The sequence below is a fragment of the Maylandia zebra genome, linkage group LG10 (assembly GCF_041146795.1).
Source record: "Maylandia zebra isolate NMK-2024a linkage group LG10, Mzebra_GT3a, whole genome shotgun sequence".
NCBI lineage: Eukaryota > Metazoa > Chordata > Actinopteri > Cichliformes > Cichlidae > Maylandia > Maylandia zebra.
Window position 1 is genome coordinate 12,969,135 of NC_135176.1, and position 58,054 is coordinate 13,027,188.

The 58,054-nt window shown below is 38.8% G+C and overlaps 5 protein-coding genes and 1 long non-coding RNA gene across 6 annotated transcripts; 3 read left to right on the forward strand and 3 right to left on the reverse strand.

The window, feature by feature from the left end:
- The first annotated feature begins 1,880 nt into the window (after nucleotides 1-1,880).
- On the forward strand, nucleotides 1,881-5,882 carry LOC101466930 (claudin-15-like). The gene is made up of 5 exons (XM_004563905.2): nucleotides 1,881-2,097; nucleotides 4,368-4,532; nucleotides 5,232-5,313; nucleotides 5,428-5,538; nucleotides 5,634-5,882. The coding sequence occupies exons 1-5, from the start codon at nucleotides 1,881-1,883 to the stop codon at nucleotides 5,725-5,727; spliced, it is 669 nt and encodes a 222-aa protein (XP_004563962.2). The 3' UTR covers nucleotides 5,728-5,882.
- Nucleotides 5,883-6,435: 553 nt separating this feature from the next.
- sat2b (spermidine/spermine N1-acetyltransferase family member 2b) lies at nucleotides 6,436-13,878 on the reverse strand. Its single transcript, XM_004563906.5, has 6 exons — nucleotides 13,741-13,878; nucleotides 13,531-13,582; nucleotides 11,240-11,323; nucleotides 10,661-10,762; nucleotides 7,543-7,583; nucleotides 6,436-7,373 (listed from the first exon to the last, which is right to left on the reverse strand). The coding sequence occupies exons 1-6, from the start codon at nucleotides 13,801-13,803 to the stop codon at nucleotides 7,194-7,196; spliced, it is 522 nt and encodes a 173-aa protein (XP_004563963.1). The 5' UTR covers nucleotides 13,804-13,878; the 3' UTR covers nucleotides 6,436-7,193.
- Nucleotides 13,879-15,796: 1,918 nt separating this feature from the next.
- On the reverse strand, nucleotides 15,797-25,579 carry taf6 (TAF6 RNA polymerase II, TATA box binding protein (TBP)-associated factor). The gene is made up of 15 exons (XM_004563907.2): nucleotides 25,379-25,579; nucleotides 23,272-23,429; nucleotides 23,053-23,139; nucleotides 22,787-22,940; nucleotides 22,645-22,701; nucleotides 22,430-22,549; nucleotides 22,190-22,311; nucleotides 19,815-19,892; nucleotides 19,608-19,709; nucleotides 19,313-19,495; nucleotides 18,225-18,299; nucleotides 18,014-18,139; nucleotides 17,718-17,891; nucleotides 16,620-16,811; nucleotides 15,797-16,371 (listed from the first exon to the last, which is right to left on the reverse strand). Exons 2-15 carry the CDS (start codon nucleotides 23,425-23,427, stop codon nucleotides 16,081-16,083), a joined length of 1,917 nt encoding a protein of 638 aa, XP_004563964.1. The 5' UTR covers nucleotides 23,428-23,429; nucleotides 25,379-25,579; the 3' UTR covers nucleotides 15,797-16,080.
- Nucleotides 25,580-25,732: 153 nt separating this feature from the next.
- Nucleotides 25,733-30,733, forward strand: mrps31 (mitochondrial ribosomal protein S31). The gene is made up of 7 exons (XM_004563908.6): nucleotides 25,733-25,993; nucleotides 26,600-27,034; nucleotides 28,977-29,129; nucleotides 29,247-29,390; nucleotides 29,486-29,562; nucleotides 29,973-30,113; nucleotides 30,206-30,733. The coding sequence occupies exons 1-7, from the start codon at nucleotides 25,890-25,892 to the stop codon at nucleotides 30,439-30,441; spliced, it is 1,290 nt and encodes a 429-aa protein (XP_004563965.3). The 5' UTR covers nucleotides 25,733-25,889; the 3' UTR covers nucleotides 30,442-30,733.
- LOC143420673 (uncharacterized) lies at nucleotides 27,482-28,344 on the reverse strand. Its single transcript, XR_013100398.1, has 3 exons — nucleotides 28,160-28,344; nucleotides 27,959-28,073; nucleotides 27,482-27,827 (listed from the first exon to the last, which is right to left on the reverse strand). It is a non-coding gene; the product is annotated as an uncharacterized LOC143420673 (long non-coding RNA).
- A 1,270-nt stretch (nucleotides 30,734-32,003) lies between the features above and the next one.
- Nucleotides 32,004-50,486, forward strand: LOC101468133 (forkhead box protein O1-A). The gene is made up of 4 exons (XM_004563909.3): nucleotides 32,004-32,812; nucleotides 44,618-44,809; nucleotides 44,924-46,093; nucleotides 46,220-50,486. The coding sequence occupies exons 1-3, from the start codon at nucleotides 32,213-32,215 to the stop codon at nucleotides 46,079-46,081; spliced, it is 1,950 nt and encodes a 649-aa protein (XP_004563966.2). The 5' UTR covers nucleotides 32,004-32,212; the 3' UTR covers nucleotides 46,082-46,093; nucleotides 46,220-50,486.
- Nucleotides 50,487-58,054: the final 7,568 nt, after the last annotated feature.

The following is a 58,054-nucleotide window of genomic DNA, read 5'->3' on the forward strand; positions in this document are numbered from 1 at the left end:
AATTATGAAAGTCATTTAAATAGACAATCAAAGAAAATCAGATCGTCTCAAGCGAATTTTGTGCAGAAGCTACTGTTACAGTCACATCTTCTATGCAAAATTTCTTTATAAATGAATTTACTTCCTTACCTACTAGTTTACTTGAAGCAAAGCAAACCGTTTCAGAGCAGATTCATCCATATGTCAGTATATTACTAATAGTAGATGGTGGCTGGCGCGGCTAGCTATGGAGAAGCATGGAACAATCTGTGCAATGCAGCTTATTAATTACAGGTCAATTAATCATTAGATAACCACAATGTACCAGATATAAATCACCACACACCCATACACAAGTCAGAAACAATGACTATGCTTTGATTTTTGCTATATTTAGATGTAAAATAATCATCCAGAAATAAAGTTAAGGAATGTCTCGTTTACACCTTATCAGTAGTTTTGTCATTAACTGAATGGTTGTGCTGCTCCTCATTGACTACTTCTTTATGACATTTGGAGCAGAGTTGAAAGCCAGGGGTACAAAAGCGTGGCACATATCCAGTAATTACAGCTGAAACGTGAAAGGGATATGCAACGCTTGCAGTAAATTAACTTGCTATAACTAGGTGAAATTTAACACCTTCACTTAAAATCGTTGAAATAATAAAAATAAAATTGTATCTTGAATTATTTTGTCTTGAATAAGAAAATGAAGGGATTAGAGTTAGGGTTGATTTTAAACATCAAGTCCGGCTACTTGTCTAATTCAGTTCATTTTTCCCTTTAAGCAAAGAGGTCAGTGCGGACACAAGTAAATCAGTATTTAAATTTATAGAGAGGAGGGCAGGGAGATAAAAGATTAACAAAACATTAAAAGTGTAATTCCTCTTCAGTACTGTAAGTATATGACAGTACTTTGAACTATGCTTTTGATTGCTGGCAGCAAAAGAGAATTCCCATTTGATAAGATACAGACTTTAAGGGGTGATTTGAAGTTTCTTAGAAACTAAGAATTGCTTGAGTCAGAGATGGTAAACACATCACCATTCATTCTGAGGGACAGTCGGGGAGATTTGCACGTGCAAAAAATTAATTTAAAACAAACATACATTTCATATATATTGTACAGTATAGATAAATTCTGGACTTTTTTACATTTCCATACATTTTTTCTCATGTGTAGACACTAATGAATTACAAGGTTGAGTTGTAGCAGTCAGGCCTTTGTGCAGATTCTTTTAGGTGACAGCTCTGCACTTTTTCAAGCTAATCTTTCAACAGAACAGACATTGTTGGATCGATATGCTGTATCACTTAAAAAAAGTATTTACAAATGTTAGGAATTTAAACAGGTCTTTTTTCCTGCTGCAAAATTGTTAATGTTTAACTAGTGCCGCAAAAAGATACTTTTCTGTCCTTTATAAATCACCTAAGCAGCTTCAAGTGTTTGCTTTACTGTTAATTCAGCATTTACCCCCTAAGTATTTGCCCATGGAACTTGAAATAGCCTCATTAAAATTGAAAGTTACCAACTCCTCAGAAACAGGACACAGACAGAAAGACAAGATTCAGAGATTAACAAAAAACTGGAACTGCTGCAAAACATTCTTAATAATACAAACAGTTAATGTTTTATGAACATGCTCCTTGTTTACTCACATTTCTATGGCAACTTGCCTACCATGTGTAATGTCATGTATTTTGGGCGGGATTAGCACACTTATATTGTAGCTACAGGCTATAAAGCAATGCGGATATTAGTCCAGGTACTAGTGCATGAGGAAAAAAAATCCTGAATCAGTTCTCACATTCCCAAAATGTGTATCAGATACTGAAGTCGCAACTAGAGCTCCTCCAATTATTATTACTTCTACTAATTATTAATAAAAATTACTGCCAAGATGAACACGCTCATTGAAGTCGTAGCACTTTTTCTAGGTTTTGTTAGTTGGATATTGACTCTTATAACACTAGAAGATCAGCACTGGAGGGAATCCAGTCAAGACGGCAGTGTTATATTAACTTCTAATCTCTATGAGAACCTATGGATGTCTTGTGCAAGTGATTCAACGGGGAACTATAACTGTCGTGACTTTCCATCCCTTTTTGCTCTTCCAGGTAAGTAAAGTTTTAATTTTTTACATAATATTTTTTTCATCTTCCAAAATACGCCGTTTACAATAATTTAATTAGGTAACTAATATAAAAGTACTTGGGATTATATGCATAGCTTGCATATTCTCATATATGTATTTTTATTCTCTTGATGATTTAGCAAATTTTACAGTCATACTGAAAGAAATGCTTTAAACTTAATATGAAATAATAATCAAATAATCTTCATAAAAGCCAAAAATAAATAAATAAATACAATATCTGCCACAGGCTGTAATCTGAAGGCGTGACAGAAAAAATAAACAGCATCTGTTCAATCTAAACAAACCTTTTGCCAAATTTCTCATGTAAGTCTATTTTTGTCATGTGTGTAAACGCAATGTTCAAAACCATTTTAGGGTTGGTGGTACTTCACTCCATTACAGAACGAGTAAAACTTGTTTTTAGCAATGCTCAGAGATAACATGTTCATTTTAGGCAATTTAGTTTAAAACTGTTTGGAAGAGAGTACATTTTGAAGTTAAATGCTTCTTTTATTCATTACCAAATGCTGGGATCCTAAAAGACTAATAATGAATCTGTCTGATTTGCAGACAGGCAAGCAGACTCGACTTAGGGTCATAATGCAACTATGCATCCTCATCACCTATTACCACAGCTGTTACCATCATCCCTTGTAGAGAGAGTGAAATGAGGAGCCAAAGCATGGCTTGAATCCCATCAATAAATAGTTAATAACATTGGCACAGGACTTAAAGCAAATGGCAAAAGGTGACATGTAGCTTTAAATCTATAGACATTGGTAAGCACCTCTCTGTGGCCCCGTAAGTTGGGTAACATTTTGAGTCTTTGAAAAGTTTGAATAGAACTCAGAATAAAGGGAATGTTGAGTGGGTGAGCTGGAATTAATTATTAATTTGTACTTTTTGTAGTATCTTAGCAGGAAAATTTTCTGACACATTGAGGCTCAGTGGCTAACAACTTCAAGATTGTGTGGGAACATAGTTTGGAGATGAACGTTTACGTCTATTTTTCGTTATAAACCCAATAGTGGAAGCTTTTGCTTCATTTCTGGGCTTTCACAGTTGGATAATGATCAGGGTCGCCCTTCCAAATCGATACTGGAAGGAATTTACAGTTGATGGTAATGTTATCTCACCCCATCAACAATGAAAACCTCTGGATGTCCTGCGCAACTGACTCTACAGGCGTTAATTATTGCCGTGATTTCCCATCTTTGCTTGGTATGTGGTCAACACATAAATGTTCTTGTTTTGTTTTTTAGTTTTATTAAGTTAAGTACTTATTAATTAATCAATTAAGGATTCATCTGGCTTAGCTACTCAAGCCCAAGACTTTCCAAGTAAGATTTTATCTGAAACCATCTTAAACTATGTTGTAAAAATCAGCTCTTATAACAGAGGACTTTAAAAAAATCCTTAATAACAAATAATTAAACAGTCTTTACAACGGTAAAAAAGGTTGATCCTTTTTATGAATGTTTTCATCAACATTTTACTTGTTCAGGGTGTGTCGATTGTTTACTTGTCTGGAAATTTCTACTGTACTAAGTACTGGTGAACAGAGTAACTGCAATAGAAAATCCAGAAAAAAACAAATGCAATAAAAACTTTGACTGAATTATAATTAATCAATGCCCATTTAGCAATTAGCATCTACTTTGGTTTGTATTTCTTAAGTTACTGTTTAAGAATCAAGTTATGCGAAGTGACATATAAATATTCACCATATCAAAGTGATCCAAAGAGAAAGAGTTTTGTAGTACTCAAACAGTTATCAGTCTTGCCTACAATCCTGAGGCACACATTTCTATACTATGTATTCTGGTTGATTGGTACTAAAAAAAGACCCAAGATGGGCTGTACAGCCCGGTCACAAGATCTGCCTAGACCTGAAAGGATAAACATTTCCTGTTCTCTGAAACAACAGATACTTTTACAATTTGCTGACTATTTTATCAGTTGTGAAATGTGGAATAATTTGAAAATATTTGTGGTCTGCCTGAACTTAATCAACTCATATCATTGTCTGTCCTGTGAGATTCAAGGTGGAGCCTCTCACTGAAATGTGAAACAAATGAAAATCTGAGGGCAAGAATTTTTTATATGAAGCTTAATAGAAACAAACAAAAAAAGCTTTTTCTAAAGTTCTTACCAACTTACTGCTTAAATCTTTGTTACTTATTTAGATATAACCATATGGTACACAAACGTATAAATCAATATGTTATTCTGTCTTTTATTTGCACACAGGCTACATTCAGGCCTCTCGAGCACTGATGATTGGTTCAATTGTGTTTGGGTCGTTTGGCCTGGTGGCTACGCTTGTAGGAATGAAGTGCTCGAAAATAGGTGGAGAAAACTATGTTCTAAAGGGGAAGATTGCTGCAGTTGGAGGAGTGTTTTTTTTACTGCAAGGTAAAGACTTGGGGGTGGATGAAAGATCTATGAAAAAAAGGAATGAAAAAAAAACTTTCATTTAAAACAAGCATTTTAGTGTTTACATGTGAAATTTTTGCCTGATTATTTGAACCAGACTTACAATTTGAGAAATGCAACCTAGCCTCCATAAAGTCATGTGACAGATTTAAGACAGTTCACACTCCCAAATGAATGTTTGCACAGAACACCTGGTTAAATATAAGCATGCCTGGTTCGATTTCTACTTTTCACAAGACATGCTATCATATCACCATTATATAATGGTTTACTAGTTCAAAAGGTTATCCTTACGCTAACAAACCTGCTGATATAGGACCGTCATTAATAAGAGTTTATGCATTTCAACAGCACTATTGGTTACCCCATTTAAAAAAACAGTGTGTGAACCCAGTTATAGGATCATCTCATTGACCAAAAAGTATTTTCCCCTGTATTTGAAAAAGCTATATTTGATATATACATTTTTCATTTAACAACATATTTTTAATTTACATAATTAATATGATTTACTGAACTACAACTTGTAAAGTTTTTAAAAAGGAATATAAAAAATCTTATGCAACATTTAGATAGCATTTTTGTTGCACAACTGGCCTAATGTTTTTAAACTTGACTTTTTTTTAATAAAGATATGTGCACTACTCTGTGAATTTAACTTGTTTTTGCATTTTGTAGGGCTTTGCACCATGATTGCCGTGTCTTGGTACGCAGCAAACATCACCCAGCAGTTCTTTGACATTCTTTACCAAGGGACAAAGTAAGTCAATATAATCTGCATCAGCTGAAAGCACATAACATAGATTAAAAATTGTTAATATTAAATAAATATCACAATCAAAATGTCATATAAATAAATCTTATTGTCTTGCAGGTATGAGCTTGGAGAGGCGCTTTATATTGGCTGGGCTTCAGGCACGCTTGCCATTTGTGGAGGCTCGTGCCTGCTGTGTTCCTGCGGAATTATGACTGACAGTGAAAAAATGTAACTGTTGCTGAAAAGTTTAATTCGCCAGATATTATACATATAACAGGTGTATAATTAATATAATAAAATTAAACGTGCCTTTTGTATTTTAGACCGTATCCACTCCAACCATCCTCCAGAGGACACGTGCGATCAACTGTGGCACCCTCTCAGTCTGTCAACTATGACAGAAACGCATATGTCTAAGAAGTTAATGTGTAGACGGAAAAGTAAGAATCTTTTCAGAATCTTTCTGAAAGAGACAATGAGTAAAAAAAATAAATCTGGTATCATTTATAGGGGACATAATGAAAACTGTGACAGTATAATATCAATTACGGTCATAGGTTCCAGGACAAAATCTGTTACAGTAAGTAAATTTTGATGCAAAAGTCACACTTCCAACTAAGCACACAGTTGGTATATTTTGTTTTCTAATGGTCCCATACATAATTTATCACAATAACAGGACACGTGTGGTTTCAGCCAGTGCGGTTTTTGTTTGTTTTGGGTTTTTTATTTTTTCTGCAGGAGCCACTTGAGTAAAAAGAATGAAACAATCATAAGCACAGAGTATATTTACATGTCACTTTGTTGATTTTATACATTTCTCAAGATTTTTGCATGGTTTTTTACTATATATTTACCAGTTATTTACCATTTCACAGTAATCGAATGCCCTAAATTATGAGAATGTTAACATGTTTATGATTTCTGCTAGTGATGCTCAGCGGTGTTTAGCACAGGTGACATTGTTGTTGTCATTATTAACTACTTTACACAGTCAAATAAAAAAGGACATTCACAGAACTTGCTTGCACAGCAGCTTTTCATTTGAATGTTTAAATCAACAACAACAACAAAAAAAAAAAAGCTCAGAGCTCAAATCTTGTCATATAACCCACTTAACAACAGTACTTTCTCAGGGCCCACTTTATTCTTTAATGCCCATTTTAGTTTGGTGACACATTGTGTTTTACATTCTCACATAATACAGATTCAACACTTTAAAAATGCCATCTTCCAGGAACAAAAAATCACCTTTGGAGTATCTCACAGTTGCAACCTGCTGGAAAGCTGTGATGTCACATCTGGGATTTGGTTTACCCAATGAGAGTCAAGAAACATTTTGCTGATTGGTGATAAATAATTTAAATGTAAGGAAGAGTTTAAAATATAACATTTAAAGCATAAAGTCATGTACAGCACTTTAAAAATTCGCATTCTTAACATTCTTAAAAGCCTCATTCTTAACAGGTTGTTTTAATATCTCTTCCTTTTCATTACTTAATTGGTCACAGTAGCTGCATCACTGTAAGAGTGAAAGTAATACACTGGGTTTTCAGTTCCTCAGAAACGTACATGAAAACATAAAAATGTACCGAACCACTGATTTATGCTACTCAGTGTTTTATTTAGCAGGGGTCTGTGTTTATGGGACTTTGAGCGATACTATTTCAAGTCTATAGAAGAAGAAATCAAAAGGGATAGCCGTATCACATCAAAAATACTAAATTCATATGTATTTCACATCCTTCGCCCCCTGTAAATTAATTTGTTAAATCAAGGACACACACAAGATATAATTAAGGCTGTTTTATGGAGAAAAATACCAAAAACGTTTTAAAACAAGCACCATTTTGCACAGAAGGGTAAAGAGCATAGTTTTCTTGTCAATCTTTAGGTGCTTCATTTGCTAAATTGTCCAGGTTCTGTCCATCAAAGCGGATAGCGTGCCAGCCTTCAGTGACAGTGAGGTCCTGAGCTCCTTTAGCAGCATAAAAGTCTCGAGAGGGAGTGTTCCAATTTAGCACAGACAACTGCAGCCGCACACACTGCTTCTTTTTCCCAATCTGAACAAATAAAAAAATTGTCCTGCTCTTAATCATGCACTATTACCTCGCTATAACACAAAACAGCTGATATTAACCAAAACAGAAGAAAAAAATCAAAAGCATCCAAATGCAACAAATCAAATTAAAAAAAAATAGGTTTTCCATACAACAACAAAAACAGTCTTACCTCTGCAACTTTGCTCAATAAGGCTGTACCAATGCCATTTCCTACAGGGGAAACCATTATAAACATGATAAAGTAACAAATACATCTAGATTGAGATAGATATAGATATATATATATATATATATATATATATATATATATATATATATATATATATATATATATATATATATATATATATATATATATATATATATATTAGGGGTGCAACGATATTCGTATCGATATTGAACCGTTCGATACAGTGCTTTCGGTTCGGTACGCGTATGTATCGAACAATACAACATTTGTAATTTATTTTATCAACTTTCCTTCTGACGATGCTGTCTGTGTTGAGCGCTCAGTGAATCTGCGTTCGACTACTCCGCCTAGGCTGCACTGTCGAGCGCAGATCCACTGAGCGCTCAACACAGACAGCATAGTCAGAAGAAAGAGCGCAGGGCAAGCTAGCAAGACAGAAGTTGCAACATGGACCTCCCCCACCCTCATTCAGATCTGGCGTTTGGAATTATTTTGGTTTTCATGTGACGTATGACCCTGAAGGTAAGCGAGTCATGGACTAAAGTAAAACAGTATGTTGGATGTGCCATGCAATGCTCAATTCCATGGGTGGGAACTAGTGTGTTAGCGCAGTTAGCTCGTTAACGTGTTGGCCGTCTAGCCCCATGCACGGGGCGATCGGCGGTAGCTCGTTAATGGAGATTTGCCGTGTTGTGGCGTAGGGCTGCTCAATTAATCGAATTTTAATCACGATTACGATCTGGGCTTTCAACGATCATTAAAAATGACTGAGCCGATTATTAGCCCCTCCCTCATTTATCCGCGACACCTTAAAGGCCGGTCCGTGAAAATATTGTCGGGCATAAACCGTCCGTGGCGCAAAAAAGGTTGGAGACCGCTGATTAAGAGGACCCGAGGGAAGCTCGGAAAGCTAAGCAGAAGTTATTTGGAGAGGAGAGTGACTGCTGTTGGTTGAAAAGAGAGGTAAAAAAAACTTCAGTGGTGTTGCACACTATTTTATATTATTTTTTAAAGTCATTGTTAACCCTTTAAATCCGGTCAGAGCAGCACGCTCCGTGTTGTGTAACTATTTTTAAATCCCTGTAGAACCTGAACCGTGTAAGCTAGCGCAATAATTTGTTTTGCATATGAAACCGGAGGAGTTGTACTTACAACTTATGCCATCAGCTTGTCCTCGGTCACGGTTTCCTTCCACATATAGCTTTGCAAAAACTGCATAAAAAGCGCTTGCAGGAACAAAAACATAATACTCCAGAAACACGCTTTGCCGATCCATCAGCTGTTCGTAACACTTCCCACAGTGAAATGATGCACCTGCTGTTTTCTTTGCAAATTTGCATCATAGGATTGTTTTTTGTTTTTCCTGCAGTATATAAAAACTGTATCTCCAAAATAAAACTATGAAGACACTCAAAATAAATTTCCTGTTGTTGTAAACTATTTTTTGCAACTTTATTGTATTTAAGGTTTTGAGGGATAAACCTCTTAAATTTCTCCAAGTAGAAATATATGTAAACAAAACAAAAGCGATTTTCAATTTTTTTTGTAGTTTATTGCACTTTTTTGCAATTTATGTAATTACTATGGACTTAATGCATACATATTATTAAAATATGGGCTATAACAGTTGTATTGATGTATAGCAACTTGAAATGCTCCCACAAATGGCACTACAGCATGTAAAAAAAATTATATAAGCTCTGGTGGACTTGGTTCTATAGTAGGTCTTAAAGGGTTAAATAAATATCGTCAAATAATCGTGATCTCAATTTCAGTGAAAATAATCGTGATTATCATTTTTGCCATAATCGAGCAGCCCTATTGTGGCGTTAAGGTCATTTCAACGAGATTAACCTGAAAGCACTAGTGGGAACACAACGAATATGACTGCACATTTACGCCGACATCATCCTAGTGCAAAGACAAAAACAACAAGCATGCTACTAACTTTAGCCGAGTCATTTAGACAGCTGTTAGCACATGATTCTCCTTATGCTGCTGAGAATATAGCCCAGAAGAAGCGGATAGTATAGCTTTTATTTTGGAAAGAGACATTTCTCTGTAATAAACTCTCTTTTCCAAAGATGAGTGATTCATCAATCAGATACAGGGCTCGCAATATCGCTAGCCCGACGTCCTGGGGCTAGCGATTTTTCCAGTCGGGCTACCAAAATCTATCTCTGCCCTGCCCGTCGGGCTATTGTAGGAAGGAAAAGTATATGTCAATGCTTTTGCATTCTTTCAGAAATGTAGCTGGGTAATTATGTCATTGGCATCGGTGAGCCACTGTCAATATGTGACATATTAAAATCGCATTTGAATTTGCGCTTGTTTTTTTGCTTTCACTTTGCAATCGCGTGAACTGTGTATAGAGAGCGACAGCACTGATTGGTGAGTGATGATAATTTGTGCACCAATTCCTCTGACATCGTCTTATCAATCGTTAGCTTACTATGCAAACATGACAAGTGAAATCTCCTGCAGCAAGCTTAAACATGTGAGAGGTTGATCGCGCAGAGAATCGCTGAGCTTATGTGAGTGCGTGTGTAAAAGCAGCAGGATATATATTTTAGTTCTGCTGAGCCAAATAAGACAGGTCAGGGTGAAGAAGTGACAGCCAAAGAAAAGCTTACCACAAAACGGAAAAGTTATGACAAATCAGACTATAAGGCAAAAAGAAAGTGCAGCTTTATGGTTTCATGGACAAAAGAATTTCTGTGGCTGCAATATGACGAGCTAAATAACCAGGGCTGCACATAAGTGGTCCGCAGGTGCGCATTCGCTGTCAAAATAAAAAACACGCACAAGGGTTAGGGTTAAATTTAAAAACTGTACTTTTGAGTTAAAATATATATTTATAATTTTAATAAATGACAAATTAAAAAGGCATGAACATTTTATTTTGTATCGAAAAAATATCGAACCGTGACACCAAAGTATCGAACCGAACCGTGAATTTTGTATCGTTGCACCCCTAATATATAAGTGTGTATATATATATATATATATATATATATATATATATATATATATATATATATACACACATACATACATACATACACACACACACACACACACACACAAAATATTGTACCTCTGAATTTTGGCATCACATACAGGTCCTCCAAATATACTGCCCGTCCCTTCCATGTACTGTAAGTGTAAAAGTAAAGGGCGTACCCGGTAACTGTGAATCCTATATGAACAAAAAGAGGCAAATATTTCAAAGGGAAGTAAACATTACGACAAATATCATGGAAAAACCTCTCTCTTCCTTATACTAAACTACACTTTTATGTGGACTGCTAATGTAAAAGACCGCTATTGCTAATAAGGACTAAAGATATTAAATTTAAACTAAAATAATCTAATGCTGACTGTGCAGCTGTGGTGACGTGAGCTGGGAAGTTCCTAATTACTTAGCAGCATTGCTTTGTCTGAGCAAGGTTTATGTTTGTTTCTAACACGTGAAAGAACAATGCTTATCTTAATTTTAGGAAGAATAGCCTCATGTGCCACTGTTGATTTATGAGGTAACACTTGTTCAGTCACAATTTGTCAGACATGTATATCTAAACAGCAAGGCCAGAAGCCTTTTATTATACTGATAAGATCAAGTGTGGCAGACAAGGAAGACTACAATAAAAACAAAAGGCCATGATTGAACATTTACCCTCATTAGACTTATGCTCTTCTGGTACTTCTGCAACGAGGCATTCAAAGAGGGGGTTCTGGCAGAAACCATCGCGCTCTAACTCTAAATTGCACAAGAAAAAGTTATTCATATAGACATGTTTAATCTCTATTTTAACAGCAATAAAAAGCTCTCAAACAAGAAGAAACATCAAAAACATACATTTGAGAAACTGAATTCTCTTTAAAATTGTCTCTTCATTAATAGTAAGTAGTGACAATAACATTTTCTGAGTAGGAGAAGCATCAGGGTCTCTATTAAGCCAGTTGTGAATGACAGTCCTCTACTGTAAATTTTTCCAAAGGTATTAGCAGGCTTTTACTTAAAAGGATGCTTTTGTGTCAAGCTTGGGATCACAGTGTGTCGTCAACTTCTGAGCACAATAGAAAAACACAAGATATCAAAACAATCTGGTTGTATTTGTTTTTTAAAGACACTTAGTAATCCAGCTATCTTTATCTTATAATAAAAGAGAGATTGGATGTATTTCAAAAGAAGCTGCATGACAGTTGATAGGGAAAAGTACACGAAGAATTGCAGTTGACCGTATACACCTATATCTAAGGGACCTAATCCTAATCTTATTCAGTTAATCATTGTTGGACTAATTACCACTCGTTCTCACTGAGCTGCAGTTATTGTTTCAGCTAATAACTGCATCTAATATATGAATTTTATAGTTATATATAAATTCATCCTTCAAGGCAGCACATTTTAAATACCAACTTAACTAAAGGTAAAGAAGCTCATTTCTTTATTTTTTTTTACATTATTTAACAGCAAAAAAAGAAGAAAAAAAAGGAATGTTGTACCCATGAATAAATACTGTTTAGTGTGTTATTACATCTTCTAACGAACTAATGTTTTCTGGAAGATTAATTCCAAGTTCAATTCTAAACCTGGAATTCATCAGCTAAAAATACATCAGAACAGGCATCAGGTTTGGTGAAGCCACCATGCTGCCCGGCCATCTTGAATACAGTGACTGGCCAGGAAATTCTTTGAGGCCAGCCTCTGTTTATCAGAGGGAAAGTGTTCTTTTTAGGACACTCTAACCTAACGTTAGCTGGTATAATGTTAGTTTTTTTTGTTTGTTTGTTTGTTTTTAGATGTTCACCTGCTGTGGAGGCAAGTTTCAAAATCAAGATATGATGGATCATACCTATAGTTTTTTCATCAGAGAAAGGAAAGAGACACCACTACAGCAGCATCAACTGCTCTACAACTCAACTCTCACTGTCATCGGACAAATGTTTCACTCACTCATTGACTCATCTTAAACTCCTTTCACCAAGTTCTACAACCTTCTCCAGCATAAATAAATGTGGAAACATATTGACAGTTGAGGTAACAACAGAGATGAACTACAGCAGAACTACAGCAAGAGTTGTTTGTCCTACAGCGACCACCATAGCTAGGATTTTTCACTTGAACTGAGCAGCATATGAAAACAACTCAACTGATGAAGTCTGCTATCTATTGACATCTAGTGGTTAGCTGTACCTTTAAAACATTAAATTCTGCCAGGTTCTATGTCATTAATCTCTCTGGCTTCATGAGAAAAGTAAAATGGGACACAGACACTGTGAAAATAATTAAATTCACCCAAGTTATTTGTGCTGGAAAGGTCTGTTTGGAGCTGGGAATGTTTATACCTTATTCCATTTCTTTCATATAACATAAACATGACTTGTGACAGTTACTGTCATTTGCATTATTGTTGTGTGTCCCTAAACTGTTGAGGCAACAAATGAAAATAAAAGTTTTCTCTACAACAATCTCAGAAAACCTTCTTTCATATTCTGCCATAAACAATTTAACTGTTCTCTCTCTTTTTGTTATTTGTGTTGTTTGATGTGTGGACATACTGCAAATCGATTTCCCATTGGGGGCAATGAAGTTACCACTGACTATATAATTATAAAAAGAATAAATACACAACTTTGATATTTATGTTTAATGATTTTAAAGTGCTTACTTTTTAATAGTGGGGTTTATAATGATGATTGAGTATGACAATCTGATTGTTGGGAGTTTAACCCTTGCTAGTTACTTATTAAGTGTAAACATGGCTGCACTCGATTTAAGGACTGTGGTCTGACTGCCAGTCATTATATAACAAAATTATATAACAATGGTTCATCATATTATATATATGCTTTTGCAGTCGGTTTAAAAAGTCATCATTAAAAGTTATACAGAAAAAAACGGTATGCTTTTAGACAAATAAATCTTTACTTTCCGTAACATTTAACTAATGGGAGAATTACCTTCATGCGAAATCTTCACTTGGTCAGGCATCTTTTCATAAATCGCCAAATCCTGAAAAATGCCGTTTTACCGTTATGTCAACTGAGAAACACACTGGAGAATTATTAGGAAACAAAATCTAACATTTCAGATATTGAGCTAACGTTTAACAGAGCCCTATCAAAGTACTGCGAAGTGGGAAAAACAGAGATAAGTTAACTATAATTCACCATTATCATCCTCGATATGTCTTTGCAGTCTTCCTTCGCAGCACGCCGTATTTTGAAATTCATGTCTACAGTAATTGCAGAGTTTCAGGTTTTTTTTGCCAGTTTTCAGCTCTAAAAAAGCTACGCGGTAAAAAAAAAAAAAAAAAAAAGTCTGTACAGGAAGCGGCTACGCCTTGATACTTCCGCCTTCAAAATAAAGGTCAAAATAATTTTGGAACTTTAAAAAATGTATTATTTATTTATTGATTGATTGATTGATTTTTATTATTATTACCGTTTTGTATGCCTTTCGATTTGGATAAGGCAATAAGTCTTTATATGAGCCCCATTTTACAACTACCAACAACAAAATTTCGCACAATTAGGAGCACTTACGTGCATTTAAAATAGTACAAGTACAAAAATATCCGCCTGCTCCTTTTCAAACAAAACGCACACAAAGACAGTAAAAAGTAAACCTCCAAAGTTGCAGTAAGTGTTGAACCACATAAATGAGCAAATTGCTTAAATATGAACAAATTTCATAAGTTCGTACTTATACTTTTGTTTGTTTGTTTTTAGGGTGCTTAGTCATTTTTCTTGAATATCATTTTTAAAAAGTTAAACTACTGGTTTTTCTTGTTCTTTAGTTGACAGATATTGGATTTTTAACCTGTCAACTTATATGACACGTCAGAACACAACAGGCTTTATGGGGCCCTAAAAAAACAAACAAACAAAAAAAAAAACCCTGAAATTAAAAGTTTGTGAAAACAGCTAATGGGAGTGAGCTCCCACTATTTTTTCTATATACACTGAGCCCCCTTTAAAGGCTCAACAAAAAGGTTATGGATAACCCATGGACAATTACAACCATTCAGCCATACATGGCTTTCCAACTAAAACAACAAATGTTAATGTTCTTATTTTATTTATGGTACAGTTAAAAGCTTCAAGAAATTTAAATATTGAACTTTTTTCTCCTATTGTGATAATAGTCACCCGAAGTGACAAGTGAGCTCTGTCAAAAACATTAAAAAAAAACAACCCCAAAAACAAACAAAAAAAGATTATGTATATGTACACGTGAATCACAACCCTCATCACACAACACAGGAGACTAGCTGTGTGAAAGTAATAGAAAGATATGAAAAGTGTCCAGTATTTAAACTACTGTATTTGCTTGTGTATGTGGTTCAGCTCTTAAATTTACTGAAAGAATTCCAATAGGTGCAGCTTTTACTTTGGGGGTGAACTGCCTCAACGTTTCATTTTCACTGTATTTGAAAACTTTAACAGCTGCAAAAGAATTGTACTTCTTTCACCGTTTTTACTTTCAAAGGTCTAATAAAAGTAAAACAACGCAGTTGTGGCCTCTATTTTTCTTTATTGACTTAAGCAAAGAAAAGCCTTTAAAATTCATATTTACCACAAAGTAACACTATATGTCATCTCTATAAATATTGCAGTATATAAAACAAAAGGCATTATTCTGCAGTTTTCACTTGCTGACAGAAATCATTCTGCATTCAGTGACCTTTCGCTCAACATTTCAAATGCAGGATTGAATCTTTTTTTAAAAACTTTTTTATGGGTACTTTGAATTCAAACTAAGTTTTGTTGAGGCTGAGTCTTTTTTTGCAGGTTATCTTATAACCTTTGGGCTTAAAGCTGCCTTTCATTACACATTAGACCCATTTACACACAACAATGTAGCAGCAAACTTGATTTATACAAATTCATACATATTTTCCTCAAATTTAATGCAAGTTTGGAGTTATATATTTAAATTTCATCTGAAAATATAAAGAGTACAAAAAAATTGGCAAGCTGTAATTAAAATAGCCAAGTTTTTATGTGACTAGAGCAGAATCCCTCTACTGTAGCATTTCTGTTGTTTGTCCTCACTGTACTGCACCTTTTTCATTTATTGCACTGACTTGGTGCCCATGTGGATTGTTTTGCAAGCTCAGATATTGGATGTTGGCAGCAATTTACAAACTCAGAGAGCCATCCATACCAAAAATGACAATACCAAAGAATCACTTAAAATGACAACAGAAATGTAAAAATCACATACAGTTGAAAGATTTCATAAAAAATCATTTATTTTAGGGTAAAAAAGAAACATGAAATCAATTTGAATATAAGCTGAAACAGTGAAGATGTCACAGATTGGTCGGTTTTCATCGGGCATCAACATATTTACCTCTGGTCACATTTTCTCTCAATCAGTCAAGAGTTCAGATATTGCCCCCTCATATCACCTCAGAGGTTGCCCCATTAAGTTCAGCCCAAACAAATCTCCTTGTGTGCTCAGGTGCTCCAACTTGATAGGAATCTCCACTACTCATACAAGTCTCAGTGTGGCGACTGTGTGCTTGCTCCAGGAGACTCGGACCGTTCCAGCTTCATCCCTCCATCTAGTGAACTTGAGGAGATTGAGGTGGGTAGCACAGAGCTCTTAGTCTCCAAAGACGACGAGGCAGACGAGGGAAGAGACACGACTATGTACTTCTGCAGAGGTCGTGAAGCTGTCAGTCCAGGGCCACTGCCAGGCTCCAGTTTTACCAAAGGCTGCAAGGTAGATGTAGCACTGGGAACAGTACTAGTTACTGGTGAAGCTGACTGTGAAGAGCTGAGAGTTATGACCTGACGATAGACAAAAAACATGCAAGCAGTTGTAGATTTTATTAGAAGTCACAATCATCAACAGCAATCTTTATTCAGTAAGTTTTGTCACTGTGTTTCCATTTTGTAACACTAAGCATTTATAAAATGTCAAATCTGGAACATTATCATGCCAATATGAAGGTCAAGTATATGAGAAAGGCTTTGTGCCTTTATGGAAAAACAGTTTATAAAGATTTCCTGTAGTGGTGGTAAAAAACTAAAATCACCTGCTGAGTTGAGGCAGCTCCTGCACTGGTTGCCATAACAATGTACTTAGTAGCTGGAGGAGATGGCTGTGATGGGGTACCAGGTCGTGGCGACATCAGTGTGAGGGAGCTTGGGACCTTAATGATGCTGGGAGTGCGAGGACCTGATGACCCACTTAGCCCGCTTTGTGAGACTGAAAGGGTGGGACGCGGCTGAAAGAAAGTGTCATTGTTCATTATTAAACGAAGGCAAACGTACTAGTTACCAATAGCACTTGTAATAATCTTAATATGCCATTTTAATTTTGAATTCTCTTATTACAGATAAGTATTTTTAAATATACATTCATTTACATTTTAACAGCCACGTAAATGGAGTGGTGAAAATCTTCATTCTATTACCTCAGACGTCTGTCAAAGCTTAAGCCTTTTTTTCCCCAGGCATGACTTGGAAACTGCCATTATGCTTTTATAACCTCACCCTTGGTTTACTCTAACTCCCTTTTAATAAAGGTTAGCCAGGGAACTCTGGTGCAGCTGGTGCAAAATGCTGCCGCACGGATTTTAACTGGTGAAAGAAAATTTGAGCATTTTACTCCAGTTCTGGCCTCCTTACACTGGCTTCCAATTGAATTTAGAATCCATTTTAAAACCCTTTTACTGTTTTTTTTAAGCCTTAAATGGTCTGGCGCCCGTATATGTGTCCGACCTGCCGAAGCCCTATGTCCCCCCTCGTTCACGCCGGTTAGCCTGAGCAGCTGTTGCTCTCAGTCTTGGCTGAAACTTAGAGGAGACTGAGCATTCTCTATTGTTGCCCCGAAGCTTTGGAATCATCTTCCTCTTCACATCAGGCAATCTTCTTCAGTGGTGGTCTTTAAATCCAGAATCAAAACTTATTTTCATTCCCTCACTTTTGAATTAGCGGGTAACTGACACTGTTATTTTGTTGTTAATTGTAAATTAAAAATAATAATAATTATTCATATAGTTTTACTTATATACTTTTAGTATTTCTGCTGTACAGCACTTTGGTCGGCCGTGTGTTGTTTTTAAATTGCTATATAAATAAATGATGGTATGGTATAGGATACTTTGGTGATAACTGGGTGTAAGTTATACCTGAGTGATTGTTAATGTCGTTCTGTTGACTTGCTGAGCTTGCAGTGCTGCTTGAGTCCTGGCCTTCATTACATGGGAGCAAAGCATGGGTCCGAGATAACCATATTCTGTGCGATACTGCTCCACGTTGTCAGGCGGAGATCGCAATTTGGCAATAACACTGGCACAATGTTTCTTTGTAAAAAGGAGAAGGGAAAACAAAACACTTTAATAACAATCTCAGGGTTTATGTAATCTGTTTGGACTGCTCTAGTTTACAAACTAATGTATGAGACTCAGAAAAGTTCATATATTACCAGTAGGAGGCTTTGAACATGTTCAGCTCCTATCTTATCGATATTAGAGATCACAGGTCCTTCCATCACTGCTTTGATCCGAGCACCTTCTATAGCAAGCCGAGGAATTATCAATGTCTTTATCACCTACAGAGGATAAAAGATAAAAACAGCAGGTTGGTTTCACTGCAACAGACAGAACAAGAAGAAGAGGAAACAAAACCCCACTCACATCTGGTCCCAGTTCTGCAAGTCCAGCGATGCAGCCGTACCGTGTCGTCCACTGCGTTTTATCATCCAGCCAACTCTGGAAGAAGAAAAAAAAGTGGATTCATGTGTTTTGCTGTGTTTTCCTACTTGGTGTTTGACTGCCTGTTCTGAATCAGTCCAAAAAAGCTACAAAGCCTCCCTGTGAATCACATGAGAATTTTCAACTGTTGTGTCCTGGACTAGAGGATACATTTGTGAGGTAAAGGTTTATTATCGAACTGTTACTACGTAAGAATGCAAAGCACAAAGAAAAGCTTCAGAGCGCTTCAGTCGCAACAGGAGATTACCAAGTTCACACCTGCTTAAACAACGCTCACAAAACAGGGCCAGTAAGATTCCATCAGACTAAAGAGCAAAAGGGTAGATACACTCTTAAACAACATTAAAATACAACTAGAATTTGTTTGTTTTTTTACAAATTGGCAATGACATATTTGGTTACTGATTATTATTATTAATAATTTTAAGACATACTTGCACAACACAGCTTGATGCATACCTGCATTTTTACACTGTCATCAATTAGATTTTGAGAAACTGTGAAGCTATTTAGTTTAACTTCTGACAGACAAATTAACACCGCCTACACTACACCATGTGCACTTCACAGTACTATTTGGGAAAATGAAAGAGAAAAAGAACAGAGATAAATGGAATGGTTGCTGAAAGAAGAGAATTATTTTGTCATTTTAAAAGTATTACAGCCAAAATTATGAAATACATCCAGAGAGCCTGTTTAATACTTGATAGAGAGTTAAACAAATTTATACTCTGCATGATTCCCTCCATCCCCCCTTTTCCACATATCCAATTTAGTCTCTTATGAAGTCTATTCCAGCCATCATAAGATACAAGTTGGTGCTCATTCTGGACAGGTTGCAAATCTCTCGTAAGGATAAGAGAGCAACAGACACCCATTCACACCTATAGCCAATTTATTACTGCCAATCACCCTAACCCTAACTGCTCTGTGCATTTCACTATATATATAAAATATCAAAACATCTTCAATATGGGAACAACATATTTATTACCAAAGAAAAACTTCACCTTGGTAAAAGTCTTGGTAATACGAGACTGAATGTTGTTGGTTGTTGTACTGAAGGTTTTACAACTTTGGGCCATAAGACGAGCAGCAAAGTCCCGTAAAGCCCAGTGGTTGTCAACATCCGGTCGCAAACACAGCTGCTTACTCACAATACAGGTTACCACAGCCGGGATGAGCTCATGGAGCTGTAGATGGAGAGAAAAAGAGAAAAAAAAAATTGAATATCACATTGAAAGTATGTTTTGGGTTACAAGCTTCATAAAATAATACAACATTGTATTTGTTTCCATCACTTACGTATTTTTCCAGATACAGGGTGGGGTTGTCCATCAGAGCTTTGACCATCCGCATCAGATAAATCAGGAGAGCCAAGTTGTTTTGCACCACGTTTACACGCACCTTTGAAGAGAGCCTAAGGTCAGCACTTTGAACACAAATATGCTCAGGGCTTTTTTGTGAGGTAAAGAAATGGTTGAGAAGACAAGATGTTGGAAATGTGCTTACGCCCTCAGAAATAAATGTGCTGAATCTTGGAAGCATCTGATAAAGTCCAGGATCGGTAGCAATACTCTGTAAGGCTTCCTGTGCGAAATATATACAAACATTTTTAAAAAGAGAAGTCAGGTGACAAACTGGCCTGAAATAACTTTTTGATAGTATGACAGAATTAGACTGCACTACTATTTTACTTTATAACAACAACAACCCGTTTTAGAATAAGTAACACAAACAACTAAATAAAAAAAAATAAAATCCCAGATGACATTTTTTTTAATGCTTTTAGAAATCCATGACTCTGTAGGACTCAACTATCACCATGTTAGTAGTTTAATGTGGGGCCACAGTCTGTACACACACACACACACACACACACACACACACACAAAGTGCACAGAGGCTGCGCCATTAGATTTTCTAGGCATCCAAAACAGCAGCACATGTTTCTGTGCTTACCATTAAAAGCTTCACTGGGAAAAGTTAGCTTTAGTCCTTCATCAAACCACCTGATCAACAAGCTCCAACATGAAGAAAAGAGAGCTCTGTAGTAGGGCTGGGCCATATTATACCGTTCACGGTAATACCGGTATAATGTTAGGCAATGATAGGAAAATGAAATATCGCGATAGAATGGGAGTAAAACGCGCATGCGCAGTGCCTTTGTTTTCATACGCACATGGCCGATTGTTGAGGAACCAGAATTGGTTTGTAAAAATGGTGCAACTTCCATGATGTGGAACTGGTTTGGTGTTTGTCCGTCAGATACACAACAAAGCACATTTTTTTTGCAGAACATGCAAGCGGCCGTTGTTATTGTCGTATTTGTCGGACTAAGATGCTCTTAAATCTGGGAGTAATCTGGGTCCCAAACTCCGTATATTTGACTTCAGGTCAAACAACACTGCAGCATCACTGAGAGTTGAAAACTGTCTAAATTATTTCATCTTTAATAAAACGATCAGCATTGCTGCTTTACCAGGTGTAACTATGAAGTTTAACTTCCAGGCATCCATGAAAACAAAAGTTATTACATTTAACGGAGTTAGAAGTTAGCAGGAAGCTAGCGGAAGTTAGCTCGCTAGTTTCGCTAGTTACCCAAGCATGATATTGCATGTTCTGACTGAGAGATTTCTGAAAAAAATCAAACGTGCAGCTCTGCTATCACTTCCAACATAAATGAAGACAGGAAACTAAACAGCAGTGACGTTTGTAGGGTTACTGAAGTTGGGCTAGCTGGTATATAATGATGTGCTACGTGATCGCTAGCGACACAGCTATGTTAGCATAACATAAACAGTGAAGCTGGAGGACGAACACTAACACTTTTCCACTTATAAAAGTTAACGTGAAGGTTCTTCATGGTTAGAGACAAATGCAATCGCATGGCAGGATGCTGTAAACGGACCAAACTTCAGTCAGGAGAACAACTGAGATAATCCATCCACAATACGAGGTTAGTCATTAATATACTGCAACAACATGGGAATAGAGCAGCTGCCAGAGAATTCAACATTAATGAATCAATGGTACAGAAGTGGAGGAAGCAAGAAGAATGAGTTTAATAAAGTTTGATTTATCTGACTGCTTTGTTTCGCTTAATGTGCCTTATAATCCCGTGCACCTTACGGTCCGAAAAATGCGTACTGCACACTGCAGTTTAATGTTGCAAAGCACCTCTTTTTAACTTCAGTGGATATTATACATGGTTATGCTCAGGATATGTCAGCCCATTTCTACTGGAAATTCCTTTGGGTTAAACTTTCAGCAAGGAATTTGCATTTGCACTGTTACATTTTTATAAAGCTTTAATGTACATAAAAACCAGCTTCTTGTTTACGTGAAAATAAATGGAAGGTTGTCTTTTTGCGCTAGTAATGTTGTGGAGTTGTATTTTGTCTCGCATCAATTATATCGTCAGTTATATCGTTATCGCAAATTTTCAAATATATATCGTGATAAATATTTTTGGCCATATCGCCCTGCTCTACTCTGTAGCTGCTCCATCCACCGCTGTCAGTTTTGGACAGCGAATTGTAAATAAACTTGAATGTGTGCAGATGACCTGTTAACTTAGTCTGGCATGAAGAATTAGGCAGTTTGCTGAAAGCTGACAGCAGAGAATGTGGATATGTTCGCTTTTCTTCTTTGCAATCGCCAGATACTCATTTAAACTCACTTAAACTCAGACAGAACTCTTTTTTTTGGCCTTCCAAGAAAAAACAGTGAAGGGCATTTTGTTTTATGCACAAGTTTAAGTTATATTATATTTTTATATATATATTTATTGTATAATACATTTGTAGTTTTCATTAATAAAACAAAACCATTACTAAAATGTTCAATAATACAAAATACTAATATAAAGTAGAGGCAGAACTTACAGCTCTCTTAGCTTCACAGGATCCAACACATGCTTCTGTGATTTCCTTGTAGTAGAGCTGCTGTTCAACAGAAAGCTCATGAGTGCTGCGTGGTTTCAACCTTATTAGACCCTTTTCCTTTCCTGAACAAGACGGATACAGATAAACATTATCAACAAGCATTGTGAAGGCAAAACTGAAATGAACTAAAGCAGGGAAATGTAAGAGAAAAAAAAGTTAAATAGAAAACAAGACACTGACCTTTACCGTCAGGAGTTGTTGTGCCCTGACCCTTGCCTTGAATCGTACCTTCCTCCTCCTGACCAGGTTTGACTACTTTGAGAGGCTCTGTAGATTCAACTTTCTGTTGCTCTTTTGTTGCTAAAAAGGAAACAAAATATATCTAATGTGTCTACGTTTCTTCTCCAGATATTTAACTTTGTACTTTAATAGAAAAAAATCTGGTCAGAGCTAACCTGGTGGTGGATTTTCTGGAATAGCTGGTTGCATCCCCTCAATACTTAACCAGTGAGCTGGTGATGAACAAACAAGCACAGAGTACAAGTTAAATATACTACTGGACAAAAATATACAAAAAAAAATTGACTCTCTGAATACCTTTAAGAGACACATCTAGTGGGACTCTGGGAAGAGGCGTGTTTATAATGTCACTGAGGTCAACTTCCTTTTCCTCGTAGAAATGAAGCTCTCTTCCACCGCCACTCGCAAAACGAAAAGGGATAAACTCTTGCGACTGGAAGCCATACAGGGGCTGTACCGAAAGGAATTAATTGAGACTTGCTTGCCTTCCAACTGCATCCATCAAATCACTTAATAAGCCAGCAAAAAGTACTTAATTTAAAAACACACAAGTTCTCACTTACTTCCACATTTTTTAATTTGAGAGCATTGTCTATATCGCTGGTGGTTAATTTACGTCTCTTCCCATGGTGCATAAATTTCAAAGCATCCTATGTAAAAGGAGAAAAAAAACCACCAAAGAGGATTTAAATATAAATCTGGATTTTCCAGTAACTGTTTTTTGAGCATTTTTCTTCCACATAAATAAAAGGCAATATTTTCTCTGATAATTCATACTTTACCTGTGCAATTTCTTTTATTCTGTAGCTGACCTCTTCACTTAGAGCTACACAGCTGTCCTCCTGTAACTGCCCCACTCCCACAGACTCTGCCATGGCCTTCATTGACTCTGTAGGCAGGACGACCGAACAGTGCTTCTGCCGACGTTCTTCAGCCATGGCTGACATAAGAAAGCACACAGGTCTGTAAATATAACCTCTCGTAGACACACACACAAAGTCAAGATCACACTTAGAACTAAAACACAAAATTCTAATAGTTCATAGCCAATTGTAGATACTCAAATGGACTTAAAGTAACAATCACAGTGTGATACTATGTTGTTGACAGAGTTCTGATTATAAATAGCTTATAATCAAGTCTTAAAAGCTTCCTTTGAAGGCAAGTGGACTTGTTCTTGTAGGGTCTTGGGAGACATTTCAGCTCTCATTGAAAAGGCTTCTTCAGTTCTAAAGGCTGATGAGGATTCCCAGGTATTTAACTTCTAATGTGTTGCCACCTTGAAGGTGGTCCTGAATGTCACTGACCCACTCTGTCTTCGTGTCATCAGGGTCACAAGTTTCAGGGTGTGACACACTAAGGTCACATGCCATGCTGTGAATTCTCTGTAACATGTCAGCTAAGCCTGCCCATCATGTGAGCCATTAAGATGACATGGGTCAAGGTGTGAGTGCGAATTGATCTCAAGAATGCATTATAGCTGACTGTTATATAGTCCACCACCTCAGTTGCTATAGGTGCACATAGGAAGCATCCTTTACTCATATTTCAAACTTTGTGGCTTCTCTATCCAAAATGTGAACATTAGTATCTTCAAAAGAGTGTACTTTTTCCTTTAAGTGCAGGTGTACAGCTGAGTCTTGTTCTGATAACCCAGCTCCCTTACATTGGTTTTATGTGTGATTACTGTGGCTATTGTTGGGCCTGAAGTATATTGGGAATGTTAGAGGTGCTTAGTGAATATTCCTCAGAATACCTGCACAGATCTAAGTACAATGTTCTTTCCTCTTTGTTTACATACCCACCAAACCAGGACATTTAGGCTAAATTCACTTACTATAGATATTTCCTTTTGTAGATCATTTTTGTAGTGCTTTTAGTTTCCGAGACTCAATGCAATAACTACACAGATTGTCCCATTGCGTTTCACCATAAAAAACCCCTCACAGCTACACATCTCCAAGGAGACCCTCATCCAAAACCCTTTTCATTAATGATGGGCAGTCCCTACGACAAAACCATTAAGGTGGATAATCACACAAAAGGAACCCCTTCAAGACACTGCATACAATAACGGCTTATTATATAGTAGAGATGTGCAACAATGACCCAAACACTGATCTAAAATCTCGTCTGGTGATTGGCAGGGGTTATAAGAGAATCTCAAATACATGAAAAACTATTTGGAGGTTTGCTGAAACAACAGTAACTTTCTGGTCAGCAACAAATGTTAAAGCACAACAAAACTTATTCATAATAGATCCTGTGGTAGCAACAGCATATTTGCTGTCAGACACATTCTCTAAGTTTCGCATGTATTTGTTAACGTAAATGCAACGATAACAGACCGAACAAAACCTCAACAGGAGAGAAGTCGTGTTTTAAAACTACACCAATTACGTCTTTGGAGCTTGTTCTTAAGATGATATACAACGTTATCATGAAAACAAGTCCACGGTATTTCACAGGACTGGAGGTATTGCAAAGCTAGCGCGTTGTAATTACACCCATCAAATAAAATCTAAAATCTTAAAAAAAAGACTGTGAAACTTAATGTGGAGGCGAAGACTACACATTTAATATAATGTTAAGTGATTTAAAGATTGTCCAAGTTCCTCTTTTCCAAATACTTTGTAGGTAAACAAACACACTGAGCTCCAAGGAGCGGGTTTGTTCACACTGACGGAACAACAGCGAACTACAACATGTAACACACAAGCCACACTTTATATATATTCACTGGAACCTAAGATCAGTGAAAAATAAAGAAATTATGGTAACTTTACGCTTCTGAATAAATATATACTTATTTCACACTAACTTGCGGTAAGCTAATTTTTAAGCATGTTAGCTTGCATGCTAATAACTTAGCTTCCGTTGACGTTTTACCTGTGTGAAGTTGCTTTCTCCTCTCTGAATATAAGCAGGAACTTATGCGAATAAAAACAATCAATGTTTACAAAAATGCTGATTTTGCGAAGCTATTTCTTCTCTCTGAATATCCATCTCTTGATGCAAATAAGAAACTAATTCGCGGACTGCAGCTGAGACCTCAGTTCGTGAATGAGCGGTTGTGTTTCGTCGCCATTTTGACTCACGTTCCGGTTGCGGTCTCGCGAGACTATACTACTGACAGTAACCGCCTAAAGTTTATTTAAAAATCAAATCAACTAAAATGTTAAAGAAATTAATTAAATTTACTTTAATATTGAGATTGCCAATGTTACAAATAAATCCAGACTAAATTAAAACTCGGCACTCTTACGTTGAAGAGCAAACATCGAGTCTTTGCACATCCTGGAACGGAACTGTCATTCTCTTAAAGTTTACAGGGGTGACCTTATGTGGTAACAACGGAGGTAAACGACAGGAGCGTGGAAGGACATCACAACAAGCCACAATGTACAGAATTATATTTCGGACTTTGTTGGAGCCTCGAAGTTCTTCAGTCAATGTCTACGACTCGTGTGTTTTAGCAGCTAAATGTGACAAGACGGTTTTCAGGTGAGGTAACCATGTGACTGTTAGCTGTGATTGAACGGGCCACACTGTGAAACAGAGTAACTAATGACCGTGAGACTCAGCTGCCGAGCTTCTTAATGTCAAAGAACAGGTTGCCACAGTACAAACGAAATATGCTGAGTTTTGCTTGTTTCGTTAAACAAGAGTAGCATGTGGCTAGCAACTAGTTTATTCTAGCCTAAAGAGGGGGATGGACGTCTTGACTGACAGCTCTTCAGGCGGTTGTTTCCATGGTAATGTGTATGTGAAGTTAATCGCACGGACCTGAAAAAAAAAAGTTTGATTCACGTATAGATGCACAGACTAATATGTATATTATATAAGATATATGCAAAGCATCACAAGTTGTCATGTTGTCTTTAAGCGGTATGCTTGTAAATGGTGTAGATTAAAACTGCATGGAATTGCATACAAATCTATAATGTATAATAATGTTATTTTTTCCAGACACTGTTTCCCCCTCCTTTGCATTTATTACGTTCAATATTGATGATATTGTGTTAATGTAATAATTATCAAAAGTCTGAATCGTGACCTTTTCAGATTTGGCTCCTTCTGATGCACAAATCTGTTTATCTCTCGACACAGGGTTACAAATAAATGTGGGGTAAAAACCTTCAGCACAAGTTCAAGCTCGCTCTGTGAAAAGAAGAATAACCAAGACCAGAAAACACAGGCAGTTAAAGAGGGTGACCAAGCGGAGGTGGTCGAATTGAAGGAGGAGCCAGCGGTGTTAAAGGCAGATGATGGAGACGCCACACAGCAGCAGACAGATGTTAAAACTGAACAGGCTGCATCAAAGCAGCCAGCGAAAACGAAGAATGATGCAGCTAAGAGTGGGAAGGAGAGTCTCCTGAATCTTCTTGGAGCCATGAAAGTAGAAGTCACCAACAAAAGGAAGCTCAAAAACCTGAAGGCAAAGCAAAGTTATGAGTCTGTTACACAATATAAGCCGAAGGCGGCACCTATGGAGAGCACCATCAGTATGTATCAGAAGGCTACAGGGGATGATTCATCACAGAGGTGAGAGAAGTTGGAGAAGGGTTGTATTGCCTTATTGAAGTTTTTTGTGTTATTCACACCATTGGCCAATAAAGTTGTAAGATGACAACAGCAGTCACTCCACATGATTCTCTTTCAAGTTTATTTCATCTATAGTTACTTACATCACATGGAAAGTACTGGGCTACCTAGATGTTAGACCTACACAAGCTGCTCAACTATGGAAACCTATGCCTAGTGATGGGCAGATGAAGCCCCATGAAGCACTGAAGCTTTTCATCCAATTGGTTCACCCCAATGCGAAGCTTCATGAAGCTTCATTTGCTCTAGCAGGACACCTACTGGACGTAAAAATAATAGCTGGCATGAATTTGAAGAGTGTGGCATTTTGCACACAGCCTGTAAATGTCAACAACAAAAGGAGTGTGTAAAACATGTATATTGTAGTGATGCAGTATACTGTGTATATTTATAGTGGCAGTATGGAAAATGATTATTTGGAAATGCTTGAAATGGAAATGATCATTTACTGTGAGGTGAGGTGTGGTTGGGGTGTGGACAGTAGTTGTGCTTTTGTAACGTTGAGGTATGGACAGCTACACACTGAGGCTTTGAGCCTCAGTCCTGCCTGTTCACATTTTATTCTGTAAAAACTAAATTTTCACTGCTTTTATGGCCTTTTTAGTGGGGAGAACATAGCTGGGATTTAATGATTTAACAAATCTTTTAAATCCTTTGTCCTCCACAATGCTAAATAGCTGTGAGTCCTCAATCACCATGCTGACCAGGTCTTCATCTATTTGAGATTGTTCTCCTGAGGAAAGACAATAAAGATAAAGCACAAATATAAATATCACACACGTAACTTATAACAGTTGTATAATATTGTTATATAATTTAGTAACATTACAGCATGCTATATTATCATTGCATTTGATGGCTCACCTGGTCTTGCTCCACAATCGGTGTTCCCCTTATTCTCATGCAAAGCTCTGTAGTGCCTAAGCATGGATGAGGTGTTGTTATATCCCAGCTCCCTGGCACATAGCAAACACTTCACCTTGTACAAAAGTACAGACAGCTTAACATAAATTGTATTGCACCATCAGTATCATGAAAATACATCTTCTGTAGAAATTTACATACCTTGTTGGGAGGAATAAGATCAAAATGTTCCCACACAGGGGAGGACATCCTCCTCTTCTTAGCTGGCTCCATTCTCTCCTGACTTTCTCTCCTCACTCTCATAAACCTCCAAACTGTCTCCAAACTCTCACTAACCGCAACTCTCCATCAAACACCCACATTTTGATTGAAGTCTGAGGGGTTTATATCTGTCATATCTCGCGGCAAAGATCGAACCACTTCATGAACCAGTCACGTGGTACAGCCGGGCAGCGAGGCTTCGGACGTCATCATTTTCAGCTCCTCCCATAAATGAAGCAAGCCTCGATACGCGCTTCGCGGAAACGCCCCCTCCATTACTCGACACACGCTCCGAAGCCTCGATACAGAACGTCACATCACTACCTATGCCATCCAGCACCCAGCACACAGTTTTTGTGCTGATTGTAATGGTTTAGTCTGTGCTATGCACTGTGCGCCTCAGTACTTGGTGACTCAGCTCATGGCTAAGTTGCTGTAGTTCCAAAATGTTTCTCCCTTGCAACAATACCACATACAGCTGAGTGTGGAATCTCTAGAAGGGAAGAAACTCCACTAATGTGACTTGTTGCATATTATTACAGCTACTTGATTTCAATGAACTCCTTAGAATGACTCATTCATTCACAAATGTTTGTAAAGGTATACTGCATGGATCAGTGGTTGATTGGAGATGAAAACACCTGAATTCAGAGTAGCCCAATACTTATGTCCATACAATTAAAAACCAAACCTTAGGAGCTATACTTTTGTCACATTTCATTCACTCATTTTGTGCCCCCCTGGGTTGTGTTTTTAGTGAGACTTTGGATCCTGATCTGGTTGCTGCAGCATCTTCTGCTGCCTCCACTCTGCCTAACCACAGCCAGGCTGAATCTGAGCTGCTCAGGCAGCTGAGGCAGCACGAGGCAATCGCTGAGGCTCAGAAGAAAGGCGACATTAACAACCTCGGGTATGTCCCCAATAACTGTAGTTAATGAGATTGTTACTCTCCCCCCCCCCCCCCCCCCCCGTTTTTCTTTTCTGAAAAGCTTATTTAACAAAAAATAATCAAACAATATTTTCTCAGAGTGATTATCGCTGAAATGAAAGTAGGCAAGAATCCTAACCGGCAGAATGCCTGGCCAGCCGATCAGATCCGGTTTGATGACGACGGGCGAGGATATACACATTACAGAGGAATCACTTCCGAGCTGTCCAGTGTTCGGAAACGGTAATATTTTTATCAGCTCTTCACACTAATTTTGTTGTGTTTTTTTTGTTGTTGTTTTTAATGGATCTTGTGTCTAATGTCTTTCTTTTTTTAAGGAGGAACTTGTTGCTAGGGAAAAGACTTAACATCTTCACCTCCTCTGCTGATGAAGATGGAATTGAACCAGCAGCAGGTATTGATGGATTTAGATTTTCTTTTCTTTCTTTTTTTTCAATTTGAAGCTTACTGTTCATTTCATATGTTTGCTCACAGAGGCCACTTTTTGGTGTTACTTGTCTCATTGTTAACGCCTAAAAATAAACATTTTTAAAGTTTGTCTTCAAAATGTATGCACCACACCAGAAGATCACTGACTTAACAGTGGTCTTCCTCATGAAGACTTCTAGTAAGCAAGTCATGAGTGACAGTTGATTTTTCAAGCTTAAACTGATGAAACATGACACAGTATCAAACATGTTAAGCATGGTGCTTTAATAATGCTTGTCAAGACTGTGATGCTTTTAATGCCTGTCACTCCGTAAACATATTTCATGTCACATTGCAAAATCTTTTGCTTTTAACGTCATTGCATCATATTTTCAGCTAAGCCGACTCTGTGGGACATGGACTTTGCAAATCAGTTGTCTCTATCGACCAATCAGATGCTTCGAAATGGGTTTGAGGAAATGATCCAGTGGACCAAAGAAGGGAAACTATGGCAGTACCCAGTAAACAATGAAGCTGGTGAGTAACGAAGGTTGACTTCATTATTTTTAAAAGAGGGGAAAATACATTTTTCTGAGAGAGAAACTGACTGTTCATTCTTGCTGTGTTAGGCCTCGAAGAGGAAGCCAAGGTCCCATTCCATGAGCACATCTTCTTAGAGAAGCACTTGGAGGAGGGCTTCCCTCGTGAGGGGCCAGTGCGTCACTTCATGGAGCTAGTAGTGACCGGCCTGTCCAGAAACCCCTATCTGACTGTGCAGCAGAAGAAGGAGCATATATCCTGGTTCAGGGACTACTTCCATCAAAAAGAGGAAGTGCTTAAGGAGGCTGATGTTTACCTTGAATAAACTTAACACGGTTTAATATGTCTGCATTTGCTCTTTGTGGTCACATAAAACCAACACTTTAAAGCGAGACTTTGCCACCGTGATCATTACTCATACAGTTTATGCGGCAGTCAAAACCTTCCTGGTTTCTTGACTCTTGTAGGAGAGAACTTAGTGGAGATATTGGATGTCATGCTATTGAGAAAAATGCCCTGAAAGGAAGTGAAATGTTGCTGCACACATAGTCAATGCAATATTTTTGTGATTCACAAGTGGTATTAAGTGATGTAAATAAAATGGTTGTGTTGATTTATTCTTGTTACACTGAAATATTGTTATAAAAGGTCATTAGAGTAACTTACTTTAAAAACAAGTAACACTTTAGCTGAATGGATTGTTAATGACCTTTGTGTGACAAAGAAAATGTGCAGATGAAAATATTTTTGTATTCTTTAAGTGTCACAGGTCATACAAACACCTTGCAGTCATGAGTGATTGTGTTTTCCCAGACCGGTTGCAAGAACTATAACCTGTGAGCGGTATTGAGGATCTGAGATCAAGTTTACAGTAGAAAACACAATCAGACCGTGAACCCTGTACCCCTTCTCAGAGGAAGTGCTTTTAAAGTTAAACAACCTGTTTAACAACGTGCCACACGGATCCTTTCTGGTCTAAAAACACCCTGCTCGATCTATTGTCTGAGAAAGTGGAAACTGACAGGTTGATGTTTCAAAGTGCCCCACTTCCACATTTTGTTCACTTTTCCTTAAACAGAGTGATTGGCATGATAAGATGTTGGCAACACTTCCTGGTTTCTGTTTGTCTGGGCCATACAGTGCAGTAGAGTTGTTAAGGCTTGGCCACTAGATGGCGCTACTGAACGTTGTGGTTGTGCATTACATTAGGATTCCCCACAGTTTTAAAGATGGCATCCAGATACTTCAACTAAAAAAAGTTTAGGAGTACATTAACATTTTTTGCTATATTTGTATGGAAGTAATAAAAAAAACCCTGTACAAATGGCCCTAATATATTTCTTTTTTTAAGCTTAGGGCAGTGTTTCGAATCAGCTGAGCCCCCCCTCAGAACGTTTTGAAACTAAAAACATGCCCTCTCAGCTTGTATGGTGCATTCAAGTCCCGCCAAAATGTGTTTGAATGACAAGCGAACTGAAAGAGATAGCTGACTAACCAACCCTTTCACTACATATTTTTAAAACTGGTATTGAGTAACGACAACTTTTTATTTTTGTCAAGATGACTGTCACTCATAGCACCAAGCACAGAAAATCGTGGAATAAGATTTTAAACTCAAGTGCACCAACAAATACATAGATACGATGCTATGAGAAAGTGTGCCCAAACTATTAACTGTAGCATCAAATAGGCAGTTAAATCACCCTTGATGTGGATTTGCAAATTTGAGGGTCCATTTGGCGTGATTTGTCAACAGGACAGCACTTGAACGCACCTTCAAGTTGCAAAGCTCGGAGGATGGAGCCTGTGAGTAAGCCGTGAAGGCAGCACCGGAGTGTGGTACTGTCTACCACTTGTTAGAGCGGCAGACTTGAGAGTTGCTGCTAACTGACACAGTATGGTGTGAACTTCAGTTTTAGATATCTCTTTATTTTACATTACAAACGACTCTTTCTCTTTTAGGGTTTGTTTTCGGTCTTGATGACTCATTATTAGCCTCTCGATGTTTATGTCACCGTTTTATATTTTTTACTAACAATTTGGCGAATTCTTTTTAAGTGAACATCTATGTGACAGAGGATCGGTGTTACCCTGACATGGCTGAGTTACTGCCACAACAGCCGCAGCCGGGCGATATAGACCCGGACTTCGAGCCTCTCTCTCGCCCGCGGTCCTGCACCTGGCCGCTGCCCCGGCCGGAGCTCATCGACCCGGCCAGCTCCAACACATCCTCCCCAGCACCGTCTGTGCAGCAGGAGCCAGCAGCAAACGCCGAGTTCATCAGAAACCTCGACCTGGTGGAGGAGGACTATAAAGAATACTCAGAGCAGAAGCCGCTTTGCAATGCTTTTCAGTGCCGGGATAGCAACTGTGTGCATCATTACCCCCACCAACATCATCATCAACACCATCATCATCAGCTCCAACAGCAGCACCAGGTCCCGGGTCCACAGCTGTCGTCCCAGCAACAGGTGCCAAATCCTGGGGTCCCACCTTTGGGTGGACCCGGGCAAAGGAAGAGCAGCTCGTCCCGGCGAAACGCCTGGGGGAACATGTCCTACGCAGACCTGATCACCAAAGCCATAGACAGCTCACCTGAGAAGCGGCTGACCCTTTCTCAGATTTACGACTGGATGGTTAAGAGCGTGCCTTACTTCAAAGACAAAGGAGACAGCACCAGCTCCGCGGGCTGGAAGGTGAGTGTGTGCGTGCACGTGAACATTCGCTGTCAGTAGGATGTGTGCGCGTGAGCTGAGATGCATATATGCGCTGTAACCATCTTTACCACCACAGCACAGCAAGCAGCACCAATGAAAAAAGAGCCGCCAGCAGCAAAGCTGGACAAAATCATGATACCAAGAAAAGTTAGGGAGTGACATTTGAACGTGCTAGACTTTATATGCAGACAGTGGAAACTTGCATAAAACATATCAAGGCCACATCCTCATTAGCGTCTTATTGCACCGATTGCCACTGTAAGGCGTTTTGCACAATCTGCTGAGCAGGAAATGCAAAGGTTTGATGTGCAATTAATTGCCTTTGTAGTAAAAAAAAAAACAAAAACCCAGCCCTGTTTCACTCGCATTTAGAGACGTCGTGGCAGGATATTTACACCTTAAATTCTTAAACCTGTGATTTTATTTTATCTAGAAAACTTGGTTTGCTTCAGGAAAGTGACAGTATTCACTTTCACTGTGTGCACATAGTGCAACGCATTTGGTTTAGTATATTCACTCAGCACTCACATTTGTGCTATGCAAAGCAACCCATCACATTTTTTAAATATGATTATAACTTTTAATTCAGGATTTATTAGCAGTTAAGTAATAACAGGAGTAACCCATTCCTTTTCTCTTTTAACACCATGGTGGGATTTCAAACCTGTCCGATGGTGGTTAGCTTTTAGAGGGGCTGCTGACTTCTGGCTTCTGAGTAACCTTTGAAGTTTTGGAGTGGTTTCCTCTGTCAGTGGTAGCACATGCCTCTCTGCTTTGTCACTGAGGACACATGCAGCTCTAAAGCAGCAGAGGACAAACCAGCTGGTCTGACTGTAAACATCCCATAGATGCCACCAAGACTGCTTTTCTCTATAAAAAGCAGAAACAAACTTCAGGTTTGTTTGAGAAAAACACCTGACTGAGCGATGTGAAATTGGGTTTTGACTGAGGATAAAGATGTGTAGGTATGCTCTGTGGATTCCCCCACCCCCACCCGCAAACACACCTATGTGGGAGCCAACCTGTATTATCACAAAACACATTGACTTGCGCAGCATTTCCACAGTCATGGAAACCCTGCTACCTCCCTGAAAACTGCAATTTGAATGTGCAGACCTGGAAATATTAAGTACAGGGGACGAGCTGTGAAAACATTTGCCTAATGCCTGCACAAACATGCTGATCCGGCCAGTGAGGATGTCACTCCACTCGTGATGGACAGAAGCCCGCAGACAAAGCCAAAGGTGGACCAACAGAAGACGCCAATTAAAGCCCGCACACGCCCAACAAAACGTATTCTGCTTGAGTTTTCAGTGTCGCAGCCTTTTCTGTAACCCCCTGCATTCTCTTGAGAGGTGATTTGAAAGTTGTCAGGAAATGCCTTTGGGAAACCTCAGTCATATATAGCTCCCATTGTTTTAACCCCCCACCACCACCCTACTTGAAAAGCTTTGTCACAGATTATTATATATACAGACTTTGTTAAACCTACTTCTTTTAAAAATCTGCACACTCTTGAATGTACAGGCACTGACGAATCGGCCTGTTTTTGTTTGAAATAACTGGAAGCTACATAAACAGCTCAATCAGTGCTGGGGAGTGTTTTCGAGGGGAAGGGACTGGCAGAAGGGGATGCTGGGAACTACGTCAAACATCCTCCATTCCTGAGTTGTGTGCTCATATCTTTGTGTCCCTGTCTTCTAGAGTTTCCTTAGCGGATGCTACGGCCTGGAGAAAGGGATCGCTGCTCTTCATCCTATCTCTTTCTTCTGCTCTCTCTCTCTCTCTTTGGGTTTCTGCTCACAGGGTTTGTGCTTGTTCAATAGGACCTTGAGATTTCTTTTACTAAAGGCCTTTGCTTTTTTTGTTTGGGGGGGGGGGGGTCTTTAAGACACAAATTCGGGAGATAAATAATTGTATTGGTGCACTTTGGCTTTATGAAGAATGTCTTTCCCTTCCTTAGTCATAGAGATAAAGAGAAAGAACAAAGAGAAAGGTTCTGTTACCCTTCAGCGAGGCAGCGAACGCTTCTCAGTTCTCTATCAAGAGCAAAAGCTCATGATCATTCACATATTTTACGTATAATCAACACATCTTTGCTTCAGCCTCGCCATTCCTGAATGCTGGCATGCCCACCAGGCCTTGGAACTGCCGGCTTATAGTTATTTTTACACTTTCCTGTTAAAAAAACACGGCGGTTCCCCCACAATGAACTATGATGCATTTCCTGCCCGGTGGATGGAAAACAGTGCCATGTGTTAACATCCCCACCCTGCAAAACATGAGGGTCAGGGCAGGGGGGAAAAAAGAGGATGAATCAATAAGAGATCATATACACAGCATTTGTGTGAATCCAAGTCTATGCAAAATCACTTTTATATCATTTCAACATTTGTGCCACTTAAAAACGTAATTGCTGGTCTACTTGTTATGATTGTGCTTTTTGACATTTTTATTAACAAAGCAGTTTCGTCTCTTGCTGTAGTGATGCACAAAGATAAGCCAGGGATCTAATAGTGGGTGGAGGGCATTGCGCTTGATTGTAGCAGTACACCTAAAAAAGTATAGATAGGTGGAGCGCAGGGCAAGGGGAAAGGCACTGCCTCAGCAGCTTTCTGTCTACTGTATGTCATGGAGATTCTTTTGGTTTCCCCTCTAAATATTGTGTGGCAGCTCAGTGATCATGATGCCTTTGGGACAACAGAGGGCCCCTCCGTTAACTCGGGGAGGACTGGTTTCCCCTGGGATACTGGTGGGTCTGTGAGTAGCAGTGAACAGCTTGCAACGTACTTTTAGCGTTTTACTGGCAGTGCCACTGTTTTTCTCAATGAACTGTGACATTAGATAATGGAACAGGAAGTGACGCTCTTGAGTTTAACTGCCGCTGAAGTTCCGAGGTGTCACCCAAAAACATGTTGATTACAAAAAAGCGTTTCCCCCCCTCCGTTTTTTGAAGTTTTTGAAAACATTGCCCTGCAAATGAAAGAATATTTCGTTGGGTTGCTTTGGTGATAGCCTGCAGAGTTGAGTCTAGTGACTGTCTCCTGTGAAGAGGTTTATCGCACTATGTTATCTAGCGCGGGGGTCAAAAGGTCACCAAGCCTACAGATCTGCAATGTGTTGATTTGCCTGTCTCACGCCTGATGTATGCATATGACCATTCTGGAAACCAGTGACAAACAAGACTGAAGGTTTCAGGATGAGCCAAATGGCACAGTGGTAAAGGTCATCGTCCCTCAACTTACAGCCGATAAGAGCCAATAGCGGGACTGGAGTGATGGCAAAACCCAAACCAAAGTTCTTGGCAGGTTTTGCGGTGACCCATACACTTGCTTGAGTGCTATAACAAGATTTGTTCGATTTGTTTCCCAGTTTGAGTAGTGAATCTCCTTTTTCCAGCTTCTGTGACTAGAACTGTCCTGAATGAAAAGCTAGAGCCACGTTAATTTAAGACATTTTTTTAGACATTATAAATTTAAATCTCTTCCCCACTGGCTTCAGTTTTTAACCAAGTTTGTAATATTCTCCATTAGTGGATCACATAGTAAGGCCACAAAAATGTCTGTGTAGTAAAACCTTTTTACATTTATTGTAGAGATTAAAACAAAAAGAAATGGAAATTTTCATCCAGAACAAACATTGGTTGGTTTTGTCCACGACAGAATCTACTGGATGGGTTGCTATGAGAGATTTGACTCTGTGAGTGATAACAGGAGGTTTACATTTGTGGTTTTGAGTGAAATGTTTATTGAACTATTGGATGGAAATGCTGTGGTCAGCGGGCATTCACAGTTCTGCAGTTAAGAAAAAACATCCCTGATGGCCCCAAATATTATTTCTTCATATACAAACATTAAAGATTAAAATGTTGCTAAACACTGAGATATGAAACCTGGAACTGCAAACAACATCCTTTGTAAGTGAAACTGAGTAGAAACTTTCACCTGCTGCTTAAAACAACCCAATACTGCTTTCATAGGAATCAGGAGGAAAAGTAGCAGCCAGGTTCTGATAATCAGTGAATTTGACTAACTGAGCATCAGCAACTGTGAGCACTTCTGTAAAAGCAGTTGCTCTGACAGTTTGCTATTTGCATTCAGGTGTTTATAGCATGTCAGGAGTGGACGTCCCAGCAAATTCACACCAAGATCAGACTGTGCAATGCTCAGAGAAATTGCTCAAAACCCAGAGCTACATCTCAGACTCTACAGGCCTCAGTTAGAATGTTAAATGTTAAAACTCTCGACAGAAAAAGCCTCTTCTCTGTAAAATGAAAATAGCAACATTCCTTAGTTTTGCAAAGTTGCATCTGATTAAACCACAAGACTTTTGGAATAAAGTCCTTAGGACAGAGGAGACCAAAGTGGACATGTTTGGCCATAATGCAGTACCACATGTGGCAAAAACCAAACACAGCATACCAGCACAAACACCTCATACGAACTGTCAAGCACGGTGGTGGAGGGGTGATGATTTGGACTAGTTTTGCAGCCACGGTGCCTAGGCACATTGTAGTCATGAAGTTGACCACAAAGTTCTCTGTATACCAAGTATTCTGAGGTCAAACGTGAGGGTGTCTGTCTGACAGTGGGTTCTGAAACAGTACTATGATCCCAAGCACAGCGGCAAATCTACAATAGAGTGACTAAAGAAAAAAAGGTAAGAATCAAGATGTTGTAATGTCCCAGTTAAAGTCCAGACCTCAACCTGACTAACATTCTGTGGTGAGATATTAATAGTGCTGTGCATAAACAAATGACCGCAAACCTGAAAGAACTGAAGCAACACTGTAAAGAAGAGTGAGCCAGAAATTCTCCACAGTGAGGTGAGAAGACTGACAAAGTCATACAGAAATTTTTACTTCCAGTTATTGCTGCCAAAGCTGGTTCCACAATCTACTAATGTTTGTGGGGTGTACTTAGTTTTACTTTCTTTTTCACATGACTCTATGTGGGCTGCACGAAAACAAACACAATCACAACAAGGAGCATTCACTGCATTAGATGCTAATGGATCATCTAATTTATTAATCAACCTTTGTTTCATTGTTGCCTTGTGAACTTTGTTAAGGACACTGACCTGAAAACTGGTAGCAACTATTAAAAGAAGCAAGAGAGAGAAAAAAAGAGTAACTGCCAGCTATTTGTCTCGGGATCACAAGGTTAAAAAGGGATGTCTGCCTCAAACTTAAGAGGCCCACTAAAAGCTTCAAGTAACCCCATGAAGAAAAGGAGGCTTGAGGCAGGGGCTTTCAAAGAGGAACGGCCATAGCTTAAGGGAAGGAGGGGAGCAATCAGCTGACTGGTTTGCTGGGGGCTGAGGCCTGTGTACTGTCTGCTGTCTACATGTGTGAGCCGCTGGAATCTGTGGCATGTGGATCTTTAATCAGCTCCAAATATATTATGTTCACAAAATGTACTTGGCCTCTAATCCATTATGCAAAATACAAAAGACGGGGTCAGAGGATGACAGAAATACATTTTTTTAAAAAGGTGACCTTTTCACCCGATGAAGTGTGCAAAGAATGCGGTTCATTCACAATAATAGGCTGAGATAGTTTTGTTATTTCTGAATATTCAAATATGATTGAAGTGCAGTGTTTGTGCTTAAATTATTGAATTGCAGATCTCTCCATTCGTCTTCATGATGCCATTGCAGAAACAGGTCACTTCCTTTGATGCTCACTGTTAATTAAGTAGTCTGCATACTGTATGTGGAGCTGTAAAGAGTTGCACTCTCTGCACCAGGCTCGCATGCTCTTCTTCTTCTGCAGGCTTTCTCACCTTTTTGCCGCCTTGTTAAAGCAAACCCAGGCCCTATGCTCACAGCTTTGTGCATCATAGGTCATAAGAGAAAGGGGGAGGGGTGCACAGGAAGGCAGCACAGGAAGACCGTAATCTCTGCAAGTGCTCGTTTTTCCTATTCTCTTATTTCTACCAGATAACTGCTTTGTAGTGGTAGTTACATGTTAGCAGAAAATCACTCCGATTTAGTCAAGTCTGGATTTTAATGTAAATTAAAGAAGCAGGGTGTTGGCCATGCTCATGAAGTCAAGCAGTATCAAATACATTTTCCAGTAACTTAACCTTTTAGCCTGTATTACCTAAAATCCTGCTTTGAAATTAAGTTTGACAGCAGTAAAATGGCTTTGCTGAGCTCTTTGTAGTCACTGGCAGCTACATAGATTAGCACACTTCCTAATTTCCCTGCTAATGTGATCTTGATTAATAGACAATTGTTCTTCCAGTTTCCTCATTCTCTACAACTTTGTTTGAAAACCTTTTGGCAGACACAGCACAAGCACTTTGTTTGAGTGCAGCGGAATCTATCACTGAGGTCAGTAAAATGTTGAAATGTATGCCTTAAAAAGACAAAAACACGAGGTACACCTTATGCTGATCCCCTCCCTTTTGCCTTCAAGCTTTTTATAGAATAGATTTAACAAGCTGTTGAAAACATTTCTTTAGAGATTTTGGTTCATATTGACATGTCAGCATCACACAATTGCTGCACATCCATAATGCGACACTCCCATCTTACCACAATTCAAAGGTGCTCCAGTGGATTGCTGTCTTGTGACTGTGTAGGTTATCTGAGAACAGCTGAGCTTCTGCTGGTATAACCAGTGTTGGTCAAGTTACTTGAAAAAAGTAATCAGTAACTAATTAATTCAATTCAATTTTATTTATATAGCGCCAAATCACAACATAAGTCGCCTCAAGGCGCTTCATAGATACAGAGAAAAAAAACCCAACAATCATATGACCCCCTATGAGCAAGCACTTTGGCAACAGTGGGAAGGAAAAACTCCCTTTTAACAGGAAGAAACCTCCGGCAGAACCAGGCTCAGGGAGGGGCGGCCATCTGCTGCGACCGGTTGGGGTGAGAGAAGGAAGACAGGATAAAAGACATGCTGTGGAAGAGAGACAGAGGTTAATAACAGATATGATTCAATGCAGAGAGGTCTATTAATGCATAGTGAGTGAGAAAGGTGACTGGAAAGGAAAAACTCAATGCATCATGGGAATCCCCCGGCAGCCTATGTCTATTGCAGCATAACTAAGGGAGGATTCAGGGTCACCTGGTCCAGCCTTAACTATATGCTTTAGCAAAAAGGAAAGTTTTAAGCCTAATCTTAAAAGTAGAGATAGTGTCTGTCTCCCGAATCCAAACTGGAAGCTGGTTCCACAGAAGAGGGGCCTGAAAACTGAAGGCTCTGCCTCCCATTCTACTTTTAAATACTCTAGGAACAACAAGTAGGCCTGCAGAGCGAGAGCAAAGTGCTCTAATAGGGTGATATGGTACTACAAGGTCATTAAGATAAGATGGGGCCTGATTATTTAAGACCTTGTATGTGAGGAGCAGGATTTTGAATTCAATTCTGGATTTAACAGGAAGCCAATGAAGGGAAGCCAAAACAGGAGAAATATGCTCTCTCTTTCTAGTCCTACTGATTACTTCCCCAAAAAAGTAATCCAGTTACTTTACTGATTACTTATTTTCAAAAGTAATAATTACTTAGTTACGTGTTTTTTAAAAACACGATTTACAACCTGAATAGGTGATAAAGCGATAGATCTTTCAGCCCAATTCTACTTTTTCTACATAATCCATCATACAAAATTTTAAAAGTTTTAATGTTGTTTATCTTAAATTCTGACCAAATCATCCAAAAACTGAGACACATCAGACCAGGCAATGTTTTTTCAATCTTCTGTTGTTCAATTTTGCTCAACCTCTATAACTACTCTATAACAACTATAGCTTCAGACTCCTGTTCTTAGCTGAAAGGAGTGGTTTCTGATGTGGTCTTCTGCTGCTATAGCCTGTCTTCTTCAAGGTTCACTGTTGTCCATTTAGAGATGCTGTTCTGCATACCTTGATTGTAGCGAAAAATCATTGGAGCTACTATTCCCTTTCGATCAGATCAAAGCAAGCTGGCCTTTTTTCTGCTGCTCAGTGAATATTTTCTCTTTCTCTGACCATTCTCTGTAAACCCAAGAAATGGTTGTGTGGGAAAATCCCAGCAGAGCAGCATTTTATAAATCACTTCGACCAGCCTGTCTCGTACAAACAGCCATACAATTTTACTAAATCACTTAAATCAGCTTTCTTCCCCATGCTCAGTTTAGACTCAGCTGGTCATCTTGACCATATCGACATCACTAAATGCATTGAGTTGTGGCCATTTGATTAGCTGCTTAGTCAGTCGCATTAATGAGCAGTTGAACAGGTGTGACTAACAGCATTTATATTTGGTTGAATATATAAAAACAGTTGAATTTGTGAGCAACAAATTGCACCATTATTTACCCGGGCATTTTTGCAGCTTATCGTGGCTAGCGTTAGCGAATGTTAGCAAAGATTAGGACAGTACCTCTTGGCTCTCTTACTGGGAAATCAAGCAATCCAATGAGAAGGACTGAATAACTGTCAGCGATGAGCAAAAAACTGCACTATTTTCCATTTATAGGTTTTGCTGCTAACTGTGTAAAAGATAATGAAAAAATATAGCAGTGGCACAAATACAAACACAAATGCTTATCTACAGGGTTGCAATATCTAAAGGTTGAAAACCTAAGCTAACATTTAGCATCAAAAGTCACAGTACACTTTAACTTTTAAAGCCTTCAAAGAAAAAAATTATATTTATATTTTCTCACGTTCTCCTGCCTGGGAAATTTACTGATGGGAAGACAAGGTCATTCTCCCTTCCCCCCTCCCCATCACTAACTACATGTAAGCTTTCATCATTGAGATAAAAACCAAGTTACTGATTTGAGAAGCAGCTGGTCTCCAGCAGTCAGCCTCCTGGGAGATCCTCTGTCCTGTCTGTGGTTGTAGCTGGCGCTGTATGTAAAATGCATAGACCAATTGCAACTGAGGCCACTTTCACTGAGGCCGCACCTGTTCTTGCAACCGAGCCCTGTTTGTTTACTTACCCTGCGACCGTTACTGCAAGCCTCATGCTTCACTACACAAGGAACAGCAGCTGCGTCAATTAGATTGTTTTGAAGTCCAGTAGGAGGAGTCATTTCATGCTGCATTATGGATGATGGTGATGGATGACTCTCCTTACTCCAGCTCAGGTGTTCTACCGGGTATCTCACCTGAGTTGTGGCAGGTGCTGTTTTCTCCTTTCATGTGGGAAGCCTAATGACCCATTTCTGAGGACGAACTGAAAGTAGATTTTGTCCCAACTCAGTCTTTCCTGATTTCAGGATTTCTTGCATAAGCTGTCTAATGTCTCTTCCGTGCTGCACCGGTTTGTTTCAGGGGCAGCACTACTAAATGTCCTCAAGTGTAGAGCAGAAAATGTTGCAGATTTCTTTGTAATACTCTTCTGCAGACTTGTGTGGCATCACTTCTCTAAGAGGATCTTTGCTCTTAAACATTTATGTTACTTAAGTTTCTCTTTAATCTGGACCTCGTCACTACCCTGGTTGCCAAAGCAGGTCAGCGGAGGAAAAAATAGATTTCTCATGAAATGTTTTGCAACCACAAAAGCACACATTTTACTACTACAAAATATGCCGTAACACAACAGAAAAAAAAAAAGACTGGACCTTAGGCGGCTCTTTCAAAGAAATAATGATTGAGTGGGGCACCTCCTGAACTAAAAAGGAAGGGGAATTTTTGTTGTCTTTGAGTTGAGTTGAGGTTTGTCAAAGATAAGGCAGAGAAGAAAATTTCCCTTTCCACAGCACTGCCTTGCAGTGCACAATCTGTAGTAGGTGCTAATCAAAGGCTGTAGAGATTTGCATATCAACAGTGATCTCTGCCATGCGTGAGCGAGACTTCACATTTGGTTAGTGAAATAAATGTTGGTTTGCAGGCTTGAGTCTGTGCAGCACACTGCTAAGATGTCCGGTCCTGTCTTTAGTTACAGGAGATCATTTAAAAAAAGGAAAATGGGGAGAAAAGGGTCATAAATCAAATGAGCATAAAATGCAATGATTGAATTGCATTTTGAAACCATACAACCTCAGGTCTCTTCAGTCTACATGTGCAGGATGTCCTCTGACACAGGAAGCCTCATTTAAAAGTCACTGGAGGAGAAGGGAGGAGTCTGGTTTTGGTGGTGGGGTGCAGTCCAAAGAAGCTGTTTTGGTGAGTCTCACGAAGCGGGTCTTACCCAGCGTGTCACATCTGATGATTCTCCTCCTCGCTCTTCCTTTGCCATCCAACCTGTTTGCATGTCCCCGTCAGCTCGTATGAGCAGCTCGTGTTTAGCACACAGTGAACTCATTGAGTTCACTCATTGAGTTCACTGCCGGCAATAACATCCTACAGTGTCGCCCTCCCCAACTTAGCTTCGAACTCTGTGACCTCCTCTTAGTTTCTGTTTAACAAAACAAAAAAAAAATCTAACTTGTGTACCACTCTCTGTTTTCACTCTGTCAGTTTACAGTTTGAGGTTGAACTCATCTTTCAGCACCTTCTTATGACGACGGCACAAAAAATAATACTTGAAAAGCGTCAAAGTTGTTCCAATTTTGCAGTTTTTTCTGGTTTTATTCCTTGAATCTACTTTGATAATTTCCACTTTGAAATAATACTTTCACTGAGAGTAGTTTTATAGCTTAGAAGTCATATTCCTGCCAGAAGCTTAACTTTAACCCCAAAATGTCAGAGACACACTGAGACAATCCATCTATTGTTTTGGATGAGAACATCTTTATCTCAGTGCTTTGTATATCCCTGCTGAATCCTGCGGTTGGGAACATCTGGGTTTACTAACTGCAGGGAGCTGCTTTCTTATTCACATGGGTGTTTAGGGGGAAATTCCATACTTGCACGTATTGTGTTACACTTTAGTCTTTCATTGTCCCCCCCCATCAAGCTCAGCAAGTTGCATATTAGTGTCACAGAAAGACCAGTCTGTACAGTGTGTCTGTGCCATGTCTAACTGTCTTCATGACCTCCCGACCGACACTGGTTTTCTTCCTGAGAGCATTACCACAGGAGGAGTCTACTGCATCCTTTTTGGGATACATAACATGGCATTAAAAATCTACTGAATAAGGCTTTAGGTGTGTGCATATTTGGACGAGGACAAATTTGACCACATACAAAAAAAGAGAGCAGCTCAGTGATCTCAATGAGCTCTTTCAGAGGTGTAATTTTCGATGATGGGCACAGGCAAGATTAAGCAGTGATGGTTTTTTTTCTGTAACGTGTCTTCCAAATTACCCTGTTTTTTGTTGTTGTTTTTCTCCTTGTATTTTCACTGTTGTTTTTCACTTTGGATCCAAAGCGAACGGTGTTGTTGTTGCTGCTGCTGGGCTGCGCTGATTAAAGTCAGTGGAAATCACAGGAAACATGATTATAGTCCGCAGTGAGGAAAGATGGACACCCTAGTAAGCTCTCTCGTGGGCCTTCAAAACAATACAAGCAGTTAAAGCATGAGAAAAACTGATGAATACAACGTAAAAGTCAGAATGTATTCAGAAAACAGGAAAAATGTAAGGAAAAAAAAAAAAAGCAGACCGAGTGAAGAAACTAACGAGAAATGTTTCTTTGGTCAAATTTTGCACTATTATACTATAGTGTAATATGAATTGTCATCTATCTTTGTCACACTTGTGTCCAACATTTATCACCGCTTCCCTCTTTCATTGAATAGGTCCTGTATTTCTGGAGAAAAGAGTCTCTTAAGTTATGTTGCTGACGATACTTTATTTTGTTCAGTATCATATTCAGTGACAGGCACTGATTTATTAAACTGACCATGATATTTGTGTGAGGGAAAACTTACAAATGAATCACTTTTCTCCCATTCAGAACTCCATCAGACACAACCTGTCCCTGCACAGTCGCTTTGTGCGCATACAGAACGAGGGAACAGGAAAAAGCTCCTGGTGGATGCTGAACCCAGAGGGAGGAAAGAATGGAAAGTCACCTCGACGCAGAGCTACCTCCATGGACAACAGCAATAAGTTTGTCAAGAGTAGAGGAAGAGCCGCAAAGAAAAAGGTCTCTGCTCCTGAACTGAACCTTCATAGATATTTCAGCCAAATGTTTGTTTTTTTAAATTCTGTTGAATCTAGATTACATGTACTCAGTGTTCTTGTGTTCTACTATCTCTAGATGGCTCTACAGGAAGGGCTTGAAGGAGGAGCAGGCAGCCCCAGTTCCCAGTACTCTACCTGGCTTGGAAGTCCAAACTCCCACAGCAACGAAGATTTTGACAACTGGAAAACCTTTAGGACGCGTACCAGCTCTGATGCCAGTACTCTGAGTGGTCGCCGTTCACCTTTCCCTTCTGAACAGGATGATGTGGGCGAGTCCGATGGCCACATAATGTATCCTGGAGTTGCTGGTGCTAAGATAACCTCTACCCTGCCCAGCCTGTCTGAGGTGTCTGGATCCATGGGCCAGCATCGCTCAGAAAAGGTCATGGATCTGCTGGATAACCTTAACTTGCTGTCTCCTAAACCCTCCCAGCTCAGCTCTGACTCCTCACACTCCCCGCGCTCCTCAAACGCCGGCATGCTTCAGAGTAGCCCCTATAACTCCACTGGACTGACCCCACACCAGCAGCAAGACTACCAGAAGTGCTTGTATAGTCAGGTGAGAATGCACTCCCTGTCCCCTGCTCCTATGCAGACACTTCCAGAGACTAAGCCCAGCTTTGGGGCTTACGAGAACCAGTATATCTTCCCTTCTGGGCTGCTGACAGGAGAACCAGACACCAGAAGGGACATGATGCACTCTGAAGTTGGGAGGGCAAGTTGTCCAATACCTACTTATAGCAGCCAAAGCCATGTGGGTAGTCATAATGGAGTAAAAATGATGAATCCCTCTCAGAGTCACCCACTTCCTCGTGTAAATCCACATACTCTGCATAGCCAGGGTCCAGCTGCCTCACAAGACTTGAATAGCTGTAACATGATACGCCTGACTAGCCATTCAGGGCCCTCTCTTCGAATGGCTGGTCCAAGGACGTGCATGCAGCTCCCCCTCGGACTCCCTCCACACACTAATGATGCCTCAGTGACCTACGGCAGCAGCAACAGCTACAGAGAACTCAACTCTGTACACCCACACAGTCATCATCATCAAGAGCACCTACCCAGTGATCTGGACAGTGTGCCTACTGAAAGGTTTGAATGTGACTTGGAGTCCGTCCTCCATGACACACTCATGGATGGTGGGGGGCTGGACTTTAATTTTGATCCAGCAGCTGGGCCTCATGGGTTTTCCCAGAGGGTGAAGACGACCACACACAACTGGGTGTCAGGGTAGCATCGCAGAGAGGTGAGACTGATCATTAGTCTGCCCTTAATTTCTTATACATATTACATTTTATTACAGATAACAAACATAAACACCCTCAGAGTGTTTGTCATCCCTGAACATTTTCCATTTCATTCACCCCCGCAGGTTTTTCTCCACATCACTCTACTGCTCACCTTCATTCAGAGAGTGGAATCCAAAGAAGCTTTCACCATCATTATCCACAGATCAGAAGAGGTTTATCAGTCATGTCCTGACGCAGAAATAAGACGCAACCATCACTGCAGTGAATATAAAACAGAGAGACAAGCCTGCATAAGTGAACTACTTGTGAACTTGCTCTCAGCTACCTATCAAAAACTGTATGTATGTTCAAAAGTATGTATGTTATAATACATAAGAAGGAACCAGCGTAACACGAATTTGTCTTTGTGCTACAATCACACACGGGGAAACAATGACTGCAGAATGCAGAATGACCAAGATTACTGCAACTGTGTACAACGAACGCGTGAATAAGTTCAAGTTTGAATTTGTTGCTTCAGAGACAGGCACCAGGTCTGCAACCACTTGCAGCCAATAGCCGTAAATGGCAATAAGATGGAGTCAGTTTGCTATCAGGTTGGAGGAGGTCAAGCTGGCAATTACATGCAATTTGTCTGCGAGAATATGGTAATTAACTGTGATAAATCTGTTGCTGTCTACATTAAACAGATTTTTACACAAACTACTTACATTCAGAGTCAAGCCAGAAGCTCGTAGATTTGAAACAGAAATTGTGATGTAGCTGCTGCAATTTAATTGCGAAATGACATAGGTGCTTGTCAACCTTGCTGTTATATAGGAACATAACAAGACTAGAACCAGTTGGGTTTAGTCCTCTTTTGCAAAGAAACTGATTTGTGTCTCATCAGTGCAGACTGACTCAAACTGATTATGATATGTTGTCAGTGTGTCTGCATTTATAAATCAGATAACAATTATTTGCAAACCTTCTGCAATCCGTGAGAGTAATAGCAGTTAGAGTCCGACAATGGTTGTTTGGTGACAGATTTCCTCCCACCAGGCAAACTGCAAGCACCGAGAGGTTGAGTGCTGAACCTCTGAGCAGCCACTTAGTTACCACAAGTACTTGCAATTGGTTTTCAACAGTAAAAAAAAAAATCTGTGTGATCACCAGGTAATTACCATTCCTTTCTAGTTGCAATGAGGTTGCAGTCTTATTTTTACTCTAGCATGATTAGTGTAAAAGCTGTTTAGAGGCATTTTGTTAAAAGGTACACTGGGAACACAATAATTCTATTTTCCAACACACATTACTTTGTAGATCTTGAAAGATGATTTAAAAATAGTTCTTCACTTGCTACCCTGTGGTGCAAGGAGACAGCATCATGTAGGGTAACTATGAAGGCAAGACAGACAAAGAGGCATCTTCACCAAGATGAATCTTTCCACATTGAAAATAAGTTACATTATCAAGTAGTGGCATTTGATCAATTTTTTGAAATTAGAAGAACAATTTGGAAAATTAGCACCAGATTCTTCAAAAGAGGACTTGATAGCATGTAATCAGTATAGTATATGATTATGACCCAAATTAGTAAAGTATTTCAGCTTTTAGGGATTATATTTAGAAATGTGTTTTAGGAACCAGCCATCAACAGCAAAACAATTACACTGTCAACCAGGAGAAATCATTACAGTTAACTGATAATCAATAGATAAAGTAGTGTATCGTCTGATCAGTAATACCAATTACATTATAGAGGAAAAGCTGTGTATTGGAAAAAAGTGTATATCCACAAAAATATACCTCTGCATAATCACCACATACAAGTTTATGAATCAAATGATGTTGTGATACACTTCTGTCAAAACAGTATCAGCTATATGTTCTCACTATCAGATGTGATTAGACCTTGAAACATGAGCTACACCAAAATTGTTGCAGACCTACATTTTAGTAGTTGACGAATCTGCAAATTTTATTTTTTTTGATTAGTCAGCAATTATTTCAATAACTCTCAACTTCACTTCAAGTCTGCCCACCCTGTTGCCTCTACCCAAAGAAAATGAAAGTAATGACACAGAAAACATATGAATATGATAATAATCCAATTTATTTTTAACATTACTCAGTAGGACAGAATAAAAATGAAGTAAATAAAAATAAAGCAATACAAATTAAAGTGCTAGTAGTATTTAAACAAACAAACAAAAAAAAACAATGCGCAAACTAAAAACGTCTCTCCGTAAGTTCAAATAAAGCTTCAAATTAAATCAAAAAGATTTTATTTTCCAGTCCAAAATAACATCTAGAAGAGGTTTACTATTCGAAATAAACGCTAATATTAATGTTAAAGAAAAAAGGGAGAGTGTTGCTACTCCAGTTTAATGTTTTTACCATCGTATTTCACTCATTAGCTAACACAACTGAAATGGTGTTTGCTTAGCAAGCATCTTCCATGAGAAATTTCCGACAGGCAAGCTAACACAAACATTAACATAAACATAAACGAGGTATCAACGCGACGCACTAACGTAACTCTCTAAAACTGACCCGTTCAGAGTTAACGTCACCGCACCAGGGTGCTGACGGACATGCTCTTGTGCTGCAGTAGTGCTGTCGTGAAAGGTTTTGCACAGTCTGCAATTAACTTTCACATTTTTTTGCATTTTCTCCCCTCTTCCCCACGCCAGCTGTTTTACTTTTCGCGCTACGTTCTTCTTCGTTAGTACTAAATGCCGTATTGGCAGCCCATATAGGCGACACTGCCCCCATAGCTTCCTATAGTGTATTGCAGTTGCAAAAACATATTTACGTGGTTCTAGAATATGACCGTCGACGAATTTTTAAAGTCGATGTTATCGATTATGTCATCGTTGTAGCCCCACCTGAAACTATAAATAGGAAATTTATATACTGCATGTTTTGCTCTTTATTGTAATCTGTTAATTCTCGATTTTGAACTTTGTGAATCATATGTTTTGTATAATATCCTGTATGTATTGTATTGAGATGGCTGCAGTTTCTTAATCTAAATCTAAGAGAAGGCTCATATATAGATCTCCACCAATGCAAATGTTCTATTTTATGTTAATGTTGTTTTAAAGCAGTTTTTAACAGCATTAAAACAATTCTAGAGAATTTTAGTGTTTGGAAATACCTCTAAATACTAATGCTTCTTAAGTTTATTTGGCCTCTTGGGGGGAAAGGTTATCAGTGTAACAATCACTGCAACATATATTCAGTTTTTTACAGGATTACATGGACACTGTAAATTCTACCATGCGTTAAACATTTCTGTAAAAACTGTACTGGATAATTTAAAGAGTGAAATGTGTTTTTCATGACTTTCTCAGATCAAAAGGATATTTTTGGGAATGTGAGGTCGATTAAAAGGCCGGTAGTAGTGAAATCCTAAAATAGCTGGAAATATGTAATGGTTGATGAAACTTAACCAACATAGGCAAGTGTTTGCTGCTTACTTCCAGGCAGCTTCATATGTCACCAAAGACACATTGTAAAAAAAAGTGCCAATTTATTGTGTTAACATCATCTCGCAAACTTCTGTTGTACATATTTTATTTAGTATTACTTTTTTTTTTGTATTTTGACCTCTTAATTGTTGTAGTACTGAACCCTTATACAGCATGTATGATTGTGTTAGACAAGGTTGTTTACATATCACAGTGCAAACAATATCAGTGGCTATATGAACACTCATACCTCAAAATTTTACCTCTGAAGTGTTGAAGGAACATTTCCTTCCAATTTTCTTCACTGAGTATTGTGTATTTGATTTGTCTTCATCTCAAAGTTTTGATTTTGTACATATTTTTTCATATTTCATTATTTCTGCAACAAGTTATATAAATGGGGACCTCTTTACAGATCTCTCTATATAACATCAGGATTAATTAAACCTAAGTCATTTGAAAGATTTATCATTGACAAAACTCGCTGAAAAGTATTCTATCACATTAATTTAATTATGTTGTTGATTAAGAGGTCTCTTATCATTTTTCTGTCATATCAAAATAAGTATGTCCCAGGACTAGTTTAACATAGTTTAAATAGTTTAACATTACCTTATGAAGATTTTTTGTAGAAATGTTTTGAGCCTGCTATATTTAATTAGGAAAAGGGTATTATTTCTTTTTATGTGTAACACAAGTTAATGTGCACATTTCTGTGCAAATGTGTTTTTTTGAGGATAAATAAAATGCAGCATTATTTTTTCATTGATTGATTTAGTTGTTGTGTTAGTTCAAACATGTAAATAGAAATATCTTATAGAAATATAAACATATATGGATATCTTTGGTATTCATGTCCAGATATTTTTCAAAGAATGCTGTTTTTTTCTATGTAATCCATTAAATGCATACATCGCCAAAGGCAGGACTGAAATGATGTGTCTTTTTTTTTTTGCTTTAGTGCGTCACTTGATTCTTAAGTGTGAATGTTTGTTATTTTATACATCCAATGAGTAGATTTAATGGGGTGGTTGACCCCATTAAATCTACTCCAATGGAATGGGCAGCATGCAAAAGAGGTGAAGAAGAGAGTGCAGTGGATGGAAATGAGTGCCCAGGTGGCTTGTGACAGAATGACAGCAGCAAGAGTAAAAGACAAAAAGACAGGAGGAGGAGCTGGAGTTCACACAAGTAAAGATGCTAAGATCTTCACTGGGACGGACCAAAATGGACAGAAAAAAAATGAGTAAATCAGAGGGACAGCTCAGGTTGGGCAGTTTTGAGACAGAGTGTTGCAGAGTGTTTGTGTGACAGACCAGGATGCTAGAGACAGGGCAAGATGATGACAGTGAGAGATAGATGATCTGCTGAGGTGTCCCCTTAAAAAGAGCAGCCAAAAGAGTAAGATTTGTCATTTCATAGATGTATTAGATTATTTCACTTATTATTATTATTATTATCACTCCTGCCATTGTTACGCCCCTCTGCAACCTCTATTCTCTTTGCAGTGGCAGTGCAAAGAGTTGTCAATTGAGTCTTCAATTGCCAATTGACCACACATGGCATGTGGATAAAGGCATGCTTGAGGCAGGCTGTGGAGGCACACCAGTTTTGGTTTTATGATCTTCATGGTACCAACTGTTTGGCTTTTGAGGCGGGTCATAAAATAAATGGGGGCTCGTCCGGGATATTTTGGACTCTATTTTGGATATTTTTGTGGAGACTAAACATCAGAGGGTTTTTTTAGTGGGTGAGTGATGGTTAAGGTGTTTACTCTGATTGAGTTAACTCTCTTTAGTACGTTTCAGCAGGGTGGCTGTGCTGCCCCACATCTCTTGTCTGCTGCCCGCTCTCGAGTTTGCGTTTAAAGTTGCCTCGAGCCTAGCATGTCACCGAAGACAAGGTAGGTAAACTTAGGTTTCTCTTGTTAGTATATGATGCTGGGAGTTGCTCAAAGTAAACCAGTGGCACCGAAATCTACAGGAAATTGAGATCAGGTTGAGACCATTGATTGGTTATGGTTTTATGTTTGAAGCAGGTAAGCCTTTTGTTGAATTGGCGTATAATGTATAGTCATAGCTGTGTGTACATCTAGTAGATCTATGTTTATTGGTGCCAGATGATGAGGTTCCTGTTGTTTTCATCAAGATTCATAAGAACATGCAACATTTTCCTCCTCTAGTCTAGTTTAGTCTTGTGTTTAGTCTTTTGTCTAGTTTTTGTGAGCCTGTGTCATTTGTAGCCTCAGTTTGCTGTTCTTAGCTTAAAGCAATGGTACCTGGTGTGGTCTTCTGCGGCTGTAGCCCATCTGCTTCAAGGTTGTGCGTTGTGCATTCAGAGGTGCTGAAATATTCAGACCAGTCTTTCTGGAACCAGCAACCATGCCACGTTAAAAGCAAACCCACTTAAGTCACACTTTCTTTCCCAGTGGATGCTCAGTTTAAACTTCAGCAAACAAACTCAAAGTGTAAAGTATGGGCAACTGTTCTTCCTTTTCAATTTAAAGCTACAGAAAATGAAATAGCTCATTCGATACTGAGCTGCAAACCAGGAGAATATCGACATGAAACAAAAAAATGAACTGTGTGGTATTTGGGGCTGAAACCCAAAATATACTGTCTGGGGGACATGTAAGACCAATATGAACATGTGCTAAACTGGTACAAAATGGGACCTTTAATGCTCTCATTTTCTGTGATAGCTTTCTTCACATTCATTTTTAATCTTAGTTTATGCTGCTGTCTATAGACGGCTCTTACTGTGGTATGAAACCTTTGTAGTTTATTCAGAAAATCAAACTGTAACTTTACTACCTTAAAAAGTCTTTAGAAAGAAGTGAGGTATCTATGAGTCATACAATTAGTTTGTCTCTCAGGAAATTAAATACACTTAGTTTTAACCATACTTCACTTCTGCCAAAGAAAAGCTAATTTGGGGCTGATAATTATTTTGATTCTTTGAAGTAGTGAGTAATATTTGACTTTTATTACTTAAAGTGTGCGAGTCCACATATCTTCCTGTAATACCAGCAAACCTTTGAGTCGTGTACTCAGAAAAGATGGTGTGGGGTGATAAAGATATCTATGGTTTTATATGAGTATGCCACATAGAATAAGATGGAAAGCATACTGATTTATAAATATTTTCACTTTGCTTTTGAGAAAATGGAAAAAGTCAGTGGCCTCTGAGAAGTAGTTTGTCTCGCAGGAAATTAAGTACACTTACAGCCATATGTCACTTCTGACAAAGAAAAGCTAATTTGGAGCTGATGATTGTTTTGATTCTTTGAACTAGTGAGTAATATTTCACTTTTATTACTTTAAAAAGTGTGTATGTCCATATATCTTCCTGTAACACCAGCAGACCTTTGAGTCATGTACTCAGAAAAGATGTTGAGTATTTACTCATGGAAAGTGCAATAAATGGTATTGTTGCTCTCGTCATACTAGCTAACAAAAGCATAGTGTAAGCAAAATAGTTTCAAGGTGACAAACTCGGGGCATGGCTTCACTTTAAAGATCTTTGGTTTTTCCAAAAGTTTTGATCACAATCAGGGAATATAAGTAGGTAACTAAAAATTTCCCAGATATCATTAGTTTGTACAAACCGAAACTCCCCCAAGGCCTCAGCATGCCACAAATGCACTCTGTACAACATGGAGTCTCATACAACAGTTTATAATATCCAAGATCTGTAGACAAGCTTTCTGTGAAGGCACTCACAGTGTTGTAGAAGCTGTTATGTGAAAACTGATAAAGTTTCAAACTGGCACTCTTTCTCACTTCCACACACATAGTAGTAATGACTACTAGACTGTCGGTTTCAGAAAGTTGTTGACTGTAGCTCCCCATATCCAGTGCTGACCAGGCAGGTACTTCCTCTGACTCATACCGAGGCTTTTACAGTCCTCTCACTCTCTGTGGGAACTGTGTTTGGTTGGCTTTACAGCTCGCACTGTGTGATGAGTGACTGGAATGGCAAACATTTTGCCAGCTTTAAGAACAAGAGGGAACTATAAATATAGAAGCTAAATAGTTCTGAAAAGAAATGTATGTAGACACCAGAGGTGTTTACATTGTTATACATTACTTTGTGTATGTATAGAATACACCTAACAGGGCATTTCTGCCTGGAAACTGATAAGAGAGACCATATATATATCCAGGCCCAGTTAAAAGTTTCTTATAAAAATATCTATAGTTTCATATGAGTTTGGCAAATACTGATATACAAATATTTTCACTTTGACTTTTCCATTTTCTCCAAAGCAAAGTGGCCTGTGAGAGGTGCTGTTTGCTGGCGTCTCCAGCTTGAATGATCTGTTTAAATGTAGCAGAGTCACTAAAAATCAGTAATGAAGCTGTTTTGTTTATTTCTCACAAATGCACATATATTCACCGGCCACTTTGTTAGGTACGCCTGTTCAATCGCTTGTTAATGCAAACATCTTATTAGCCAATCACATTGCAGCAACTCAGTGCACTTAGGCATGCAGACATGGTCATGATGACTTGTTGAAATTCAAACAGATGGAGAATAAATGAGGAAGAAAGGTGATTTGGTTGACTGAATGTGGCATTGGGTTTTTTGTGCCGTACAGACTGGTCTGAGTATTTCAGAAACTGGCCATCTGCTGGGATTTTCCCACACAAGCATTTTTTAGTTAAGAGAATAGTCTGGAAAAACAACATATCCAGTAAGTGGGAATTCTCTAGGTAACAATGCCAGAATGCTTTGAGCTGATAGGAAGGCACAATAACTCAAATGACAATTTGTTACAACAAAGTTACTGTGTGCCTGTATACCTTTGACGGAGAAGATGTATGCCACATAACTTTCAAGTCTTCTATGTTTGTGGCTGAAATCACAGACAAAACTGTAGCTTGTTCGCTACATCTTATTGGAACATTGCAGGCGCCCATAAGAATGTCATCCTGGCTGAAGATTGAGCCCTGAGGTACAGGTAACCACAGGCGTGCTTTACACTTATGTGATCCAACTGATTTCCATTGTGCCCTCTTTAAACGTTATGTGATGGGACTGATCAGCAGGCAGCTACCAGGTTAATCTCATCATGAATTAATATTTATTTTGGCCTCCTCCCGAGAGATCTCGACATGCGCTGCGTCTCTGACGCTGGGTGTGCGTGTGCATATTGTGTTTTATATTAGCCGAAGTCCCAAATCCCAAACCACCTAATTTCCTGGCTTTGTGCCTGCACTGCACAGATAAATTAGCCAAGCCCCAGCCCCCTGTGTCGCCCCTCCATGCCACCCACTCCCCCCTTTGAGAGAAACTATCACCAAAGGTCCATCTTATTTTTACAGGCAAGGGAGGAATAAACTCTATCAGCTCTGAGGTACATTATATAAACATTCATCTTCCACTCGGTGCAGATATTAATAGAAGTTGTACTGCTTTTTCAATGAGGCAATTACCAACCTCAACCGGGAGAAGTCAGGGGTAGTGGAACACATCTGTGTCATGAGATAAATCTGGTTTGTGATGTGTTGTGCTGCAGCCTTTACAAAGGTTTGTATTTAGGCTTCTCACTGACTAAGAGTCCTGTACTGCAGGATGAGGGTGGTGGCTGGGAATTCATTATGTGTATACTTATCTTATTTAACCCATGAGTACTCAGTGTCAGTGAGATCTACAAACCTGTCCTTCATTTTAAACATAACTATATGACCTCATGTTAAACATGATATTATACAACAAAAGGCCTAGGAGCTATGCTGGAGATACTAGTTAAAATTTCCCTTTGGATATTCCTCACTTTGGATAATAGTCTGTTGAAATAGCCCAGCATATTACATTGCCTTGAGAAACTGGTATGTGTAATATGTGTAAACCGGTATGTAGCTTCATGTGTTTTAACATTACGCTCAACAAATCTACAAACTAAACCTACCAGAAAAAGTCAGATTTGTGTTGGGCTGATTATTTGTTGCAAAAAAGCTACTTGATAATAAATATTATACTGTTGCAAAGCCTTTTTATTTCCTCTTAAATGGAACCACATTTGTAAGAAAAATTGCATTTTTGGGTTGAGCAGCAGAGTTGAGTCTGTGGGTCATGCCCATGAAAAACTTGACAAATCGTCTGAGCCAATGCCAAACCGCTAATGTATAACAAACACAACCACACTGACTGAAATGCTGGTTGAAGAAATGGGAAGCCACCCCACAGCAGAGTGTGACCAGGCTGCTGATCAACATGAGGAGGAGCTGCTAGACTGTTGTGGCTGTGTATGGCTCCTCCACATGCTGCTCAGGCCCCTGTTTGTCAATGAATAAATTGTTAAATTGCCAATAGGTCTTGTTTCTCCTCCGTATTATTGTAGGGTCTTTATTTTACAATATAACGGCCTGATGGCAAATTTTGTTGTGATTTGGTGCAATATAAACAAAGTTTCCTAAAACTTCACCCCATTCAATAAACTACACCAAACAGTTAATAGCAGAATCAGCTGTTTGGCATTTGCAAGGAAGATATGGCAAGTTTTTCATGGTTGTAACCCTCAGACTCAACTCTGCTGCTCAACCCACAAATGCATTTTCCTTAAAATGTGGCTCCATTGAAAGGTAAATAAACAAGCTGTCCAACAGTATAACAATTTCCACTAGCATTGTTACAACAAAGAAATAAACCAAACACAAATCTTCTTACTTTTTGTGCAAAGTTTAAAAGAGGAGCTAACAGTTTGTCTTTAAAAGTGTTGTCAATGTTGGTTCTGTCATGGTTGGCTGTGTGGCAGGCGGGCAAGCAGAAGTGGTGGATCCAAAATGCAGGACTCAGACACAGAAATTCAACTTAAAGCGCAGCTTTAATGCTGGAAAACCTCTTACTAACTAAACTCACCAAAAGACAAACAAAAACGCTGGTGGACTAAAACACTGAAGCACAAAACACTGAACTGGAAACAAAACACTGGCAACACAGAGGCAAAACACACACAGCTTGTTGAGGGTACGACGCAACACTGACTCAGAGAAACACAGGGACTAAATACACTGGGAAGTAACGAGGAGAATGAGACACAGAAGGAGAGCACAGCTGGGGGAAATTAGAACTGACGAGACAAGCAAAGCAGGACACATTCACATAAGACACGGACCTTCAAAGTAAAACAGGAAGGATCACACAGAGACGCGAACTTGACACAGTGGAGACAGCAACTAAGAAACACAGAGACATAAACCATAAGGCAGAGGACTCTAAGAACCGAGAGACACAGAGGGGAAATCAAACATGCAGACACAGACTTACACAGAACAGAGGGGACATAGAGAAACATGAAGGGCAAGGGATCGAAACTAGAAACTCACACCAAGTACAATAATACAAAAATCACAAAGAACTAAAACGCTGGGTCAGGAGACCCAGGACCCTGACAGGTTCTCACTGTAAATTGGAAGTCTTTCTTCCACTACACTAAGAACCCATGCCCTTTCTAGACAGAAGACATTTCCTCTGGTTTTTCTGATCTATGTTTATTATTACAGGAAGTGACATCACCTTTACCGTCATTCTTTACTATTAGTGCGTCTGCACCAAAGTTTTGAGGCTTTGCAAAGGGCTTAGCTTTAGGCCTGTGTGAACAATCACAACGAGAAGATTACTCAATTATGACCTTTTTGAATGCTGAAACATCAGATAACCACCTATCGTCAACCACACTTTCAGTTGATTTGGAGGTGTCTAATGGAAAAAATGACGAAAGACTCAGTGCTGCACAGCTGAATTGCCTTTTTGCACAGCTAGGGCTGTGCCCAAACCTGCAGTTTCCTGAGCGGCCACTTTAGGGTGGCTCCAAAAATGAGTCAATCCCAATACGCTCACATGTGAATATACCAACTTATAGCGTGTTACAAAAAATGTCTTTGGTCTTTATATCTAAAATACCCAACTGGCCCTTTTGAACTCTATCGAGGCCTTTAGCCAGCTGCCAGTCAAAGCTCTGTTGGTGTCTCACTAAGAAATAACATGGCTTGCTGTCCTGTTAATGAACAGACTGTCCAAGAATGCTCTGCTCCAGTTTTAGCAAGTAAAGTTCTCCTTTTTTAGTGTGTTATTTGTGTGTTATCACTAATTATAGTAGGTATCTGTTTCTGGGTGAGGCACAATCAGTGGATGCAGTATTTCTCTCATCTAATTATGGGCACTTCTGGCTCCAAAAATAACACGGCAGATGTGAACATATTAGTTGAATCATAACATTACCACTTTAAAATGGGGTCTCACTGTGACAGCCAAGAAAAAAAATCATGCATATGACTCTGACTAAATAGAATAAAATAGAATTCAACTTTATTGTCATTGCACATGTCACTAGTACACGGCAACGAAATGCAGTTTGCATCCATCCAGAAAGTGATTAGCAATAATATAGACATATTACAAAATATATATTACCAATAATATAGATATATAGCTATATTACAAATATGGGTCTATTATAGGTATGTTACAATGTACACGGTATGAAGGTATGTTATG

What these genes read in the sequence shown, in the direction of transcription:
- LOC101466930 (XM_004563905.2), top strand. Translation starts at nt 1,881, where the DNA reads ATGAACACGCTCATTGAAGTCGTAGCACTTTTTCTAGGTTTTGTTAGT. An exon ending in ATTCTTTACCAAGGGACAAA is followed by an intron (nt 5,314 to 5,427) that starts GTAAGTCAATAT and finishes ATTGTCTTGCAG; the next exon opens with GTATGAGCTTGGAGAGGCGC. An exon ending in ATGACTGACAGTGAAAAAAT is followed by an intron (nt 5,539 to 5,633) that starts GTAACTGTTGCT and finishes TTTGTATTTTAG; the next exon opens with ACCGTATCCACTCCAACCAT.
- sat2b (XM_004563906.5), bottom strand. Translation starts at nt 13,803, where the DNA reads ATGAATTTCAAAATACGGCGTGCTGCGAAGGAAGACTGCAAAGACATA. An exon ending in AGAGCATAAGTCTAATGAGG is followed by an intron (nt 10,763 to 11,239) that starts GTAAATGTTCAA and finishes TTGTTCATATAG; the next exon opens with GATTCACAGTTACCGGGTAC. An exon ending in TATTGAGCAAAGTTGCAGAG is followed by an intron (nt 7,374 to 7,542) that starts GTAAGACTGTTT and finishes TTATTTGTTCAG; the next exon opens with ATTGGGAAAAAGAAGCAGTG.
- taf6 (XM_004563907.2), bottom strand. Translation starts at nt 23,427, where the DNA reads ATGGCTGAAGAACGTCGGCAGAAGCACTGTTCGGTCGTCCTGCCTACA. An exon ending in AACAACTCCTGACGGTAAAG is followed by an intron (nt 22,312 to 22,429) that starts GTCAGTGTCTTG and finishes CGTCTTGTTCAG; the next exon opens with GAAAGGAAAAGGGTCTAATA. An exon ending in TTGCAGAACTGGGACCAGAT is followed by an intron (nt 18,140 to 18,224) that starts GTGAGTGGGGTT and finishes TATCCTCTGTAG; the next exon opens with GTGATAAAGACATTGATAAT.
- mrps31 (XM_004563908.6), top strand. Translation starts at nt 25,890, where the DNA reads ATGTACAGAATTATATTTCGGACTTTGTTGGAGCCTCGAAGTTCTTCA. An exon ending in TGTGACAAGACGGTTTTCAG is followed by an intron (nt 25,994 to 26,599) that starts GTGAGGTAACCA and finishes CTCTCGACACAG; the next exon opens with GGTTACAAATAAATGTGGGG. An exon ending in GGGGATGATTCATCACAGAG is followed by an intron (nt 27,035 to 28,976) that starts GTGAGAGAAGTT and finishes TTGTGTTTTTAG; the next exon opens with TGAGACTTTGGATCCTGATC.
- LOC101468133 (XM_004563909.3), top strand. Translation starts at nt 32,213, where the DNA reads ATGGCTGAGTTACTGCCACAACAGCCGCAGCCGGGCGATATAGACCCG. An exon ending in CCAGCTCCGCGGGCTGGAAG is followed by an intron (nt 32,813 to 44,617) that starts GTGAGTGTGTGC and finishes TCTCCCATTCAG; the next exon opens with AACTCCATCAGACACAACCT. An exon ending in GAAGAGCCGCAAAGAAAAAG is followed by an intron (nt 44,810 to 44,923) that starts GTCTCTGCTCCT and finishes TACTATCTCTAG; the next exon opens with ATGGCTCTACAGGAAGGGCT.